This window comes from Symphalangus syndactylus, chromosome 21, assembly GCF_028878055.3.
Source record: "Symphalangus syndactylus isolate Jambi chromosome 21, NHGRI_mSymSyn1-v2.1_pri, whole genome shotgun sequence".
NCBI lineage: Eukaryota > Metazoa > Chordata > Mammalia > Primates > Hylobatidae > Symphalangus > Symphalangus syndactylus.
The window spans coordinates 4,847,289-4,919,377 of NC_072443.2; the positions used below are offsets into that span (position 1 = coordinate 4,847,289).

General features: G+C 35.1%; 1 pseudogene; it reads right to left on the reverse strand.

The window, feature by feature from the left end:
- Nucleotides 1–1,002: 1,002 nt before the first annotated feature.
- LOC129471129 (little elongation complex subunit 2-like) lies at nt 1,003–3,863 on the reverse strand (annotated as a pseudogene).
- Between the last annotated feature and the right edge of the window lie 68,226 nt (nt 3,864–72,089).

Sequence of the window (72,089 nt, forward strand, 5' to 3'; positions counted from 1 at the left end):
GAAGATCTTCCCTCAATGCTGACGGCTGCTTATAGATCAGGATGGTGTTGCTAAAAGTCGTGGTGGCTGTAGCGATTTCTTAAAAGAAAACAACTATAAAGTTTGCCTCATCAATTGACTTTTCCTTTCTTGAAAGGTTTCTCTGTAGCATGTTTGATAGCATTTCACCCACAGTAAAACATCTTTCAAAATTGGAGTCAATCTTCCACTGCTTTCTTAACTAAGTTATGTAATTTTAACTTGTAACATTCATCATTTTAAAGGAGTATATAAAAACTGTCAAAATGGGTCAGAAACAAGGTTTGCGATGCTCGTAATTATCTTCAACAGTGGCAATATTTAACCTTTTGAGTCAGTCTCAACAGACTGGCAATATCACTAACATAATACGTAATGGTAAGTGTTGTTCTTGACAAAAAAGCAAATTATTTTTATATTTACAATTTTTAGAAAAGGTTTAATGTAAAAATATTTTTCCTCTTTATATATTTCCCTGCCATGACGATGTTAAAACATATCAAGATCCTCCTCAAATTTTAAGGGTGAAAAGCATAACATTACGTTTTAGTGGAAGCATTCCTTCACGTAGCCGACATATTTTTTCAAGGCACGCTTAGAACTCTTGAGGATACTACAGGAAAAATATTCCTCTTGCCTACTGATCTTTTAGTCATATTTCCCCTCAAACTTTTCTTTTTTTATTATTTTTTATTCATTTATTTATTTATTTTTGAGGCGGAGTCACTCTGTCGCGCAGCCTGGAGTGCAGTGGTGCGATCTCGGCTCACTGCAACCTCCGCCTCCCGGGTTCAACCGAACTGCCTCAGCCTCCGGAGTAGCTGGGACTACAGACGTGCGTCACCACACCTGGCTAATTTCTGTATTTTTAGTAGAGATGGAGTTTCACCATGTTGGCCAGGCTGGTCTCAAACTCCTGACATCGGGTATCCACCCGCCTCGGCCTCCCAAAGTTCTGCGATTGCAGGCATGAACCACCAAACCTTTCTAAATTAAACATTGTTGTAACTGTTTTTTAAATTTAATTTTCCACGGTACAGTCCTCAAGTTATTTTTCTTTTATTTGGAACCACTCCTTCAGTTTCAACTTGCTGAGCAGGCAAGCAACTGCTTTTGGTTTCTATGGAAACTGGAATCCTGTGGCTGCCTATAGGCATTCTGGTTCCACCAACCTTTTGTTGTGTTGTGGTATCCAGTGATTTAGGTGGAAAAGTACAAGGCATTCTTCCATGATGGATATGATATGGTAATAACAGGCTGGGATCTAATGGGACCCAGGGAACTGAGAGACTGAAAGGTACGCCAGGAAGGCCGCAATGGGTTTTATACAAATGGTATGCTGTCCTAGTAACTTTTCCATCCGAGACCTTATAGATCAGGAGTGAAGAATCTTCTGCTACATGATATAACAGGTAGGAACCCTCATGCAAGCTACTTAATTTCTTTAGAATGTGTTGGAGGATGTTAAATAAATCGGAAATCTTGAGTGCTGAAAGCTTTTCTTTTAATTCTTCTGAGGTAATTTCTTCCAGTAGAAAAAGCTTTGAAGTAAATGCATCGATATGCCCAACATGAAATGAGCTGTTGGGATGCAATAAACTTTCAGTCCATAAGTGACAAAGTTCACTTTCGATCAGAGCTCCAACTCCATAACAAGCTTGATACTCTACTTTTGGTAGTACATCAACTGGAAATTGTCTTCTGATTTTCTTCTGTTCTTTTAGAATGTGGTCTTGTCTCTATTCTCTGGACACTGCAGCACATGAAAAACAATAGGTCTTGCAGGCTAAATAACTTATAAATAAAATTTCCTTCCTGAGGAGCTAGGTATTCTGATGTATCTTCAACATAGTCCTGAAGTTCATATGGCAGTCGTCCTTTGGGCTTCTGAAATGCAGAAGGCCATCCAGATTTCAGTCAACTAGAGCCATCTGAAGGAACAGACAATTGCTCAGAAACAGAAGACTGTTTAGAATTTTCTAAATTCATCAAGGACAATTTGGGTACTTTTCTGGAAATTGGCTTTAAGAGCTCATCCTGCATTTTTAAAATTTCTCCAACTGGATCATATTTTTTATATACTCATTTGATACATTTTTTTAAAAAACACATGACTCTGCAGGCCTACAAACAGTAGTAGTCTGGTTTCCTACAGAAGCCTGTCCTGAGGAAGAATTTGGACTAGCTGATCTAGAACTTAAGTTAGAACCCACAACATCTGTCTTTCCATCACTATTAATTTTACATTCTCTATCAATGATTAAACACTCATCTGTATCACTGCTGAAGAGAACTGTATCTTCAGTTTTAGCTGCTTCTGATCTAACAGTCTTTTCCTTTGAGTTGTCTAGGTTTTCCTAGACCCAGAACATTGGGTCTTTCACCATCATCATGTACCATAACTATAGTCATATCATTTTTATTAGAAGTTTCAATTTCCAAAGAATTTTCTAACTATAAGGCATCAGATGTTTTCAAGTCACTATCTCGTATCAAAGACTTGTCAGAACTTGATACCTTATCACCACATGATTCAAACTCTGATCATCTTTATTTTTGCACTCTTCAGGGCCACCATCCATACCAGTGACCAGTTGTTTCTCCTTTTGCAATTGTTCAATCAGAATCTGAGATAAACTTCTAGAATTAGCAGAAATGTCTGGTGCACTTGGTGCCACAGGTGTAGTTACTGCTTTGGGGGCTGTAGGAGCAACTGTTGCGTTAGGTACTGTGGAAGTACTTGCTGGAATTGATGACTTTGATGCTTTGGTGGTGGTTACTCCAAAAGTTTCAAGTTCTGTGACCTCATCATCAAAATCCAGATACAAGTTTTCAAGAGTCTCAATTTTTCGGCACTCACTGACTTCATGGGACATGTCCATTTCAGATATAAACTCTTCAGGTTTGTCCATAAAGACTGCAGATACTGGAACAGATGTGTTTTGGGGCATCATAAATTTTAATGTAATTCATGAAAGATTTGTTTTCTCCCTCTCATAGTTATTTTATTTCGGGGAAGTGGTGAATTAATATATATTACTTCAACTGGTTTTGAACCTGCAACAGGTATTACTTGAATCAATACTGGAAGTTCCCACGGTTCCTTGTACATTGGTCCATGATTATTTAATAAGGTAAATAATGATTGACTAGTTAGAGCTAGCTGAGGGTGATATCTTGAAACAAGCTTCTCTGCATTTGGATCTTCTCTAATATCATAATGCATAACTTCAGCTGTTTGTTCTGGCAATTCAATGGTAGATATATCATCTTTTGAGAGCTGCAACTTTATAAGCATGGAGGGAAACACTGTTTTCACATATTTTACCCTGCCCAATGCAAGAAGAGTTTTTTCTAACTTTAATTCCATCTCTACTCTGAATGGGAAGAGTACCATTAAGCTGGTGACCTCGTGGAGGGTATAGAATTCTAGGAACTTTTTCACTTGTTCAATGCAAGCTCTTAAAATTTTCTCTGTGAAGAGAGAAGCATCATCAGAAAGCATATTATAATCCTGTGCACATTTCTTTGCAGAATTCTGCAAAAACTTGAGGAACTCAGTAACTTCTTCATTCACATGTTTGTTCATATCCAAGTACTGCAAGAAGTCATTTTTTCTTTATTCCGATAGCTTTGGAATTTGCAGGAATCTTTGCATACTTAACCAACAAGTCCACATAACTCCTCTGCTCTCTCAAGTTCTTTTAAACTTGGAGCCATGGAATGATCTTTATAATTTTCTCAAGAGAAAAGTGTCTTAAGGCCATTTTTGGGGAAAATATCCCAATTCAGTCCTGGTTCACTTATGACCATCTTGGAGCTCATCTTCCTAGATTTCTGCTTCACTCTAGCTCATAGTTCACAACTGCCTCGCTGCAAAGGCTCCAAAGAGGCAGAATCCGTCCAGAATTTAGTCAACTCATGGTCCGCGGTGGCTCTTGCCCAGGTGGCAGCCACACACCACACACGCTCCACCCCACTCCTCACACTGTCGTGTGCACCTGGGAAAGCCATACTTAAAGGACATGGCCCAAGTTATGTAATTTTTGTTGTCATTTTGATAATGTTCATAGCATCTTCCCTAGGAATAAATTTCATCTCTGAAGAAATCACTTCCTTAGGTTATTCATAAGATGCAACTCATCTGTTCAAGTTTTACCACAAGGATGTAGTAGTTCAGTCACATCTTCAGATTCCACTTCTAATTCTAGTTCCCTTGACATTTTTACCAGATCTGTAGTTATTTTCTTGGTTCAAGTCTTGAACCTCTCAAAGTCAACCATGAAGTATGGAATCCTCTTATTCTAAGCTCCTGTTAATGTTGATATTTGTCCTTCTTACATGAATCACAAATGTTTTTAAGCATCTAGGAGAATGAATCCTTTCCAGAAGATTTCCAATTTACTTTGTAGATTTAAGTGATTTTTCAGATCCATCAGAGGAATCACTGTGATCACTATTTGTGGCGGCTGTAGCCTTACAAAATATATTTCTTAAATAATAAGACCTGAAAGTCAAATTATTTCTTGACTCATGGGCTGCAGAAATGATGCTGTGTTAGGAGTCATGAAAATATTAGTCTCCTTGTACATCTCCATCACAGCTCTTGGTGACCAGGTGCATTGTAAATGAAAAGTAATCATTTGAAAGGATTGTTTTCTAAGCACTAGGTCTCAACAATGGGCTTAAATATTCAGTAAACCTTGCTCTAAACAGATGTATTGTCATCCAGGCTTTGTTTCATTTACAGAGCACGTGCAGAGTAGATTTAGCATTGTTCTTAAGGGCCTAGGATTGTCAGAATAGTAAATGAACATTGACTTCACCTTAAAGTTATCAGCTGCGTTGGCCTCTGACAAGAGAGTCAGACTTCCCTTTGAGGCTTTGAAGCCAGGCAGTGATTTCTCCTCCCTAGTTATGAAGGCCCTAGATGACATTCTTCTAAAGGAAGGTGGTTTCTTCTACATCGAAAAATCTGTTGTTTAGTGTAGCCACTTTCATCAATTATGTTAGTTGTCTTCGGGATAAGTTGCTATAGTTTCTCCGTCAGCACTTTCTGCTTCTCTTGCAATTTTATGCTATGGAGAAAGCTTTTTCCCTTAAATCTAATGAACCAATCTCTGCTAGCTTCAATCTTTCCTCTTGCAGCTTCTTCGTCTCTCTCAGTCTTCATAGAATTGAAGAGATTTAAGGACTTGCTCTGGATTAGGCTTTGGCTTAAGGGAATGTTGTGGCTGGTTTGATCTTCTATCAGGTCCACTAAAACTTTACATCAACAGTAAGGCTGTTTTGCTTTCTTATCATTCATGTGTTTATTGGAATAGCACTTTTAATTTCCTTCAAGAAATTTTCCTTTGCATTCATAATTTGGCTCACTGGCATTGAAAGCCTAGCTTTCACCCTATCTTCACTTATGACATGACTTCCTCACTCAACTTCATCTTTTTTAGCTTTTGATTTAAAGTACAGGATGTGCACTTCTTCCTTTCACTTGAACTGTTAGACACCATTGTAATGTTATTAGTTGTCCTAATTTCAATATAGTTTTGTGTCAGGAAATAATAAGGGCCAAGGAGTAGGATAGTGTTGAGAGAACTGTTTGGCAGAGTAGTCAGAACACGCACAACATTTATTGATTGTGTTTGCCATCTTAATATGGATGTGGTTCATGGGGAACCCAAAACATTTACAATAGTAGAAAAAGATCACTGATCACAAATCAGTATAACACATATAATAATGAAAACATTTTAAAACTTTGTGAGAGGGCCAGGCGTGGTGGCTCACGCCTGTAATCCCAGCACTTTGGGAGGCCGAGGCGGGTGGATCACGAGGTCAGGAGATCGAGACCACGGTGAAACCCCGTCTCTACTAAAAATACAAAAAAAAAATTAGCTGGGCGCGGTGGCGGGCGCCTATTGTCCCAGCTACTGGGGGGCTGAAGCAGGAGAATGGCTTGAACCCGGGAGGCGGAGTTTGCAGTGAGCCGAGATCGCGCCACTGCACTCCAGCCTGGGCGACAGCGAGACTCCGTCTCAAAAAAAAAAAAAAAAAAAAAACCTCTGTGAGAATTACTAAAATGTGATACGGAGACAGGAAGTGAGTACACGCTGTTGAAAAGTGGTGCTCATAGACTTTCTCGACACGGGGATGCCACAGACCTCCAATTTGAAAAAAATGCAATACTTTCAAAGCATAATAAATTGAAATGTAATAAAATGAGGTATGCGTGTACTAGGAAGAACCATTCAAGAATAGAGAATGACCCTCTCTAAAAGTAGAGGTTGATTTAATGTAGCAAATACAGTATGCTTCATCATAACGGTTGTTGAACTGACTACTAAAAGATTTTATAGATATATAAAAATTGTAATATGATGTAAGAGGCTTTGAAACAGTCACATAATTTCAAATTGCTAATAAAAACATTACATTAATTCTATGAAAGTAATCATTAACATCTGAAATGTAAAGTAAAATATTTAATTTTAAGGTCCTAGAGCCAACAGATTTACAGAAGTTTTCACTTTTATAACGGAGACTAAGAATAGAATTTTAGTCCCTCTCTGAATTAGAGGATTTAATATTATCTGTTCTCAGAAGAATATGATATAATGAAACGGGCATATTGAAAATATTCAAATAAAAGGAAGCAATCCACAAGGTTAAACTCAAAAAGAATTCCCAGTTCTTTTTGAAAATCATAACAACATTTCTATAATTTGCTACCTGAGGAAGTGTTTGAAAATTTGAAAGGTCTTTTTATTTTTGGTGGTGGTGTTGCCAGTGGGGTACACTTTATGTAACATCTAAGAATGATATTAGCATTTTTTAATTATTCCAGTAATTTTTTATAATTTAGAAAGTCTAAATTTAGGCTTTCTTTGTGACTGATTTTGTAACATACTAATTCTATTTATGACGGCTATCAGGAAAACTCCTAAATGTCAGCATTGTTTAACGTTTTTCTTGATTTAGCCTCCCCTTTGGATACATACAATTCGTATTGATATTTAAGAGCTTCATATAAAAATGTATTGAGTGAGCTTCTTAGGCTATCTGTGGGAACCTGCTAAAAAAAACAAAAAAACATTGATCTTTCCTCTCAATGAACAGCCCCATTTGATTCACTGTTTTTTAATATCTGGGGAGCATTGTAGCACACAAAGTGCAGAAGTAGACATGAAAGGTTAGTGACTTGCTTTTATAAGACATGCCCTCCTTAATCTGTTCTACTAATGCCTTTCATAGCATCACCTGTAAGGTGAGAAACTTAAAGCCATGTTTTAATAATGCAGCCTCATTGAGAGCTCCAAGAAAAAGGTTCAGTTGGAGTCATAGAGTGAACAATGAGTAAAGGCTGGGGTCAATAAAATCTGAAGTAATTATTTCAAAATATAGTTTGGAACAACAAATTTTTGTAGCTCATGTGCCTTGCTTCCCACTATAGCTGAAGAATGCAGAAGGGGTTTTTGTATTCAAGTCAGGTCAATATCAACTTATATACATTCATAGATACAGAAGTAATTATCATGGATTGCATTGACAGTATCATTTGTCACCCGTGGCTGTTGTCATAGTCATTTACATTTGGCATCACAGTTAAATAGTTTTATGCCAGTCTTTTTTTGTGGTCTAAAAACATTGAACCAATGAGTCATTTAGGAAATAATAAGTATTCTATTTTGTTTATTATTTCCAATGGCACATGGCAAGCTATGATTTAGAATGGTGTAGGATTTTATTATTACAATTACCTTATAATATTACACCTTGGATAATAAGGGTGATTCAGACAATCAAATGCTTGACATTACTGTGTTTTAGAACTTTAAGAGAACTCATATATCTTGAGAGAGCCTTAGGATTAAAGCTAGGTTTCTTATGTGAGGAAAATGTTTGCTGTAGGCATAAAGGGTGTGTGTGTGTGTGTGTGTGTAAATGAGAAAGAAAAAAGAATTCAGAAACACACAAAAGAAGAATAACAAAAAGAGACAGATGACTGAGGAGAGACATATTTGAGGTTGAGTTATTGGAAATGCATTGCTCTCTGTAGAGCAGTTTAGTCCACCAAGCACAGTGCTTCTTTTAGGAAATGCCTCTGCTGCACTATCAGGAGCCCTATGTGTTGTAGCTGTTTTTTCAAGGAAATCAGATGGATGTGTTTTCATGTATTCATATGTACCCAGGCCTCTTTATGATCAAAGGCATTTACTGATTTCCAAAATAATTAGTTGGGGCCACGGGTGCACTAAACACACTTTACCAAGGTAATGGTTACAGAATGTTGAGGTAAGGCTTGGCACATAATAAGGGCTGGACAAATGTACGTAATTAGTATAATGCACCTTTGTGAGGGCCTATTACGTTTAAGAAAAAGCATCATTTTATAATAATAACAACAAAACCACCATAAATTCACAGCCAGTCAGCCAGTATTTATTTAGCTTGGTGTTAATTGAATATATGTGTGTGTGTGTGTATACATATATGTGATATAGATATATGATTAGCACAATGACCTATAAGGCAGGTACTGTTACAAATAATTTATAGGTACTAAATAGCTATATTACTGATGTGAACAGTGAGGCACAGAGAGACTAGATATCTTTGCCTATCGCCTAAACTATTATGAGCATGTTTACTTAAATCTAAAAAGTATAGTTATTTGACTCCTTCTATGTCCTCTAATCCATATTTAATTAGTTTTCATGTACTATAACTTTATTTGAGTTTTGTAGAGATGGTCATATCAATCTTTATGTGAAAGTTCTTTTATTTCTACTATAAATTCTGGTCATACTCTCCAAGCAAATTATTTCCATTCATTCATATTTCTGCAGTTGCTGACAGAGCAGAGAAAAACAAACTCAGTTTCTCCTACTACACTTTCACAACATGCTTCTGATACCAGGTGTGCAGAAGTTTACCCCCACACCTTAAGCTAACCATCAGTTCTGCAATAGATACCAACTGGGTTTCCTCCAGTTCAGGTCAATTCAAATCTGACACTATCTACCTGGGCATAGGTTCAGACCCTACAGGTTGAGGGCTCAGCCCCAAAGACTACCCCTCACTTCTGATGTCAATCACAAGCCCCAGGTTGCTTTACCTGTGCATCTGACAGACTGGCTGTAAAGCCAGGTTCCCACAGTTCCTTCCTTAGGTTGAATTAATTTGCAAGAGCGGCTCACAGAACTCAGGGAAATGCTTACTTATTTTTACAGGTTTATTATAAAGAATATTACAGAAGATGTAGATGAAGAGATGCATACAAAAAGGTACGGGGGAAGGATTTTGGAGATTCTATACTTCTCCTCCTGTGCCACCTTTTAGGAACGTCCACATGTTCAGCTATCTTGAAATTCCCCAAACCCAATCCTTTTGGGTTTTCAATGGAAGCTATATTGCATAGGCATAATTTATTAAATCACTGGCCATTGGTGATCAACATATCCTTCAGCACCCCCATGTCCCCTCCCTGATGGTTGGGGAGTGGGGCTGAAAGTTCCAACCCTCTAATCCCGCCTTGGTTTTTCTGGTGGCCAGCTCCCATCCCAAAGCTATCTAGGGATTGCCAGCCATTAATCATCTCATTGGCATACAAATGACACATCACTTTGAAGATTCTAGAGATTTCAGAAGTACACAAGAAGATGAGGACCAAATATATATTTCACAATATCACACTAACTAGTCTTCCTAATCTCTGTTGCTCTAAGCTATCTCTCTCACCATTAATAGATTTACCTTCATAAAATCTCACAAAAAAGTATTATGCATGAGCATGTTCTTTACATTATCAGTGTTACTCAAGTGACTCAAGTTACCGAAGTCCCTGAGACTTGAGTGGACTTTTATTATAATGGTTCCCACTCCATATACTTGGAGAAACTCACTTGCCCCCACCATACTGTTGATGATACTGAGGAGTTGTATATTTCTCTTGAGCACATATGTTGTTCCAAAGGCCTGTTTCCTTTGCATTCTCAGTTTCCACTGTGCATTTTGTCTCAAAAAGTTTATTTTTTCTTTGCCTTTTTCCTGAATTTTGTATTCTACTCCTATTTTCTCTTTATTTTAAAGTACCACTTCTCTAAAATATATTACTTAATCTTAAAGTACTATTGGAAAAACATTTTAATTCATATTTGGATGCAAAGAAGAGAAATACATATTATAGTTAGTACTGGCAATAACTTAAATTGTAAAAATAGACATCACCATGCAAAAAATTATCAGGCACCCCAGGGCCCTTAGCCTCTTGCTGTAATTTTGAAATTCTCCTTCTATTATTTCTTCTCCTCTTCAGATTATCTCCCTTTTATGAAAGAATACTGAAAATATCAAATTCTTTCTACTCTTTTAAACCAAGCATTTGTTTTTATTTATTTGATCTAGAATGGGAATGAGTAATCTGCATTTTTAGCTAAGGTGACAAAAAAGCATAATTGTCTTGAGCTTGTTCTCCTGGCTTAATTATCAAAGCCCCCTGTTTCTCTCTCAAAAGGGTATTGGATTGGAAGATGCATTATATGGTCATCCTAAACAAGTCTTCCTGGTGATTGGCATAGTTGACTCATGAACAGAAACTGCTCTAATGTTTGTCCTGAGTAAGGAGAACACCAAATCATCACTTTTCCTCCTTGAGTGAGGCCATGTGTGGCTATCTTATGAAATAGAAAAATGGTATAAAATAAAATATAAATATGGAACTAAATGTTTACAATATGTTCTCTCTCTCACTAATATTTTGCTTCTTTACTTGCATTTCACTCTTTCATTCCCCTGTAAGCCCTGATATCTGTAAAGGGTTTTACAAATTGGAAACCCATTACTAGCACCAAAGGCTATTCAATTGAGAGAGTATTGATAAGATCTAAACTCCAGCCAGGTGAAACTGCCATGTTCACTGTCTCTGAGTGTGTGGAACACAGATGTTCAGAGATAATTTTCGTGACCATAAACGGGCACTTAAATTTCAAATGATCTCTAAATACGTGTTAACAACATAACATATGTGTTAACACATATGTGTTAACAAGGAACTACTTTATGTTGCTGCTTACTTCTCCAATTTGTTAATTGTTTGAAAAAACTGAAAATTCAAAAACTAAAAGTAATTTGAAAGTTTCTAAGATTAATCTTCCTTCAAGGGATTCAAAGAAAGAAAATATACACATACGGGAAGTATAGGACACATTTTAATCAAATAGCTTGCTATGGATTTTCATATTAATTGAATTAAAAAGTTAATATATTTCCAGGAAGCCTAAATTGACCTACGAAAATGGTGATAAACCTTGAAGAATAATGTTGATATTCATAGGATTGCCTTAGTGATGTGTGCAACGAGGTAAAAAAGGAACCATCAGTTTTAAGTAGTATTATCATCAGCCTCTGCAGCATCTATACGTCTGTTTTTTTTAAAATAAAAGTGTTTTTGTGATTTGTCTCAGCAATAAATTTTAATGAAATTATCTTGTTTTATAAGCTTAGGTAAAATGTTCACTGTGAAGAATGTACACTGAAATGATAGTTAAGGAAGTGTTGATTGGAAAAATACTTCATACCACTCCTAAATACTAATTTGTCATACATGATTTCACAAGCATAGGGCTGTTCTTGATATAGATGTGATATAGTTCTGGAGCATGTAGTTGCATACATACTAAATACCCAGGGGATAATGTCACAATTTACTGCCTTGCTTTTCTTTTAGAGTTCATTTCAATGCTTAGGATGACACTGATTTGCTGCCTTGTGCCTGGCCTGTATCTATCTTCAGCTGCTGATCTATGGATTAATAACACCCAGGGGAAATCTGGCCCATCTTGAATTTGTTTAGTCTTTATATTCTCACATCTATTGAAAATCATTACTGGCATTTTCAATTTGGTTATTAGGCAAAACCATTCATGTCAACCAGCAAATTTAGGTAGAATAACTTATGTAAATCATCTCTACAGCCATACCTTTATAGCATGACCATGGCAAAACACATTTTTTTTGTAGACAACAAAGCACAGGCATTTGCCATATTAATAGTCTCTATAATGGTTGTAGCATAAATCCTATTGTTTGTATTTAAATAAGAAATAAATATATTTTCAGAAGTCATGGTAGGACTGATTTTGTAGGATTCATGAGACATAGAAATATTATGGAGAGAGAATAGATGTGTGAACCAAAACATGCAGTTCAAATTCTGAAGTCTTGAAGCTATGTTTTATTACTGTTATTATACTTTAAGTTCTGGGGTACATGTGCAGAATGTGTAGGTTTGTTACATAGTTACACACGTGCCATGGTGGTTTGCTGCACCCATCAACCCGTCATCTTCATTAGGTATTTCTCCTAATGTTATCCCTCCTCTAGTCCCCCACGCCCTGACAGGCTGCAGTGTGTGATGTTCTCCTCCCTGTGTCCATGTGTTCTCATTGTTCAACTCCCACTTATGAGTGAGGACATGCAGTGTTTGGTTTTCTGTTCCTGTGTTAGTTTTCTGAGAATGATGGTTTTCAGCTTCATCCATGTCCCTGCAAAGGACATGAACTCATCCTTTTTTATAGCTGCACAGCAGTCCATGGTGTATATGAGCCACATTTTCTTTATCCAGTCTATCATTGACGGGCATCTGGGTTGGTTCCAAGTCTTTGCTATTGTGAACAGGTTACAGGAGTTAAGAAGAAATCACTTAGGCAGATAGTAAGGGTATGGAAGTCCCCAGTATGGCTTTTCTGAAAAGCAGATGCAAATCATTACCTAACAAAGAGCAACCTGCAGAGTTGATCTGCAAATATAGACAAGCAAGCTAGGAGCTTGAACTGGTGAATGCTGGCAGGAACTAGGAATTAGACATGTTCAAGATGGCAACTCCGTCTTCCCCTCTCTTCCAGCAACGTCTACAGTAAGAAGCAGACAAGATGGCACCCGTCAACTGGAAAGTCCATTTGCATAATAAGATTGGGGGCGATGACCAGCCTTCCCTGTGCACTATGTAAAGGACATACCTGATCAAGCCAATCTATAAGCCCAGTGTAAATCAGACACTGCCTCCTCAAACTGGATTATAAAATCCAGCGCATTTGCCACCAGCCAGTCCTTTCTGCTTGGAGACTCCTTTCTCTACAGAGAAAGCTGTTTCTCTTTCTATTCTGCCTATTAAACCTCCACTCCTAGACTCCTTGTGTGTGTCCATGTCCTAAATTTTCTTTGCACGCAACAATGAACCCCAGAGTAGATACCGCAAACAGTGTGATATAGTTTGGTTGTGTCTTCACCCAAATCTCATTTTGAATTATAACCCCCATAATCACCACATGGCAAGGGCGGGACCAAGTGGAGGCAATTGGATCGTAGGAGTGGTTTCCACCATGCAGTTCTCATGACAGTGAGTGATTCTCACGAGATCTGATGGTTTCATAAGCATCTGGCATTTCCCCTGCTTGCACTCACTGCTGCCCTGTGAAGAAGGTGCTGACATTTCCCCTGCTTGCTTCATCCTCGTGCCCTGTAAAAAAGATGCCTGCTTCTTCTTTGTTTTCACCATGTGGAACTGTTATTCAATTAAACCTCTTTCCTTTATAAATTACCCAGTCTCAGGTATTTCTTCATAGCAGTGTGAGAATGGACTAGTACAGACTATTGCATTGTTTTTCTTCTTTTCTCAAGGTACAACACATAATTTTGCATTTTCACTCTCAAGTAATCATTGTTCCTGTTTCATCAAAGAAAGTGACATCATTGAAAGAGAACTTTCTCAAATTCACAGGAATCCACCTATCTGCCTACCACAATCAAAATATTCATGCCTCTGCCTTCTAATCCATTTCTAAAGATGAAACTTATCTGATTCTATCTAAGGAAGCACTCTTTTCTTGTGCACTTGATTCTCTTACCTATCTTTTTTCTACTATCTCAAATGTATTTCTCCCCTGTATTCTTTACATTAGTTTACAAAGTTATTATTATTGAATGTCCAATGTAACTACAAATCTTGTTTGCTTTACTTTTAAAATATATCTAGAATACAACTAATTCTTACCATCTCTACGGCTACCACTATATCCAAGTCACAATCAATTTTTGTCTTGAAATATTCTCTTGCCTCTGGATTTTTTGCATGTTTGCCTTGGTTTTTTGCTTATTTATGACAGATCCAATGCCATATTCCTTTTAGAATTTAAGTATATTTGGGTCACTCTTTGGCACAAAATCTTCCCTATCTGAAAACAATCCAAACTTCGCAAGATAGTCTTGAAGATTCTACTTTGTCTGGCCTGGGCCTGCTCTCTGGCTCACCTCTTCTCACTCTGCTTCATTGTCCCTGATTCTTGTCCACATTGGCCTTCAAGCTGCTATTTATTTCAACATGCCAGACACGTGCTATGCCTCAAAACATTTGCAAAGTTTCTTCCTTCTGTATGATATCCTTTAAAATATGCTTCTGACTTACTTTCTCATCTGTTTCATGTCTATTCTCAATTATCACCTCCTCAACAAGGCCTACCCTGACCACTCTATTAAAAATTTAACTCCCCAAATCAGTAGCAGTCTTCCTTTTCCTTCTCTATATTCTGTAATACTTTTATAACTTAATCATATAATTTACTTATTCATCTTGTTTGTGTTTAGTTTCCACTAAACTGGATAGAAGCTTCATACAGGCTAATTTTTGTTGTTGATTTTGTTCATATATGGTTAGAATCTATATTAGCTCTGTAATACTAGATTATTAGTAGTAACAATAAGTATTTATTGAATAGTCAAATCAATAAAATCTGCCACCCATGTCAGACTCTTCTATGACACTTTAAAGACAAGACATTGTCAACTCCTCTGGGTTCTCTTTTTTTAAAATACTTTATATTAAGTATCTTACGTTAACATCCATAATTCACCTCTTGGATTCTTGTGGTTGTCTCCTAATAAATTTCTAGTTCTCTAGTAATATCTCCTTTCAATCTGTTATTTTCTTGGCCACAGAGTGATATTTTTTTTAATTAGTTCATTTATTTTTTATTATTTTATTTTATTTTATTATTTTTATTTTTTTATTATATATTTTTTAATTATACTTTAGGTTTTAGGGTACATGTGCACAATGTGCAGGTTTGTTACATATGTATCCATGTGCCATGTTGATTTCCTGCACCCATTAACTCGTCATTTAGCATTAGGTATATCTCCTAATGCTATCCCTGCCCCCTCCCCCAACCCCACAACAGTCCCCGGAGTGTGGTGTTCCCCTTCCTGTGTCCATGAATTCTCATTGTTCAATTCCCACCTATGAGTGAGAACATGCAGTGTTTGGTTTTTTGTCCTTGGGATAGTTTACTGAGAATGATGTTTTCCAATTTCATCCATGTCCCTACAAAGGACATGTACTCATCATTTTTTATGGCTGCATAGTATTCCATGGTGTATATGTGCCACATTTTCTTAATCCAGTCTATCGTTGTTGGACATTTGGGTTGGTTCCAACTCTTTGCTATTGTGAATAGTGCCGCAATAAACATACGTGTGCATGTGTCTTTATAGCAGCATGATTTATAGTCCTTTGGGTATATACTCAGTAATGGGATGGCTGGGTCAAATGGTATTTCTAGTTCTAGATCCCTGAGGAATCGCCACACTGACTTCCACAATGGTTGAACTAGTTTACAGTCCCACCAACAGTGTAAAAGTGTTCCTATTTCTCCACATCCTCTCCAGCACCTGTTGTTTCCTGACTTTTTAATGATGGCCATTCTAACTGGTGTGAGATGGTATCTCACTGTGGTTTTGATTTGCATTTCCACAGAGTGATATTTTAAAAACATAATTTCATTACATTTTCACTTTGCTTATAATCAATTATTATTGCTTTGTAATTATTATTAGTACAGCAGATCAGGTTTTTGTACTTATGTCCCTCCACCGCCACAGCTTCATCTCTTTCCAGGCTCGAGTCTTCACACTGACAGCTGGCAGTAATTGCTGTAAGCTGCAATTGTCTTCTGAACACTGAGCTGTACCATCTGTGATGACACAGACTGTTTGCCTTATAAATTATTGCATAACTAGTATCTGGAGTATAAGTGATCGATAAATATTTGTTGGAAAGTTAAAAATGAATATACTACTTCTCTGCATGTATCATATTTTCTTGCCTCCATGGTTTCGTATAGTCTATTGCCTTTGCCTGAGATTCTGTCCCTGTACTTTCTTTATCTGGATAGTGTCTTTTAAATTTCAGATCACTTGCCAATCTCTCTCCAAGTATTTTCTTATCCCAAATATGTTCACTATTTTTTATTTGTCTTTCCATGGCATCTGCTATGTCTTTCTATGCACTGATACTAAAACCTCAATAATGCTCACCACAATATCTGTGCTACTAATAATTTACTTACTTGCCTGTCTTCTTCACTGGGCTCTGAGGAACTGAGTTTCTTGAGTGCAGCAATTATGTCTCCTTTATCACAACATGGAACATAATGCTTGGTACATTACCTATTTAATGAGTGTAGGATGAAGTAAATAGTATTAAATTATATCATGTGTAAACAATAGTCATGAATAGTGTCAGTTCTATAGTTGAATCCAACTCTCTCTGGACATAGAGGACCAGAGATAGTCTGCAACTTGCCCAAGTCATAAAGTAAGTCAGCAGCATAGGAGAAAATTGGTCCCAGATTTTCTGAACCCAACGCCACTAGTGTCAAGAAGGATGCTTTTCTCTACAACCTGCACAACAGGAAGGCAGCCACACAGCTCCTCCTTTAGGGAGCCCATGGGCATTTGGTCAAATGAGGTCAAATGAAGGTCAAATAAGGATTGTTCCCAATGGGAGCAAGGTAATGTTACATAGCCTCTTCTCATCTCAACATAGCCATCCAATTTTCCCCAACAGATGGAAGTAAGGATTTTGTGTGTTTCTGTTTTTAAAAGTGTTGGTCTATTTCTTTTCATGACAAGCAGCTGGGATCTAAGTTCAAGGAGCTGGATGGGATAATCTGTTTGACCTCACTAGCAAATGTGTCCAATCTACCTCATTTATCGGAATCTAGGAATATGCAGGAGACATAAAGATGATATTAAAAGTTAAGTTTTGGTGATTCAAGAGAACTCAGACTCTTAGAATGAAAGAATCAGGTCAGAATCTTACAGGGGAATGCTTAGTAATCCGACAGACATGGGCAACACTTATTTGAAATTGGGGACTTAGAAAACCCTAACTCAACCTAAAGATGATCCAAGGAATCAGCCTAAAGAGCAAGTATGAGAAGCACTCAGTCATATAGGAAAACTAGTGTAGTCGTGAATAAAAATCAAAGATAGGGAGAGCTTTGGATGGAGTCCAGAAATAAATGTGTAGCTTTAAGAAAAAATTGACACTTTCAACTCATCACTTCATTAAATATTTATGTAACAGTATGTAAAAGAATTACATTAGTACTGAAAAAAAGTGACTAGTAGAACTTATTCCCTTAATTTATAGTTTAGTTAGACTTGATTAAACAATTGGTTTTTTAACAAATCATACAGGGTAATACAATATGAACATTACATGATAGAAAGAAGGAGAACTGTGAGCTAAATGAACTGTTCTAAAAGAATTCTGGGTGCAGAAATTTAGGGCTTATAGAGTGAATACCAGGTGGTTCATTATAACGATCAAAGAGTATGAAAAAGATCATAAACAGGTGAGATAAGTTTTGAAGTCAACTGGGTAAATCCATGTTAATCGTTATGTTTATCTTCACACTAACTGAATTCTTCCCATAAATTCAATAAAGGAAGAGGTCCAAATATTCTGTCTCAACATGGCATTGGTACAGGGGAAAGCTTCCTTGGTGTTTTGTATCTATTAATATTAGCGAAGGTGTTGTGAATGAATAGTGGCACCCTCCAAAATATGTATCCACATCCTAATCCCCAGAACCTCGGAATACTAACTTATATGGTAAAAGAGTATTTATTATCTTGTATGGAAAAATATGTGAGTAAGTTAAGACTTTGAGAAGCATAGTTTAGCTTGGATTATCGATGGGGATATAAAAGTAGTTACTAGTGTCCTTTTAAGAAGTAGGCAGTAGAAGAAGAATACATAAAGGAGGACACACATATGCAATGGAAAAGGTGGTATAAAAGAGAGTAGAGGCCAGGCGGGGTGGCTCACGTCTGTCATCCCAGCACTCTGGGAGGCCGAGGCAGGTGGATCATGAGGTCAGGAGTTCAAGACTAGCCTGACCAACACAGTGAAACCCCTTCTCTAAGAAAAATACAAAAATTGGCTGGGCATGGTGGCGGTCGCCTGTAATCCCAGATACTGGGGAGGCTGAGGCAGGAGAATCGCTTGAACCTGGGAGGCAGGGTTACAGTGAGCCGAGATTGTGCCATTGCACTCCAGCCTGGGCAATAGAGCAAGAATCTGTTAAAAAAAAAAAAAAAAAAGAGAGAGAGAGAGAGAGCAGAAAGAGATAAAGCCAAAGCCAAGGGATGCTGATAACCACAAAAAACAAAGAGACAAGAGAAAAAACCAACTAACCAACTCCCTTGGAGCCTCCAGCGCAAATTTAGCTTCCATGCTTGTACTCTGATTTCAGACTACTGACTTCTAGAACTGTGAGAAAATAAATTTCTGTTGTTTTCAGCCACTGAATTTGTGCCAACTTCTTACAGCAGCCTTAAAAAACTAATATATAAGGAAAATGGTAATTTTTCTCTCTTAAATATGTCATTTTGCTAAATGTTGTATGAATATTTCTTGTCAAAGCATTAATATTCATCAGGATCTCCACTGGGCAAGAATATTACATGAAATTTGAAGGAGAAATGAAAAGAACTACTATGATTGCAAAAGATAATAGTTGATGATTTTATAATTTAGACATCATCAATCTTTTGAAATTATTGAAAATGTCTACCAACTTCTTGATCATTGATTTTTTCTTACAAATTTATGTTTCTGTGTAGCCACTTTATAGAATTAGGATGAGGTTTGACATCCAAAATGAGGTTTGGATGTCAAGAATGATGACACCACACACACACCAAAAGCGTATTAAAAGGGTTTATTCCTTACCTAATAGGGCTTTCCAGGGAGAACATGGCAGGCCTTCCAAGCAGGTCCAAAGGTGGCTTGAGAGAGCTAAACAAGGTTACTAGCTTCAGGGTTTTTATGATGGTTAAGGGGTGGGTCCATGGTGAGGATTCCCATGTGTGACAGGAGCTTGTGTTGTTTGAACTTCTTGCCGTCACCAAAACAGGAAGCATCAGGCATTCTTGTCAGATTTCCCACATGTTGGACAGGCAGAAGGGGAAGAAGGAAGGCCGAGGCTCAAAATTTGCCAGCAGCAAAGCATCAAAAATAGGTCAGACTATTACATAAAATAGTCTGTCTCCATAAAATTAATTATTAAATATAGTAAAGGTTGATCAATAAAATTTCTCTATTCCTTCATCTATTGTAGCTGCTTCCCCCCGTCCCACCCCAGTTCTTCCTCCTTCGTACATTTCTTCTATTTTCCTGTGGCTATGAACTAAGTCATCCGCAACAACCACCGGCATTCTAATTGAGTAATTGAGGCTGAAGGAGATCTTGACTTTGCTTATAAATGACTAGCACTGCCTCATCAGAAATCTGGGCATCTTTGGTTTTCTCATGTTTACGCATTAATGTTTACACATTAATGTTTACACTTATACTCATGCACTTAACAAAAACACAAGTAATCTGGTAATCTGTAATTATCTGGCAGACTAAAGCTTTCTGTTCTATCTTGAAGGTAAGTATTGCAAGGAGGCACAAATATGTACCTGATCAAGTGAGAGGTCTCTAGGGTGCAGGATTCCAATTTTATATAATGATGCTCAGTCACTATCTGATGCCACTCTATGTTTTATCAGCCTCAAAAGATACCCTAGCCACTTTGCTATCTTCCCTAATAGCCATCCTATCAGACAGATGATTGCATCACTAGCAAAGTAGGAATGAAGGAAATGACTCCAGTCGTTGAAGATTCTGAAATTGTCTGGCATAGAATAAACTAGGCCATAATGCTATATTGCTCACTATAATGATACTAAAAGTAAGAGCTTCTAGTACAACTTTGTCAGGAGAAACAAGTTAAATAGATTGTTTATGGAGTAGTTTCTGTGATTACATGAAGTGCATATCAAAATGGGTTTATGCATTGCATTTTATATCACCATTCTTGTTCCTGTAAAAACATTTTATTAACCTAAAAGCAAAAAAACTGACATTTTAATGTCCAACATCAGAGTTAAATGACATTTATAATAATACCCAGTAAATTTATACAACTCTTCAGTACACTAACATAATTAAATTAAAAGTAACGGCAACAATATAATACTGAAAGTCTGCATGTTTCATCCAATTAGAGGCAAAAATACTTTCTAATTTTAGGAATGGAACCAAAGATAGTAAATATATGCATTTAAGTGAATATAGGTTATTTTCTTTTAAAACATTTGCTTTTATATTTTAAAAAACTGTTTTTAAATATTACTATTTGGGGAAACAAAGGGACGGCCATCGATAACACAAGTTTTTAAGTTTTGCATTTTTTCTCTTAGTAATTGTTAACCTGCCCTTTTTGACATATGTATAACCTAAATATATTAAATAAAAAAACTTCCATTGTGTTTTCTTTTAATCTTATTTACCTATGCATATGTAAATACATACAGAGTTATTTCATTTTATAGAATTCATATTCTCATTTTCCTGATTCTTAAAGTTTATTTTATGGAAACATTTTCCTCCACAGAAGGAAAATTAGAAGAGATTAAAAACAAGAATCCACAGTGAATATTCAGAAAGCTACATGATTACATGTAACTGAGAGAAACATCACAGAAATCTGATAAATAAGATTGAAGATATCGGCCAATGAATGCATAGGTATTAAAAGTTATACATAAGCATTATCATTCAAAGCAGGTGCAGGCATTTAGAAGATCACATTTAGATATAATTCGGTATAATCTGTGGTATACACACAGTAGCCTCACTCTCTTACTTCTTACTGATAATATCTTAAGTGATAATGTAAATTAAGTACTGGACTGTTTGATTATATTTTGTGTCAGCACAGATATATTATGTAATATGGAAAAACATTTACATCAAACATTCTATGCTTGCACAGTTTTTGAGTTTTAGAGCTAGAAACAAATTAGCAATCCATGTTTATTAAGAGGCTAATGTACAAAAAGATATGGTCACTTGATCAATGTCACAAATTTATTAGGTGGCACAGCTAGGACTTGAAATCTTGTGTTTTGACTTCATTGTTCTTTCAGAGACTGAGCGCTATTTATTTAGACATGTTTAAATTCTGTGATGTTATATTGCATTCACCAAGAAAATTAATAAAGGTCAAAATATTGTTTACAAAGAAGCAAACATTTTCAGAAGATGACTGAAATATATTTGAAGATAGAATGCCTCATTGGTGGTTAATATGCAATATGGATGATTACATACAGAACTTGGTTCAATGTGCTCAATATTATTCAAATTATTTAATTTGATTTTTTCAACATATGTGCTACATGTCCACTTTCTTCCTGATCTTGTATAAATCAAGCAGAAATGTGGATTAGAAACTGGATAATAAATAAAGAAGGAAGGAAGTTTAAAAAGGGATGTAGGGAAGGAAGGCAGAATGGAAGGGAGGGAGGAAGGAAGGAAGGGAGGGAGGGAGGGAGGAAGGAAGGAAGGAAGGAAGGAAGGAAGGTAAGAAGGAAGGAGGGAAGGGAGGGAGGGAGGGAAAGAAGGAAAGAAGAAAGGGAAGAAGGGAAGGAAGGAGAAAGAGAGGAAGGAAGAGAGAAGTTGTATATCTGTAAATGTTCAACAATCATTTCTACAGGTGGGAAAACCTGATTTCTAGTGTTTTCCATTTTAATTGGTGTAAATGCCCCCATCCATAGCTGATTTTTAGTTACAAAAGTTACATTACTGAGCAGTTTGGAAAAGATGTTCACAACTGGTTGTTGTAAGAAGCTGTGTGAAGGCTTCAGTATGGGGCTAAAAAAGGCAAGAATAAAGGAAGTAAGGGAAAGAGGAAGGAAAGAAGAAAAGTGAGGGAAGAATAGAAGAAAAAAGTTTTACTGACATTAATTCATTTGTTAATGATTCTACTTTCTTAGCCAAAGTGTCAATTACTTCTTACCAGGACTACCATAGTTAGTCGTCTCTCAAGTGGCCTTTGGTAGTCTCCTCTTTCCCTATGGCTGCTAGATTAATTTTCTTAAGGGAAAACTCAATTCTAGCTTTTATTAACCTTGTGGTCACAGAATCCTTCAAAAATATGTGGAAATCCTGAGCCCCGTCTCCGGAAAAACATTCACATGCATGCAGGTGCACTTATAAACTTTTAAAGAAAAATCAGGACAGTTCACAAAAGCTCATAACCCACAGATTAAGAGACTTCTATTTTACTCCTTTGATAAAAATTTGTAATGGCTCAAACATCTACTAATGTTTATGGCAATTTCGTGTATAAGCCACGTTTTCAACTACTCAAGTCAAAATCGCTTATTTCAGCATTCAACATCCTCTACCCTTAAGCCGAACATTTTTCTGCCAGTCCTATCTGCAATTGCATAAGCTTCTATAATAATTAAAAAGTAAGATTCAAAAAGAATGTTCCTCTGTCTCATTGTAGACTTAATATCTTTAATCTGAAAGTTTCTCAGTGTTTAGAGTGCCTGACACATAGCAGTTGCCCAGTACATATTTGTTGTATAACAACATAAATAAATATATTGATAAATAATAAAGCTATATCAGGGACTTCTTTAAACTTTGTACTGAATTTTCGAATCTATTTCAAATTCATTTTGGGTTACAGCATGAGTGTAAACTCTGCAATCTTTCAGCTACATTACCGGAACAATTTACTTTACTTCTTTTGACTTCTGTTTTCTCATCTATAAATGGAAGATTATTTTCCAGTGGATTATTTTAATAATTAAACAAAACAAAAATGAAAAGACACCTTTCAAATTGTAAATGTATAACTTACAGTTGATCATGTCTGTGTTCTTTACTATAACTGGCCCACATCCGGAACATGTTTTTGCTGTGGCTTTGGTTTGGCTTTGGTGCCCATACTTAAAAAAATACATTGTGCCAACTTTTAAGAATTGATAGGAACACTTTTACACTGTTGGTGGGACTGTAAACTAGTTCAACCATTGTGGAAGTCAGTGTGGCGATTCCTCAGGGATCTAGAACTAGAAATACCATTTGACCCAGCCATCCCATTACTGGGTATATACCCAAAGGACTATAAATCATGCTGCTATAAAGACACATGCACACGTATGTTTATTGCGGCACTATTCACAATAGCAAAGAGTTGGAACCAACCCACATGTCCAACAATGATACACTGGATTAAGGAAATGTGGCACATATACACCATGGAATACTATGCAGCCATAAAAAATGTTGAGTTCGTGTTCTTTGTAGGGACATGGATGAAAGTGGAAACCATCATTCTCAGTAAACTATCACAAGGACAAAAAACCAAACACCGCATGTTCTCACTCACAGGTGGGAATTGAACAATGAGAACACATGGACACAGGAAGGGGAACATCACACTCCGGGGACTGTTGTGGGGTTGGGGGAGGGGGGAGGGACAGCATTAGGAGATATACCTAATGCTAAATGACGAGTTAATGGGTGCAGCACACCAACATGGCACATGGATACATATGTAACAAACCTGCACCTTGTGCACATATACCCTAAAACTTAAAGTATAACAATAATAATTTTTTAAAAAAGAATTGGAATATTTTCAATAAAAATTTCCATTTTAGTTTTTTTTTTTAAGCATAACGTTTGGAAACATTTTAGGCAGGAAGGTAAGAAGTATATTGTCTGCTTCACTGTAGTCCTCACCATTCATTATACACTTTAACTGGCAAAATTCAGTCGCATTTGCTTTCGGGAGTTTGAAAAGTCCCATGAAAACTCAGGGCTTCCCTTGGCTAGGGGAAGGAGTTCCCCTAGCCCCACCCTCCTTCGGCTTGCCCTCCGTGGGTTGCACCCACTGTCTGACCAGTCCCAATGAGATGAAGCGGGTAGGAGCTGCAGACCTGAGCTGTTCCTATTCGGCCATCTTGCCAGCCACCCAGGTTTGTCTCTCTTGATCTCTTAACTGAGCTTTCAAAACGTGGTTTAATTCACTCATCTGCACACCACTGGGCCCCTATAGATTCATGACTTTGCCATCTCTCTTTTCTGTAGTAATTTCCCCATAGTAGGTACCAAATACGTGTGTGCTCAATATGAACCTGGTGTGATTTGAAGGGCCTCAGGGAGACTTTGTCCCTGCCATAAAATCCTGCACAAACCGGGAATTCTGCTAACTCATAGTTTCATTTTTGTAATTAAATGTTTTGATTTTCATTAGATTTTGAATACCATTAGAAAAAATAGTGCTTAGTTTTCAATACTTTGTATAGTGACTCTAACGATAAGTATCAATGTCGAATTTTGCATTCATTGTGGCATTTGATACACAAAATTATTCTGTGTAATACCTAGAACATTGTTATCGCTTAATTTTACTTTTTGAATTGGCTGACTTCTGTCACATTTAGATCCAGGAGATCAAACAGTATCATTAAAACATGATCTCTTTTCAAGACTCAGTTCAGCTTTTCTCTGTGTGGGTACCATTCTCCGGCAGACACTCTTCCTGCAGGGCCCCAGGAAGAAAAGACTTACAATTTTTTTAGATTTCGACCTTAAATGGGAAGATCATATCATTTTCCTAATACCTCGTGGAATTATCATGAGGATTAAAAAATTGAATGCATGGAAAATAGGTCAGATCCTGGCATATAATAAGTATGTATTTGTTATTATTTTCACTCTTGCAAAAATTCTGGGCTTCACTTGTACTCGTATGTCTGGGACCCTATGTCTATATTCCTGTATCAATCCAGCATCCCAAGACCTTGTGGAAGAGGAGCAAGGTAGGATTGGAAGTCAGGTTACATTATTTAAAGGCAGGAAAAAAGAAAATTATTCAGGGGAAAATATGCATAGCCACCAATATGGAGAGGAAGATAATTCTATCATTTGTGTAATCCTAAATCAGGTCCCAAATATAAAATAAATTTATTCCTTATGTGAAATATTGACAAAAATAGTAATGTGTAGTGATGTCTATTTACAATACTAGTTTTTCCAGCAACATAGCACTTCCTTTTCTGCTATTTCACTTTAAGAAGACTATCATCACATTTGTAAGTTATGAGATTTTGGGAGATTCCATTATCTTTGGCAGCCAAAGTGTGATATGTATTTCTTTACCATCTTAAATATAGAGGAAATTAATGGCTGGATCCTGACCTTTTGTGTTTGTATAGAGATAAGCAACGTTCTTTACACACATGGATTAGTACTTTAGGGGTATACGTAGTGGTAACAAGAATCAGAACACATATTTTATAGGTCTGTCTAGGTGCACAGTTATGTTATGATTCAATAATGATTTCTGAAACAGAAGCAAAAAGTTCCCTAATAGTGGAACCATGTCCTTCATAAACATAAAATATGTCTTATTCTTCTCTAGATACTAGAAAAAGTTATATTATATCCATAAAAAAGTAATTGGTGGTAGTATGGACAGACTGATTCTGAATCCAACATTAGGATGGCCAGGAAAAAAAACATAAAAGAAACTTGGATGCATTTGGATCTTGGTTTAAATTTTTAAGTGGCTTTCTGTGTGTCATGATGAGAAATGATTGGCTTTTAACTGATATTCAATAATATCTACAGAATTGTACTTAAATATGTTTTAACCTTTTAACTCTTTCTTGATATGTCACTTTTTTGTTGTTTAAGGCTGCTACCAACTTTAAGCTTATATATTTCCCCTGTATTAAAATAAAAACATGTACTAAGTATACACAGTAAAAATGTGTTTGATGAACTGAGAACCTAGCCCATACAATTGGCTGGTTGATGTTAAGACATAAGTTGTAAAAACAAATATCCCTCTTAAAGATATCCGAACGATTTCTTATGACAGACACTAATTCCTATTTCAAGGCACCTTAGGAAAACAAATGGATTATTACTTTATCCTTTCTTGTAAGCATGAATTGTGCTGAGGCTTCACTTGCTTATTAGGGAGATGCATTCAGTCACAGATTTTCTTTGATTAAGAGTTATTTTAAATACCATTTCCTTTTTACTTTGCTCTGAAATATTTTTAAGTATGTAGCTTATGATTCTTAACATACTTTAATCTTCAAAGCAAGTCAAAACTATGTTTTAAATTGTTTAAATGAAATTTTCGTCATCAGCTTCCACCAAGTCCAACATATGGATGCTCAGTATAAACATTTTTAATAATAATTTGTAAAGTCCTTACATCTGTTGGTTTTAGGTTGAATAATAGATTTCATGCCTATAGTTCTCTATAGATTATAAGACACTTTTATATGTGTGTTTCCTCTAGCACTTCTGCCACTTCTGTGAAATTAGGTATGTATTTGAGGAGATACCTCCTGTTCCACATTAGATTGCTGCTGGCCAAGCCCTCATCCAGTAGATTCCTGTGTCTATCTACCCCACTGCAGAAGCACAGTCAATAAGGTGAGACTCAACTGCTGATTAATATACCTATAGGATACTCCATTATTTCAGTTATATAGCTTAATTTTTAGTGTTTAATAGTAAAAATATACAAATCTTCCCTATTTAGAACCGTGTAAAGGCAATAAAACTTAATATCTAATTTATTCATGAGAGAACATAGTTTTTCAAAACTCCTGCAAATGTCCGTTAAACATAAATTCATGTGACTATAATCTTCATATAATTCTATCAATGGCTTACTGCTGTTTATGAGTAAATTATCATCTTCACATACTTCTTGTAAATATTTTTAACAATTTTGATGATTTGGTTCCACTAGGATACTTAAACCTAAGGAAATATGTGCCCATATTTGTCTATGACACAAAGAAGAAAGAGCTTGCTCATATTTGGAAACATAAACATTACCAGATTTCTCTTTTTCCTTTCATTAATAAGATAAAACATATCGTTATAGATGAACAGCAATAATATATGAGTCATATCTGAGCTTCAATATTAAAATTATCAAATAGAAAAATAAAAAGAAACTTGCAAACTAAACTCATCTGCCATTAATAAACCCCATCTGCCATTTTATGGCACATACACAAACTGTTATAGGAAGATGCCAAGACAATTTAAAATTTCCTTCTACAAGGGGCTGAGCCAGAGCTAATTTCATTCAAAGGATAAATGAGCAAAGTATCCCTTTGCCAACTGACAAAATGTAATGATTCATGATTAATGGATCCTTGTTCTTTTCTTCTAAGACCTCTCCTTGAGGCATGGCAATACTGTAATCAGTGCAGGAGAACCTGAAACTCTAAATGTGAGGGCAGCAAATCTGATCTATATTTTATGGTTAAGATTGGCTCATTATTAGCCAAGAGAATGATTGATGATAGAAAATTTTGTCTTTGAACATTATAGGGCATATGCTAAAAATATTTTAAAACATTTGTCCTAGATGAGACAATATTAAGTTTTCCTAGGAAACGAGCTTCTGTTGTTAAAATGTTTTTGCTCTGATGATCAAATCTAATTACGTAAAATGCCATTAAATTTTGTTGACTCAATTACTTATGACTTGCTTTCTAATTATAAAATTGGAATAATTTTTTATTAGGGTTAGCAGTCTCTTTAGTCTTTTTAGCTGTAGAGTATCATAGTAGCTTTATATATTGTTAAATGACTATGTAAACAAACAAATGCTCATGCTGGAAAACAAGAAAGTGTTCTATTTTTATTCCTAATAATGAAGATAAGAAAAATATAATTGAGAAAAAAATTAATCAGCATCCATTTCTTCACCATCCTTGTCAATGATATTGGTGCCCACGGTGTGGAGCCTATTTTCTGGTACTGTATCAGAACAACTAGATAATTCTCATTATTAATATGTTTGGGTTTCTCTTTTGACTGGGCATCCATTTACTGAAATAAGAAACTACTGTCAGCTTTTAGCTAACATAATTTATAATTATGTTGCTGGTAAGTAGTGGGGAGATTTTGTAAACCTGAGATCAATAAAAATGTGAAAATACGTTGATCTCATTTGAAAGGATGATTAGTTGGTTGAAAAAGAGTCATTATTAAGCAGTGTATGCAAACTGACCAAAGGCCAATAAAATGGCTACATTTTAAAATATCTTATGAAACAAAATCATAATGCACAAACTTTATTGGTCAATAAAACTCTTGCCTTGATAAATTTTCATGTTTATAAAATTTTACATGGATGTATATTTGCCTGTTACACACTTATATGTTATCACCTTTAAAAGTCAAATAAAACCAATACATATTTTATATTAAGATGAAACATATGAAAATAATTCCAAATGTTTTCACTACAAATATGATAATTTTATTTATTTACATTTTAAAAGGACCAATAAGAGTTTTACTTGTCTCTTCAGTTTCTGTTAAAGTAGAAGATTTAGGTTATCTAATGTATGTAAAGTGCTTGTAATAGTAACTGGCCCAAGCTACACATTCCATATGTTAGTTCTTATATCATTATCATCACCATAAAAGGGTTAACAGGAACATGTGGCAGGATTTTCAATATAAACACCAATGGAATTGATGAAAAACCTCATAAGATATTCAGTGGCAATAAAGAAATGGCTATCCACACCTGATAGATTTGGATAGAAATGCTAGGATGAAGGTTCAATTCTCCTCAGTAATATAGGGTAGAAATATTTACTTTTGACATTATTGTTTGAGTAAATTTAGATCAAAACTATAATTTATCAATGACATTTATTATATGTTCCTTTTTCTCAGGACATAGATATTTCTCAGGACATAGATATTTCTCATGTTTTTATTTATGATAAGTGACATGCCAACTTAATTTGGAATATCTTGGAGGTTGAAGGCAATCTCACTAGAAAAATAATAGAAAATTGTTCACATTAAGATTCCTATTGGGTGACTCTTTTTAAAGATTTTGCATTGGGTTGCTAACATTAAGAATTATCACTACACCGATGTTATGACATATATCAGGAAAGCCTTCATTAAAATTTGTAAGGTAAGATAGACAGTACTGAAAAGTTAACCTTTAAGCCAATTCAGATACAGTTAATTCTCTTGTGACTGGGTAGTTAGTGTGTTCTAATTTGAGACAGGAAGTGGATAGACTCTCAATACTTTTTACAGCATGACAGCACAACTCAAAAAAACTAAGGGACAATAAATCATATTAAACTCTAATGTTTCCTGAAAGATTTTGTTTTTGCTTTTTGTTTATTCTTAAAATCTAAAACGGGAAGTTATTATTTTGCAATCAAGCAGTGTGTTTAGCGTGCTGCATGGAGCAATTTATATGAGTATAGAGAACTCTTTGTGCCTGTGTAGGTGTCTGAATAAAACAGTAAAAAGCATTTCCTTTCCCTTCTCCTTTCTATTCCTTCACTGACTGCCTCCACTCCCGATCCCTAACTCACATGGAAATGGTTAAATCTTGAATTAGTCATTTGACTTTCTTCTACTTTACCCAACACATTAAATATATAAAATGTTATAAAAGCTTTGATTATTGGATTAAACACATTTTAATTATTTTATTTTACATTCTTCACATTTTCAACTACTTACCTAAGTTTTAATGACCATGATGGAAGTGAATGTGTTTAGTGTAAATATAAGAGAAAAAGGAAAGAACAGCTAACTGTGTGAGCATTACATTTTAAATATCAAGGTTCTCAAGACCTATAATTCTATTTAGTTCATGATGCAAATGAGTTAAATCAGCCCTTCAGTACTGAGTGTATTTGTTGAATGAGGATCTATTAACATGCCTTGCATATCACAGTGATTCACAAAATTTCAGAGAGTTAATTGTGTTTTTTCCAACTACAAGTAGAATAAACGTTGACTGTGTTGTCTGGTAAACAAATTTTTTTCCTTTCTGGGTGGGCTGTGGTATTTTGTTTTTCCACATTTTTGTGTATTTTTTTCCCACAATAAATGTAAATTAAATATGTTGGTATAATGTTATTGATTCAATTGACTATCACCTCATCTTTTTCATTGTTTTGAATATTTTTACCTGTAAAAATATTTCCCTAATTTCTTCACGAGAGTAGCTAAAGGCAAACGACCAACCTGCTGCCATTCATATCCATGATATTTCTTTTGAAGATGCCATGTTCTTTGGCTGGAGAGAGAGTTGGATAGCTAATTTGTGTAGAGACACAGTAAACTGTGAGAGATGAGACAATCGTCTAATACATAGTTCTGTAATTTCATGCTAACAAACTAATGGCAAAGTAAGTCTTCCTCTTAAATGAAAACCATTTCCCCCCTCGAGAAAATGCTTCTAAAATATCTTCTTAAATACAGCCTCTGCAGGGGCACTTCTTTCCCACAGACATCAAAAATATACAAAACTTTCCTTTACAAGAGATTCTGGATTGGGTTTAATGCATTCTGAAAAAGAAAGTTGGAGATTAAGAAGAAAAGAATTGCTGCAAAGAGGTTGGGGGTGTCTACCCGTTTAGCAAAACCCATAAGGCCCTGACACCAAACTTCTTGCTTTTTTCAAACTATATTCTTTTTTCTCTGTGATTTCCATCAGAAATCCCTCCTGTCCTGTGAGAATGTCTTCTTTGTTCACATGCGTGGTTGATCACATAACTGAGATTTAGGCTGAAGCCAAGTGACAGTGCAACCAAATACGGATTTTCTGTCTTCCATTTTCCACCCCCTGTTGCCAGGTCTTTGATATTTGCAATCTTGGTCAGAGAAAGTACTTGTTTTGGAACCTTTAGTTTTAGTTATTCTTCACTCTATCAGACAAAAAGTAAAATATTAAGCTTGATGAGGAGATAAATAATTGTAGATATAAAATAAAACCGCAATATTTGAAGAAAAATTAAATTTGTGCTAAGCCTCATGGAGATTTTGTTACGTCTTAATTCTTCAGCAGCTGCTAAGTACTCATTTATTCTAAATATATCATATGGCAGGATACTTATGCTAACTCTGAAATATATAAGCTAAGCCTCTTTGAAGAACTAACAGTACTCAAAGAGCACGCTGATTATCATAATTTAATAACCAATATGTTAATCATTATTGACGCACACAGGGTTTTTGTTTGTTTATTTAAACAAGACATATCCACCAAAAACACTTAGGTGGATCTAGAATGTGTAAAAAATATACTCTGTGCAGTCCTGAAGTGAGGAATTGACATTTTTAGTTTTAAAACTAAGCTTGGACTGAAAGACCAGACATTCAACAGGCAGGTCAGCCAGGAATGCTGCAAATAGTGCTGAAAATTTGTTTTTCTTCCCTCGTTTATTCATTCACCCAAAGATATATGGAGAGTGCCCACTGAATGCAGGCATTGCCTTAAGATGCTTGGTAAGGTGCCTCGTTCTTCACCCATTGTAAGTACTGCCTTAGACATTCTGTCATATGATGCTAATAACACTTCCTAGTGTCAGGGCAGATGATTCTAACCACCATGTACTTTTTCAGTGCAGTTGAAGAAAGATGCATGACTATGTGGAGCTCAGAAAGATGACACAGATTGAGGCTAAAAACTAGATCTTGTTTTAGGTGTACCCAGTGTCGTTTTTATTTATTTGATAACCTTAATCATTGCAAATTTGGAAGCTCTGATTATTTGTGTCAATGCCCCCCAAAATTATTTTGTGTAAAAAAATAGAAAGCCCCGAAGATTTGTTAAACAGCAGACACAACAATAAATGATCAAAACATATTGAAGTAGCCTGCCTTTCCAAATCTTGGTTGATATTAATAGTGATTTCCATAAAATTGCAATTTGTGCTCCTTTCTACCCCCAAAATATAAGCTCCTGGACATCAGGGCTATCTGTGTGCTGTTCAGTGAGGTATCCCGATTTCCCAGAACGACATCTGTCACATAGAAAGCACTCAATAAATATTTGTTGAATAAAACTCATTTGTGAGCTTTGGGGTATGTGGCGGGTAACACGAGCTGTTAGCAGTTTTATTCTCTTAAGGGAGCACAAATTACATGGACCACTAATTCTTTTCTCTACACGAATTAAGGTTGGCAGTAAAAAATACCATCATAACAATAATACCTTATAATGCCAATTTAACAAAATCAAACTGGCTCACTATTGACTATCTCCTTTAATAACAGAACAGAGAGAAGAGGCACAATTCATACACTAAGACAATTCCAAAACATTATTTTACATTATGCTGTTAAAGTCCTCCTAGTCCATTTTTCACTATTTACACAAATAACTTGAAACTGGCTATAGTTCATGTCTTTATACAATCCATAACACATTCTTTAGGAAAACTGATTAAGATAGAAAAATAATTACAGGCCAAGTCAGAAGGAAAGAATCAAAGAAATTTATAAAAATCAACAGCGTTATTGGCTCTTAAATAAGTTTTACACTAAACCCTAGAAAAGGAGGTTGTGGAGATCAGTCAGTTTAATTTACCTTGGCATTATGTGTGTGAGTGTGTGTGTGTGTGTGTGTGTGTGTGCACACAAGCCTTTGTCTGTAGACATTCCTTATACATTTGACCTCTCTTTTTTGGAATATTCCCTATGCTTTAAGATGTCAGAGGGGGATATTTTTGCTTAATTTGCTTGCTACAGAAAGTACATTCTATTTGGTAAACAAAAAGTGAAAACTCAAAACAAATGTAAGTAGGAGACAGCTTAGCTTAAAAATCTAAAAATATACTACAAGTCTATCACTTACTTTAACTTCATTTCCCACTCCCTTTTTTTGTCGCTAGTATTTTCTTTCACATAATATTTATCATGACAACATAGGGTATGTTCTTCCTGACCACCTGGGCCCACCTCCCAGGCCCATGTAAAATACAGAGTCTTAGACATGCCAATGCATTGTGCTTAGAAACTTAGCTAACTCTTCAAACAAAAGGTATACCAAGCTGTAATCAGGTTTCAATATTGCTCGTTGTTGGAAATATAAATGAGAAACATATTTTATTCCTGTGTTGTATGTGTTTAAATGAGTCCATTTCATTTATATAGCTCTTGATAACATGTTTCATAAGAATTAATGATCTTCTAGTATCTTTTTCCATATGATATTGATGTAATATCTTTAGTAATCTGTTAATTAAATTTTAAAAGCAGACACAAAATATAAAAAGTGAAAATATTTTTTCCCTTGGAACTTAACTTTTCAAGTAATTCTTTGTGAATGTACAAATAAGTAATATATTTGATCAATTTCCACAGCATTAATATATATGATGTTCTGTTTTTCATGTTATGTTTTTCGTGTATTTGTGTTTGCTAATGTTTTTCTTTGCTTTTGGTACTGTACGGCTATAATAGTCCCTATTTCATGCAGGCATTCTTCATTCTTGTTATCCACATCTTTGAATGTGTTTATATGGGACAGTGATTTTAAGAATGTACACTGGCATTTTATTGTCATGACTTTATGGAAAATGGACATTTAATATATTTTTAAAGAATATTTGAAGTTCAAAACTCTAATAGAGAAACTGTGTCTGAAAAAAATTATTCAAGGAATATAGCAGTTATATAAACCCTCTGTTATAAATTCATACTTTTGGAATTAAATAATTGATCTATGCCTTTAAATATGAGGAGAAATTGGACAAAAATTTTCTAGGGGCTGAAAGGATGTGATATTTGTGAAAGAGATTTAAGTAGATACATTGTGCTTACCCTTTACACATTTGAAAAAGTACTTCAGAAAATTTTAGGGTTGATTTTTATTAAAGTGGAAAATATATACAGTACTTAGAAATGTATACTCACACTTTAAATCTTAAGTCCAATATTGGAATTTCGATTTCTTTTCTTCCTTCACTCTTTCTTTCCTTTTTTCTTCTCCCCCTCCATCTCTTTCTACCTCCATCCCTCCATCTATCCGCAGACATTTACTGAACTTGATAGTCTTCTAAAAGCTAACTAAAAGAGGAAGGTAAGCTTACTGCTGTAATAGGGCTTAACAACGTTTAGCCTCCTTCTGTTATTTATAGCCAATAATGGATATCTGATATGGTGCTTCTTATGATAAAATAAGTGTGATATTTGAAAAGATTTGGCTAAATACCTGTCATCTAGAATAAGACCTGAAGGAATAGTATTTTCTTTCTAGTAAACTCATTTTCGGTGTTCCAGATGGCCTATTATGGCAACCTCTAACAACCTCTATTCCTTCTTCACTTTCAAAATCAGGAAACTGGATAGATCCTTGACCACTCTCTGGTCCAGACCCTTGAGCCAGTTGAAACAAGGTTCTTTATAATTCTCAGTCCTTAGATCTACTGAGCATGGCTGACTTACTATATGAATGAAATATGGTTGGATCCCCCTGCCTGTTCAGTTCTCAGGCTCCACAATGCTCAGCAGGCAGTAGTCAATTTAGTAAGGTCTTATCTATCACAACTGAAAAGATACCAGGCATTGACTTGATGAATGGAAGATAAATCATGAGAGGGTTATCCATTCAGGCAAAGCTGAATGACACTGACAGAACCCTGCGTGAAAGCTCATTTTGTGTTTGCCTGTACAATATCTCATTTGTCGTGCGCTTCTCTTGCCAATGATATCGGTGGCCTCCCCTCTATGAAGCCTTCTCTCTTTATTCCCTTCAACAAGTCACCCAGTTGGTAAAATGAAAGAAACACCAAGGAGACAAGATGCTATTATGATCTGAAAATTCAAGTTCAGAAATGTATTTTGTCTTTGTTCTTTGATACAACAAAAACTAAATGCACAATTTTTGTTGTTATGTGGGAACAGAGGAGACAGACCCAGTAGGTGGGACTTAAAATGTTAATTGGGCCACAAGGCATTACTCCACAGTCTGCCTTCAAATTCTCACCAAAGTACATTTGATCACCATGCTATTCTATTTTAAATATAAGTAATAAGTTGTCTTAGTGTTCAGGGCTCTCAGAAATCTGAGACTAATTTTAGAAAGTTAAACATCCTAAGCATTTTTAAGTGGTATTATAATTTTCATGTAAAAATGTTAAAATGAAATGAGCAGTTATTTTGTGTTTTTCCCTTACATTTGTATAGCAAACTGTTAAATAAGGAAAATTAGTGGACTATTTCATAATGTGTGAAGGCCCATTAAAAATCATGTTAGCTTTATATAGACTCACATAACTTGATAATGAAATATTTTTACATCATGATATAGAAATTGGTAGAGACAAAAGATACCTCAGGTATTGAAGCTAAACACGCTGTAGGTCTGTTAGTTTGCACTTCTAGTAATATCCAAAAGTCTCGAAATGATTTAAAATATCCTATTATTAGTGACTCCTCCTATACTTGCTGATGCTGTATGTATAGATAGAAAAACTGAGTCATACTGTAAGGTTTTATCTATTTTTCTCTAAGATAATGGTAAACTGACACCAGTAATGTACTCTAAAATTTCAAAGAATAGGAGAAACTATATAATCCATTGTACCTTTGTATTTTAATCATTGTGTACAGTACACAAAACACTACAAAATACATAAGAAATATATCATTCTTGTAAATATAGATGGTACCAAGTTTTGAGATTATCTATAAAATTTGTGTTGTATTCATTAGAAATTATTTAAAAGAAAAAAGTAAAATAAACAAACTGACAAAACTGACACTCCATTCTTTAGACCTCACTTGTATCTTTAAAACAAGATACTCAGCTGCTGTAAAGTACATTTACTATCTTTATAATTATATTAAGGGAAATTTAATATATATTCCAGTTTGCAAAACATAACAAAAACAATAAGAGATATTTAATGATCACTCTTCTCTGAATTTGGGAAAGAAGAAAAAGAGTTTTAAAAAAATCCTACAGCCTCATTCTAAAATATATCAACAGTTACATAATCAATGCATAAAAGATTATTAAAAGCCATTTTAAAATATCAGCGTTATGAGAATTTCGAGGATCTTTATTCATATGATACATTCTGAATAAAGGAACTGAAAAATGGCAGCATTTCAGCAGAATTGAATAATAAGAAATCAATAATTATATAAAAGTTTTCACTTAAAAAATCTTTCTATTCCGAGATATCTACAGTACTTTTTCTATAAAACATTTGAGGTGAATATAAATCATAGCTTGCTACTTCCTATAGTGTTATAAATTTTAGATTTTATAAATTTCATTATATAATATGTTGATCTCATATATTATTGTAAGAAATATCGTACCCTATGATCTATCAAATAGAAGTATTACTTTTCATGAAAAAAAAGAAAACTCACTTTTAAAGGCATATCTCAAATGCTATCTTATAGTACAATCTTTATCTGCATTTTATTGCTAGTGCAGACATCGTTAAAATTGATGAATAGTTTCCATTTCTTGATTTTTATAATATTAACCTGGAAATAAATCCCTCAATGTGTCCATAGTTAAAAATGACCAGTATATGTAAAGATTTACTATTAATTTTTGTCACTAAAGGCACATAACTATATTTAGCTTTTTTTTAAAAAAGGAAAAATAATCTTGATAATCTAACTCTGTTGACATTATGAATATCTCTTGTTATCTTATTAATTTAAAATACCTAGTATCCTTCTGTTTCTGTATACTAAATTCATTCAATGTTAATGAACAGTATGTATGGGAAGAAAAGTTGTTACATACTTTAGAGGATTAAAAAACAGAACTTAAACATACAAGTATTACAATAAAGTACAGGCTTGTTAATGTAAGGGGCAATGAAGTTTCAGAGGTACTGCTTTCCAGTGAGATCCAAGAAGATGTCATAATAGAAGTCACATTTGAACATTGATAGGTAGTGGTGCAGAGAAGAAGTGGAAACTTCAAGAAGAACAAAATAATCAGATCTGGAATATATTCATGGTACTGATATAAACATGGAATAGGAGACTTCTTCTAAGGATGCTACGTGTAGAAGAATAGAGTGAGAATAAGTTTGGAAAAGAAATTTAGTTTAGATTTTGGAAAGCTTTCAATACTTGTTTTGAATAATTGCTCAAGGAGTGAAAGCAAGTGAATTGTCTTTTCAGAAAGCAATAGGGAGATTGGAAAGTTTTTGAGTATGAATATGACATGATTGGATTTGAATGTCAGGATACTTCATGTGATAAGTCTATACAGAGTGGAATGGAAAGTTGAAAAGTGGAAGAAGGGAAAGGAGAGTCAGAGGCTGCAGCAGTAGTCAGACCAAAGGTAATAAAATGCAACTAAAGTAGTGTATACAATATGAAGACATACAAGAAAGAGTAGCTACAGGGATTAATATCTGATAGTAGACAGAGAAAGGGAAAATGAAAGGGAGCATCACCTTCAAAACTGGACAAAGTAGTAACACAGTGTACAGAATTAGGCAATTAAGAATTTCACTGGAGCATCACAATGAATGAAGGTCTCAACACGCTCCCACTTTCAGTGACTGGTCTCACCTGGTGATCCTTTCTCAGCTTCAAATTGTATGTACAAAATGTTATATACAGTATAGATATAATCTTGAGCATATACTTTTGCAGAACAAAGTATTTGATATCCATTACCACATTCTCTTTCATAAACTGGTGCTTCCCTTTTCTCTGCTATATACTTAAAATAATAATAGATGGCTTACAGAATATGATGAGCCATCCAATTTGTTTGCATGTTTTTTTAAAACTCTTCACAGTCTATCATTAAGTTTGTATTTTTTCTCCAAAGAAATGTATTAACATTAATACATTATTAATAATTATTTTCCCATAACGTCTATTTTTAACTACGGGTTATCCTTGTGATGAGACAAAATAGCTTAAAACAGATTTTAGAAAAAGTCTGAGATGGATTAATGTTCTCACCACACACAAAGTAATAGGTAACTATGTGAGGTGATGGGTATGTTAATTAGATTGATTGTGGTAATCATTTTTCAATGTTGATGTATGCCAGAACATCACATTGTACACCTAAAATAGACACAATTTTTATTTGTCAATTATGCCTCAATAAAACAGAAATAGAACCGCTGGCAAAACAGGATTTTAAGAAAGTATACTAGTGAATATAGACTTATGACAGTGTCATGAATTAAAATGCTCATACTGGTGGGACACAGGTTTCTTTTCTCTCTCTCTTCCCTATATTCTGTCATCTCCCTTCTCCTACCACCCCCTTAGCCACATCTGCCTCTCTTGCCCCATCTCTCTACCTGCTTCTTTCATATCCTCTAAGCTTCTGACTTCTCTTCTCCTTCTCTTGTTTTTCTCTTTCCTTTCATTTACATTTATTTTTGTTTTCCCATAAAGAATCACTGAAAACATATACTTACTCTTATTACAGAATCAATACATTCTGTGGTTCACACTGGGATAGCAACTATATGAATTAATTATAGCATTCATTCTCACCAAAAAGTCTAAGTAACTTTTTATTTTAAGTGTAAATATTTTGTTCCAAAGTGAAGATAATATAATAAAACACACAATCACGTGCACACACACATACACATGCACACACACAACCTTCTATCTGAAAGAAAAATTACATTGCTCAAAGAAAACAGCTGAAGAATGGGTGTATTCTGTACTCATTCATTTAGCTTCTTTACTATTCCCATTGGTGGTTTTCTTTTCTCTGATTATGGGATCAGAAAGAAGAGAGCATTTCCTTACTAGAGCATATTATAAAATCATCTTCATCATTTTATAAAGTTTGAAAATTAAATTGAACATTTCTAAAACAGATTAACAAACTTTGCCAAATTTTATTCACTGATTATAAATAGCTTTTTCCTGAATGATTCTATTTTTCTCTGAAAGATTTTAAACCCACGGTGGGTTTAGCTCGAGGTGAGGGGGTAACAATTTTTCAGGTTGTAGTTTATCATGTGATTATTATGTTTAGGAAATAAACGAATTATTTGATTAAATTTATCTACTATCATGATGGAGATAAGCCAAATGCAGATATTTTAAAATAAATTTTGTAAAAACAATTATAGCTTAGCCAGCATCTTAATTAAAAAAAAAAGAGTCTTCAAGATTTTGCAACAGCACAGGAATAGAAAAATAGATCATTCTCCATGGGAATTAATTGAATATAAGCACAGCATAAATTTAGTTATAAAATATGTTGCAAAGTTCTTTTAAATTGTCTTCAGTTAATATTATCATTTTAAAGCACAAAATTTTAGATTCTAAGGAAAATTTTAAATGTACTCTCTTGATTTAATATAAAGTTTTAACTTTATTTTGACTCTCCTGAGTGCCAAGTGAATGGATCAACTGTGACACGTGCCACTAATCCTTCCAATACGAACAAACAATATTTTGCTGCATGAAGAGCATTGTAAGGTTTCCAGGCCTCATAACCATGAAACACCACAGAGTTCTAGAACCAAACACGTATTTTTCAAAATGAATAATTAGACAAATGTTTAACTCCTTGGCTTTATTGTATTGTTCAACATGTGTTTTAAGTTTTTTGAAAAAAACATAAAAATATCTATTAAGTGTCTATATGAAGTCTTAAAATAATAAAATTGTACAACATCTCATACTTGCTACATGCCCAAGGTAATTAGGCTGGAGAAAAACGAATTATTGGAAATATTCAAATAGTACATTCAAACAATGAACTAAGGAGGTATTAAGAAATTAAAGCTACATTGAAAAGTTTAAAGTCAAGTCACAATTCTCCCCATTTAGGTTCATAGTAGCACATGATTTTGTTTCACTGACTTAAATGAACTTAAAATTTCAGCAGTTTGCTAGATAATAGAAGTGTCATTTATATCATAGAGTCATAATATCAATATTAATAATATTGAAAAACTGTGAAAATATTAATGTTTAAAACATTATGGATATGCCAGATGATACTAGTGGAATTGAATTAAGCATTTATCTTTCACGTAATTATTGCTGCACACAAGTAATACTCATCTTTTAATAAATGCCTGTGTCCTATATAGGGAAGAATAAAATCTTTTCTTTTATGCAGTAAATACAGTAACAAATAAAATGCATCACTGAGACTTCTTTAATTTTCCTAATTATTTTTTACTCAGGAAACATGAGTTTACTCTCAAATAAAGCATAGTATTTTATTAATATGATAATTAATAGATGCTATAATTTTATGTGATTACTTTCCCATGGTAATTAAAGCAATTTTAAAGTTGATGAAGAGGTTAACATTACTATGTCAAACCACAGCAAATTTAATTTGAAATTAATATTAATGTCATGAAAGTGTTCTGGGGACATACTTCGCACAAGAGTCTATTGCCTTCTTTCAAACTATGTGTATTTGTTTACAGTTTTAAAAATCTTCTAGAGAAAAATGTTTTGCCAAGTTATCTGCTGGGCATCAAGTATGAAAGGTTTCCCCAGTGGTCCTTGGCATGAAGTAGGTTAAGTACCCAAAATATTTTGTTTGGAACCAAGAGTACATGTTTAGGAAACCAAGGGTGCTCATGATTACAATTGCTTGGGATTAGGGCACCAGGCTGAATTAAATCCAAGAAGGATTTTAAATATTGCAGCACCATTTTTCTGTTTTACTGAATAATTGGTAACACTAGATTACAAGATTTGCAAGCCCCTAAGTTGCTGTATTTTCATAGGGGAAAGAGTTCCTTTCATTCAAGCTTAATAAGCTTGGCCTATATCAGCTTTTCTCACATCGGCCCAAGTGTCACATTTGGGCTGGGAGAAGCTTGTTAGCAGTAATTATCAGCAGTAGGTTCTATTATTTGCCAAAGTAATTTTCACCACTAAGTACCACCAAAACTGCCTCTAGCCTTTAATTTTTTTCCCTTCCTCTTGCCGTCCTTTGCTTTCTTTTAGGTTAGTGCATTTTCCCATGATACTGCTCTCTGTGGTGTGGGACAAGGCAAAGGCAAGGCGCTGGGTATCAATGTGCTCCTGAGACATGGGGTCAGGCCTAGCGAAAGCCTTTCACAAACAGAGCCTGAACTCTATTAGAGATGCAAATCCACTCTCTGAGTAAGGATTGTTTCAGCCGCATAATGGGGCCAAGGAATTCCACGGCAGCTCTGCTTTCAGCATAGGCCCTTTGTCTGCCTCTTAGCAAATTTCAGCAGCCTGTTTAAACTCCAGCTATTGTCCCCTTGGCTTCATTGATTTCTCTGCCTGCCACAAACTCACAAAGGACTGATATGAACATCTTTGTTACTGCTTTTGTACTGTATATCAGAGTAATGTTTCATTAGCTTGAGGCCTAGGAGGAAGAATTAAACCTGTACTACACAGAGCATGATGAATTGCAGGATTTACATATCATTTTGAGACTTTGGGGATGGAGGTCTTTGCTGAATGCTGTTGTGTCTCAAAGGATGTTGTCCGAAGATAGAGTGACAGAAAAGGAAGTGATTTAGATAGTCCCTGACAGCTTAATACACAAAATACAGGCAGATTGTGAAAATTCACAGGCATCTTATCATTTTCCTATACATGATAGAGTTGACTGGGAATCTTAGTGTGGTTCACATGATGGAATTTGATGTGGTAATCTCATTTTATTGTTTCAGAATTTAGGAGGTAGAACGTAGAATATTACTAATTTAGATTCCATTATTTTTGATTTCCATAAAAACTTCTTATGTTGAAAACAAAATGTTCAAAGTTAATAATGGTAGTCACTTCCAAAATAAATAATCACTTTATTCATAATATCAAGGTTTCTTTACCTAGTATTAAGATTTTTCTGAGTATGTATTTTTTAAAAATCATGTTCATGTAATCTATAAACTATGAAATAATTTTTCTTCCAATATTAAAAGATTTTCATAAACAAATATTCAGTAGTATGCTAGAAAGTGTTTAATAACTGGTTGCCCCAGGGAAAAACAAAACTGATGTGTCGTATTTGCTGATTTCTGTTGTATACATACTGCTACCATGGCCAATTTCAATCTGCCAATACGAGGTCGCTGAATGTGGAATTGGGGAAAAAAAATGTACCCAACTGGCTTCTGCGCGTCTTACTAGCCAGCTTCAGCACACAACTGTGAATATCTAATTGCATTTTCTACTATTTTTTTATAAAACAGCAGCTTTTTCATTGATCTTGCAAACTTGGGTGAACAATGCTATAGAAATGCATAGAATAGTGGGTAATAGTGCTACTGGGTTATCATCTAAGGAATGTCACTTTTATGGTTGACATAATTTATGTGTAAACCATGCTTTTTTTTCCACTTAATTTTTTTCAACCACTGTCTCTGGACACTATATGGTATGTGATTGGCATCAAAATGAATGGGTAGAAATGAATCTGAATAGACTCATTCTATATGCTTCAAGTTTCCAAGAGGTAGACAGTTGGGACAGAAGAATTTTTTTCATTTCTTGGTTAAAAAAGAAGAATCATTTATCTGATGAATTCTAATAAATATACTTAAAATGATATAACTTCTGTTTATATGCATATTAAGATGGCAAGACCCCACATGGATATCTATTTGTGAAAAATATATTAAGAAAAATAATTCTTGAAAGTCTGTGTTTCTTTAATTTCAAAAATCACTGAATTATCTATAAATCTCTGAATACACAACGCAGTTTCCCACTTTCATACCATTGCATCTGCTGTTCCTTGTATTTTGAGTGCCCTTCTACCACACTTATAAATTCTTCAGTGAGCTGTCACCTTTCTTGTATAAAAGTCTATTTTGATATACATCTTACATTATTTGAACACATGTTTTCTGTTCTGTTAGGCAGTGGGCCCCCTTCTCTTAAAGAGAAGCCCGATGTGTTATTCAGCCTTCTATTAACGAAGCATAGTAAAGTGTCTTAACACATAGTGGCTGAACTAAAATTAATTGAATCGTAAAGTATTGGCCTATTTTTCCTATTTCTGTGCCATCATGCCTTTCTGTATTGATTTCTGTTTTTTTTTTTAAATTTTTGCCATTTCAGTATTTTAGATACTGCCACCAATTAGCTGTCAAAGTGATACTGTCTAAATAAATTACAGCAGAGTTAGCCAACCTATTTTTATCACCTGTGTTTTCAATATTCTTTGTTTGAATATTCTTATGACAGAGTATATTGACTGCATTCAGAGCCTATAAAAGTAGCTTTTCTAATTTCCTCATGTTATTATCTTTAACCACTTCATAGACTAGCATCAGGATATGGAGCCTTTTGGTATTTAGTGTTTTTGAATAATGCTTTTGAATAATTATCACAGTTTAAAAAATATGATAATATCCAATCATATATTCATTACCTTTTTGACTTGTTTCATAATTTCTTTTAATTGTACCAAGTCATATGCGAAATAAGATACGCAAGAGTTAGAGATTGTATTTTATATCATATCCTGTTCATGGCCAGCTATTGAAGAAAGAACACTACAAAATGTTGTTGCCAGAGTTAAGCAATGTCAGTGGTGAGTAATTTATTATTTTTCCATTACCTTTTAAAAATTTCATTGTGAATCAGTATTTGATCATTTTAGCATTATATCATATGCCATTTAAAGAAACCTAGGCAGAGGCCTTAACCATTACACAAAAATTAACTCAACAGGCTTAAATGAAAAATGCAAAGCCATAATAGATCTAGAAGAAAACACATGAGAAAATCTACATGACCCAGGGGCTGGGGATGAGCTCCTAGATGCAATACCAAATGAATGATCCAGGAAAGACAGAATAGTTGGTATACTTTATTAAAATTTGAAACTTCTGCTCAACAAAAATACTGTTAAAAGAATGAAAAAGCAAGCCGCAGACCAGAAGAATATATTTGAAAGAAAATCTGAAAAAGGACTTGTATCTAAAGCAGAAAGAGAACCCTAAAAGCTCAACAATAAGAAACCAAATAGATAAAAAATGTGCAAAAGTTCTGAAGGTACACTTCACTATTATGTTAAATAAGCATACAAAAATTATATACATCATATGTCATTAGGAAAAGGCAAGTTAAAAACACAATGACAAGATAATATTATAGACCTATTCGAATAATCAAAATCCAAAAGATATGACAACACTAATTTCTCATGAGAATGGAAAGCAACAGGAACTCTCATTCATTGCTAGTGGAAATGCAAAATAATACAGTCATTTTGGAGGATGGTGCGGTAGTTTCTTATAAGCCAACACATAGCCTTACCATGCAATCTAGCAATTGCTCTACCAGATATTTACCATCTGATTTAAAGACTTACATACACATACAAACACATAAATGGAACATGAAAGTTATAGAAGATTTATTCATAACCCCAAAATTAAAGCAACAAAGATGTCCTTTAATAAATACATAGATAAATAAACTATAGTACATAGATACAATCGAATACTATTCGATGACTAAAGGAAATAACTATCAAGTCATGGCAAAAAAAAATGGATGAATCTTAAATGTTTCTTGCTAAATGAAGGAAGCCATTCTGAAAAGTCTGCGTGCCATATGGTTCAAAATATATGACATTCTAGAAAATATAAAACTCTAGAAAAATTAAAAAGTTCGCTGGTAGCAAAAGAAATCTGTAAGTTGATGAAATTCTTCTTCCTGATACTATAAGGGTGCATATACAAAATAATGTATTTATCAAAAGCATAGAATATCACAGTACAAACATAGACTCTTAATGTATACGAATTTTAAAAAATCATATAGAAGTTTGAGGGATTCCAAGATGGGATTCAGACTGAGACAAAAAAATCTAAATATACTAAAAATATATTAAATTACCTTACTGATTGGATTAAGGTATAAAGGTGCTAATCTAAGTAATTTGCAAAATGACTAGAGACTGTAAGATGAAAGACAAAGGTAAATGTACACGAGTGCTGTACTCTAGTTGACGGAGTTGCTTCCCATGGAGCACATGCTAGCACCACTATACATGTATATTGAACAATTAAGTTAATGGATGACAAACGATGGCAGTCTGACTGTTGTAATCCAGGGATTACTGAATTAGAGTTGGAGACACCAGTGTTATAGGGGAGGAAAAATAACTTTTTCTTCAGCTCTAATAAGTTATTAGTTGGAACAGACCCCTGTAAGAAAAGATAGATTAATAAAAGAAAAACGAACAGAAGTTTACTAACATGTTTATTTCATATACACATGGGAGATACCCAGGGAATAACTTGTTCTCAAAGAGAAGGCTTTGGATTCAGCATATATATTATGCCATCTTCAACAAAGAACAATAAAATTTTAGAGAAGTGACAAGACAAACAAAAAGGATTTTAGTTTCGCAACAGCAACTTGTGGAAGAGGCAAATAAATGGCAGATAAAAGCTGGTTAGTAAAACTTGTTGGTCAGATTCCTCTTGGTAACATCTCTAGGACCAAAAGGATCTAAAGTCTTCAGCAGTTTTATATTATTTTTAATTAGATAATTATATATATATTTATGACTATAATGTGATGATTTGGTACATGCATATGTTGTGGAATGATCAAATCAAGCTATTACGCATATGATGTTATTAAAGTGGCACTTTGCCTCTGCGATCTTCCTTTTAAAAGCCTATAATTCAGTTTTACCATGAGAAAAATATCAGACAAACCCAATGGAGTTGCATTCTATAGAGTACCTAATCTGGACTTTTCAACTGCCAAGATCACCAAAAACAAGCAAAGTCTAAGAACTGTCACAGCAAAGCAGAGACTTAGAAGATATTATGATTAAATGCGATGTGGTATTGTGGATAGAATCCTGAAACAGAAAAAGAAAGCTAGCTAAGGAATATGGAAATCTGAATGAATTATAAATATATATTAACAGTAAAGAGTCAATGTTGTCTCATATTACAAATATGCCTTACTAAAGTAAAATCTTTATAATACAGAAACAGTGTGGGTGGGACATATGGGACCTCTCTAACTTTTTAACTTTTCTGTGAATCTGAAACTATTCTAAACTTAAAAGTTTACTTAAACATTAAAAACTATTTCTTAATATTTCTTCAGGACAGTATTCAAAATCTTGTGAAAGTTGACATAAAACTAAAATATACATGTTTTGATCTCACTTCCTGTGCCTGTCTCCCATCTTAAAAAGTAATCATTTTGTTCATTTTTGAACTGTGACATGATTGTAGTATTATTTCTTCCACACTTCCCACTACATTTTTACTTTTAGACACAGTTCTACAATGAACTTATTGATTTTATTATTTCCTTGCATTTTCTAAAAGAGTCTTTTTTTAAAACTTTTTATTACATGGTCCAATTTTTTAAAAGTCTCCAGAGAACTTCTTGTTAAAAATGCAGATTTTAGGGTCCTGCCCAAGCTATTTTTATGTTCTAGTCTAAGGTCAGATCCAAATTTTTACAGGTATTTCAGGTGATTATTATATATTCCAAAACTGGAGAAAAACCGATCTAAGATATCTAGAGGGGTAGTATCTATTTATTCTCAATTTTGTTTTCTCCTGCATCCTTCTAACAATTTTATTTCTTGCATTTGAAGTTGCTTTGTAGAGAAAAAGAAAAAAATATTGCGGTCCAATTAATTCCCTCTCAGTTATTCTTGTTGCTCCTATAGGAATTCATAAGCATGCTGAAACTTGCTAATGAGCAAATTTTGTGAGTATCTACTAATTAAAATAAAGAATTCCAAAATTTAACTATTTATCTTATATTTGCAATCTCTGTTCTAAAAATATTCTATTATCAGTATATTTTCTAAATTTTTAGTGTTTTGAATTCTTCAGTTCTGTCTACAATGAAAATAAAAACCAGCATTTTTCTTATTTTTTAAGTTTTCGAACTGTTGATCCATTCTTTTTCTAATTTTATAGAGGTATAATTGATATACAAAAATTGCACATATTTAATGTATACATTTTGATGAGATTTGACATTTGTATACACCTATAATACCATCCCCTAAAAGTACTAAAACATATTTATCACCGCCAAAATATTTCTAGTGTTCTTTTGGAGTGTTTTTTGTTTGTTTGACTTTGTTTTCTAGTAAGAACACTTAACATGAGATCTATTCTATTAAGTATAAAGTGCACACTGCCATATTGTTAACTATAGAATCTATGTTGTACAGCAGCTCTCTGGAATGTATTAACCTTGCATAACTGAGCAACATGTTGCCATTTTCTCCTTTTCACAGCCTCTAACAAACAGCATTTTATTGTCTGCTTTTATGAGTTTGGCTATTTTAAATACCTCGTATCTTTTATGCATCAATCCTACCAGTTCTACTTTGCTTTTTCTCTTTCTATAGTATATGTATCTAAGTAATTAGCCTATATCCCAGGTTCTTATAGTTTAATTATGAATTTTGGGTTAATTTGTATTACTTTGAGATATATCTTACTTTCTTAAAATAGAGTAATGAATAGTAGCAAACCACCAACTTTTGTTTGCCTCAAAGTTTCAAATTCTTAAACTAAGTTAACTTTCTTATTTTTTTATTTTCATATGTTTTTGGGGAACAGGTGGTATCTGGTTGCATGAGTAGGTTCTTTAGTGGCGATTTGTGAGATTTTGGTGCATCCGTCACTCGAGCAGTATACACTGAACCCAATTTCTAGTCTTTTATCTGTCACCTTGTTTCCATCTTTTCCCTCAAATCCCTAAAGTCCATTATATCATTCACATGCATTTGTGTCCTCATAGCTTATCTCCCATTTATGAGTGAGAACATACGATGTTTGGTTTTCCATTCCTGAGTTACTCCACTTAGAATAATAGTCTCCAGTTCCATCCAGGTTGCTGCGAAGCCATTAATTTTTTCCTTTTTATGGCCAAGTAGTATTTCATCTTGTGTGTGTGTGTGTGTCTTTGTGTGTACATATACACATAACACAATTTTTTTATTCACTTGTCAATTGATGGGTATTTGGTCTGGTTGCATATTTATGCAGTTGTGAATTGTGCTGCTATAAATATGCATGTACAAGTATCTTTTTCATATCATGACTTGTTTTCCTTTGGGTAGATTTCCAGTAGTGGGATTGCTGGATCCAAGAGTGACCAAGCTGAGAATCAAATCAAGAACTCAACCCCTTTACAATAGATGCAAAAAGAAAATAAAATACTTAGGAATATACCTAACAAAAGAGGTGAATGGCCTCTACAAGGAAAGCTCCAAAACACTGATGAAAGAAATCATAGATGACATGAACAAACGGAAACACATCCCATACTCATGGATGCGTAGAATCAATATTGTGAAAGTGACCATACTGCCAAAAGCAATCTACAAATTCCATGCAGTTCTCATCAAAACACCACCATCATTCTTCACAGAACTAGAAAGAAAATCCTAAAATTAATATGGAATTTATTCATGTGGAATTAGCCAAAGCAAGACTAAGCAAAAACAAAAACAAAAAAAATCTGGAGGCATCACATTACCTGACTTCAAATTATATTATTAGGCCATAGCCACAAAAACGACATGATATTCGTATAAAAATAGCCACATAGACCAATGGAACAGAATAGAAAAGCCAGAAATAAACCCAAATACTTACAGCCAACTGATCTTCGACAAAGCAAACAACAATAAAAAGTGGGAAAAGGGCACACAATTCAACAAATGGTACTGGGATAATTGGGAAGCCACATGTAGGAGAATTAAACTGGATCCTCATCTCTCACCTTATACAAAAATCAACTCAAGATGGTTCAGGGGCTTAAATATAAATCATATAATTATGAGATAGGTTCTGAAATTGAGGCAGTAATTAATAGCCTACCAACCTAAAAAAGCTCAGGACCAGGCTAGGCGCGGTGGCTCACGCTTGTAATCCCAGCACTTTGGGAGGCCGAGGTGGGTGGATCATGAGGTCAGGAGATCGAGACCACGGTGAAACCCCGTCTCTACTAAAAATACAAAAAAATTAGCCGGCCGTGGTGGCGGGTGCCTGTAGTCCCAGCTACTTGGAGAGGCTGAGGCAGGAGAATGACGTGAACCCGGGAGGCAGAGCTTGCAGTGAGCCGAGATTGCACCACTGCACTCCAGCCTGGGCAACAGAGCGAGACTCCGTCCCAAAAAAAAAAATAATAATAATAATAAGGCTCAGGACCAGACAGATTCACAGTCGAATTCTACAAGAGATACAAAGAGGTGCTGGTACCATTCCTTCTGAAACTATTCCAAACAACAGAAAAAGAGAAACTCCTCCCTAACTCACTGTATGAGGCCAGCATCATCCTGATACCAAAACCCGGCACAGACACTGCAAAAAAAAAAAAAAAAAAAAAAATTCAGGCCAGTATCCCTGATGAACACCGATACGAAAATCCTCAATAAAATACTGGCAAATCGAATCCAGCAGCACATCAAAACCTTATCCATCCCGATCAAGTTGGCTTCCTCCCCGGGATGCAAGGCTGGTTCAACATATGCAAATCAATAAACGTAATGCATCACATAAACAGAACCGATGACAAAAACCACATGATTATCTGAACAGATGCAGAAAAGGCCTTCAATAGAATTCAATACCACTTCATGCTAAAAACATTAAATAAATTAGGTATTGATGGAACGTATCTCAAAAAAATAAGAGCTATTCATGACAAACCCACAACCAATATCATACTGAATGGGCAAAAGCTGGAAGCATTCCCTTTGAAAACCAGCACAAGACAAGGATTCCCTCTCTCACCACTTCTACTCAACATAGTATTGGAAGTTCTGGAAATCAGGCAAGAGAAAGAAATAAAAGATATTCAATTAGGAAAAGAGGAAGTCAGATTGCCTCTGTTTGCAGATGGCATGATTGTATATTTAGAAAACCCCTTCATCTCAGCCCAAAAACTCCTTAAGCTAATAAGCAACTTCAGCTAATTCTCAGGATACAAAATCAATATGCAAAAATCACAAGCATTCCTATATACCAATAATAGATAACAGCCAAATCATGAGTGACCTCCCATTCACAATTGCTACTAAGAGAATAAAATACCTAGGGATATAATTTACAAGGGATGTGAAGGATCGCTTCAAGGAGAGCTATAAACCATTGCTCAAGGAAATAAGAGAGGATACAAACAAATGGAAAAACGTTCCATGCTTATGGTTAGGAAGAATCAATATCGTGAATATGATCATACTGCTCAAAGTAATTTATAGATTCAGTGCTATTCCCATCAAGACTTTCTTCACAGAATTAGAGAACTCTACTTTAAATTTTGTATGGAACCAAAAAAGAGCCCGTATAGCCAAGAGAACCCTAAGCAAATGGAACAAAGCTGGAGACATCATGCCACCTTACTTCAAACTATACTGCAAGTCTACAGTAACCAAAACATCATGGTACTGGTACTAAAACACAGATATAGACCAATGGAACAGAAAAGAGCCTTCAGAAATAACACCACATATCTAAAACCATCTGATCTTTGACAAACCTGACAAAAACAAGAAATGGGGAAAGGATTCCCTATTTAATAAATGGTGCTGGGAAAACAGGCTAACCATATGCAGAAAACAGAAACTGGACCCCTTCCTTACACTGTACCCAAAAATTAACTCAAGAGGGATTAAAGACTTAAACGTAAGACCTAAAACCTAGAAAACCTAGGCAATACCATTCAATACATAGGCATGGGAAAAGACTTCATGACTAAAACACCAAAAACAATTGCAACAAAAGCCAAAATTGACAAATGGGATCTAATTAAACTAAAGAGCTTCCGCACAGTAATAGAAACTATCATCAGAGTGACCAGGCAGCCTACAGAATTAGCGGAAAATTTTTGCAATCTACCAATTTGACAAAGGGCTAATATCCAGAATCCACAAGGAACTTAAACAAATTTACAAGAAAAAAACAACCCCATCAGAATGTGGGTGAATGATATGAACAGACCCTTCTCAAAAGAAGACATTTATGCGGCCAACAAACATACAAAAAAAAAAAGCTCATCATCACTGGTCATTAGAGAAATGCAAATCAAAACCACAGTGAGATACCATCTCATGCCAGTTAGAATGGCAATCATTAAAATGTTCAGGAAACAACAGATGCTGGAGAGGATGTGGAGAAATAGGAACACTTTTACACTGTTGGTGGGGGTGTAAATTAGTTCAAACATTGTGGAAGACTGTGGAATTCCTCAAGGATCTAGAATGGGAGATACCATTTGACCCAGTAATCCCATTACTGAGTATATACCCAAAGGATTATAATCATTCTACTATAAAGACACATGCACACGTATGTTTCTTGCAGCACTATCTACAATAGCAAAGACTTGGAAGCAACCCAAATGCCCATCAATGATAGACTGGATAAAGAAAATGTGACACATATACACCATGGAATACAATGCAGCCATAAAAAAGAATGAGTTCATGTTTTTTGCAGGGACATGGATGAAGTTGGAAACCATTATTTTCAGCAAAATAACACAGGAACAGAACACCAAACACCACATGTTCTCACTCATAAGTGAGAGTTGAACAATGAGAACACATGGACAGCGGGAAGGGAACATAACACACTAGGGCCTGTCGGGGGGTTGAGGATATGGCGGGGGCAAGGAGAGGGATAGCATTAGGACAAATAACTAATGCACACGGCCCTTAAAACATAGATAATGTGTTGATGGGTACAGCAAACCACCATGGCATGTGTATACTTATGTAACAAATCTGCATGTTCTGAACATGTATTCCAGAACTTAAAATATAATAAAAAGGAGCATTTTGATTACATTAAACAAGACTGATGATTTTGCTACTTTTCTAAAAAAGCATGTTTCTTTATAAATTTGGTTTCTTCCAGTTGTAACCCATAACACGTATCTCTTAAGCTAGTGTTTGTTACTAAACATCATGAATTTTAAGATAAAAACCTGAAAATCCTTCTTTCTGATCCCAAATTGTCGACTCTGTTGATTTTGTTTGTCTCCAACATTAGCCTCTCTGAATCTCACTAACAACCCTCTGATCATCTTCATTCATTAAACCACGAATACATCTCTACTTAATAATACACGAACACTTCAAATTTAGAATATCTAAAATTGACTTAACCTTTTTCTCTCTCAACTCTGCTCTTTTTATTGTGAGAAGGTGTTTTACAATTTAGTTGATGGCAACTATCCTCTAAACCTGAAATCTGAATGCCATCTTTATTTTATTCTTTTCTCTTGTCCTACATATCACGGTTAATATCAAAATAGAACTAAATTGTCTCTTACTTCACCCTTCCTTTTCTTTTCAGTGAGTGATATCTTAACTCAAATTCTTATTTCTCAGTTAAAATGATCTTGAGATCACTTTCCATTCCCAAAGCATAATCCTGATCAGTAACAATCCATATCAAACACTATAAATTGTGATTAATAAGTTGAAATGACACGGTTTCTTGAAAATATCCATAGCCTTCTTGTTAAGAAAGTAACAACACATGTCTTTCTGCACGAATTTTTCAGACTTGGTGAACTGTATCATTGTCACATTTCCCAATTCAAAAAGTCAACCATCTATTGGCCAAAATTAACAGTTTAATGCTAGTTAAGCCATCCAAAAAGATGATCTATTTTGGGATATATACACACACACACACACACATGCACACACACATGCACACACACACGGTGGTTTAAACAATAAGATATGTGTATTTATTTTCTCCTGAGGTATCACTCTTTGGCTTATAGATTGCCATCTTATCCCGAGTCTTCATGTGATCTTGCCTTGATGTCTATCTCCTAAACTACTCTTTCTATAAGGCACCAGTGATGTTGGATTAAAACCAATTCTAATGACCTCATTCTAATTTTATCACTGATTTTAAGACCCTATCGTCAAAAACAGTCACATTCTGAGGTATTGGGGGTAAGGACTTTAACATATGAATTTTGAAGGGACAGAATTGAGCCTATCTATCTATCTATCTATCTATCTATCTATCTATCTATCTATCATCTATCATCTATCTATCTATCATCTATCATCCACATGTTTCATAAACAGGGAGGAATGAGTAGCTGTGCTGCCTTAGGTGAGGGCAAAATTATTTATTGAGTTTTAATTTTGTTAAGCACCTGAGAATAGCTAGTTGAAAAAGAAAATAATGTATGGATCTAAGGTGAAAAGACATGTGTCTTATGAAATACAAGTTACTGCTATGGGCACTACCATTGAGGTCAGTGTAGATATCATGGAGACACATACAAGTGAGGCAACTACCTGTAGACTTCAAGCAAGACTATTCTCCCTCTGATATGTTTGTCTCTGTCTTTCTGCAGAACTGCTCTTGCACAGACTGTCAGCAGTGAAACGTTTTGTTTTTCTAATTACATTTTTGCTATCTCCTATTCTTAGCTTGAACGTCCCCATTTCTGGTAATGTAACTTCCTGTGCTCTCATAGTACCTACTTTTTACTTTATCACAACCCTCACCAAATTTTATTGTATTTTTAAAAAGAATCGCCATTCTTGCTGGAATGTAAGATTCATTTTTAATAATATTTTCATTAATATATTTTATAAATTATTTCTGTGTCCCCAGTAGCTGACACTGAATATGGCACAAGTGGTACTCAGTGCCACTTCTCATATTTGTGAAACAAATATGAACAGATGTGAGGGAATTAATGCATACTTCTGCTGGATAGCAATTAGCCCTTTCATATTAATCAGAATTTTATGTCATTGTCTTAAAGTTCAAACTTCAAATAACAAAAAGTGTTCACAATGTTTTTCTCCCTTGAACAAACTTCATGATGCTTCCTTCAATAATATAACCCTCTTTGTTGTTCGAAGGAAATACTGTGACTCTTTTTCTTTTCAAATATATGTATATATATAAGTATTATTCACAAATATATCATACTTTATTTTCAAAATTTTCATTAGAATGGGAATTTGCACTACTTCAATTGCAACTCAAAAATTTTATATTTTATCATAAATATAGAAATTACATTATAGATATCAGATAAAAATAGAAATATATGGCTTATTAATTATATTAGCTTTTACATAATTATTTTTTAATTATTAATATCCAACAGTTATTAGCTTTTGAATAGTTCTGTAAAGTTCTTTATGATAGGAACTTCTTAATATTTGTATGTTCCTCCATCTTGTACCTCACCTCACAGCCACTAACCACAGCAAATATTATTGTATGAGGTATATACTGATTATATTTTTTTAAATTCTGAATGTAAAAATGATTATCTTTGCTAAATAGAGATAATACTGTGAGCATTTGGAATAGTCCTTATATAGAGAATAAAGTGAATGATTACCATGTGCTTTGGATACTTTTAAGGGATTCGAACAATATGTAAAACTTAATTCTATAGACATTGCTAATATTCGCATTACTTGACGTTTTAATGGAAATCTCCTTACTCTTTGTCTTTTAAGCTCATTCTTTTCATTGTAGCATTTCCTAATGCTGCCTATTTAGCAGTGTTTTATGTGGCTGTCTTGGCACCTAATCAGAAGAGGAAGGCATAAAATTCATACAATTCTCTAACCTTGTTCTCATTCTAGAGACAGCTCTCCCCTTAAGGATCAATTTCTGAGAATCCAGGCACCTGGTTTCTTTGAGAGAACCCTAGAGGAGAGCTCCTAATCATCTTTTAGTATTCACATAAAAATGGAATATGATTTTAAATTTTAAAAAATGACATTAGTATTCCTCATACTCACAGTTGAATACATATATATATATATATATATAAAATTCTGAAGAAATCTAGGCTCTTTTTGAGACAGAATATGCAGTAGAATCTTGGAACTGGATAAAAAAGCAAATATTGCCTTTCTGGTAAAAGTGAGGACTTTAATATCATTCCTGCTTCAGGACCAAATAGGCCATGAATTGCATAGGTTTATATCAAATACCTCTGTAATATTAAATATGACAATGCCACATAATTTTAATTCCACAAACATTTGTTATGTGGCTCATATAAGTGAGATACTACGGATGACACAATGAATGCCATAATTTATGCAATTATTAAATATAATTTATCTAGGAAATTATTTCATTTTTATTAATGAACATATCTATTAAAATGGCATTGGAATCTTTTTCTGGTTGAAAATAAATTGTACTTCGAGATGGGTAAAAATGTGTTGGATTTTTGCTTTTAAATGTGAAAGAAATGAAGAATGACCAATAGCTTTCACACGTAGCAAATCAATGTCACATACTTTATATTCTCTATTTCTCTTCGGATCAACTATATTCAGACTGAAATTACATAGCATTCTTAACAGACTCCTAAATTCTGATATTGTTTACCCTAAATAGTTTCCTTGTTTATAATCTCCTCAAACTTTCTTAGTGATTCTCACAGGTAGTGGCTTTGTATGAATATGGAGTGCAGTGGCACGATCTCTGCTCACTGCAAGCTCTGCCTCCTGGGTTCAAGAGATTCTCTGCCTCAGCCTCCCGAGTAGCCAGGACTACAGGCACCCACCACCAGGCCTGGCTAATTTTTTTAAAAAAAATTTTTAGTAGAGATGGGGTTTCACCATGTTGGCCAGGCTGGTCTCAAACTTCTGACCTCAGATTATCAGCCTGCCTCGGCCTCCCGAAGTGCTGGGATTACAGGCGTGAGCCACTGTGCCTGGCCTAACATGTCGTATTTTTAGATGAGGTTCTAAAAAGAGGAAAGAGTCTGAGAGCATTTAATACTTAGCCTTTGAGCCCCACAGTTAAATGCATTATTGATCTAATCAGACTTGTTAGGCACCTCTCAGCTCCGTGGAAGAAAACTTAAAACAAATTTTTTTTTTTTTTTTTTTTTTGAGACGGAGTCTCGCTCTGTCGCCCAGGCTGGAGTACAGTGGCGCAATCTCGGCTCACTGCAAGCTCTGCCTCCCGGGTTCACGCCATTCTCCTGCCTCAGCCTCTCCAAGTAGCTGGGACTACAGGCGCCCGCCACTACGCCCGGCTAATTTTTTTTTTGTATTCTTAGTAGAGACAAGGTTTCACTGTAGTCTCGATCTCCTGACCTCGTGATCCGCCCGCCTCGGCCTCCCAAAGTGCTGGGATTACAAGCGTGAGCCACCGCGCCCGGCCAACTTAAAACAAATTTTAAGCCAAATAAACTTGCTTTGCTTTTCACATGAGCACATTTTACTTTGCTTTGCTATTCCTTAGACAAACGTATTTCCTGTGATGCTTACCACAATGGATTATTTAGCCGAGATTTCTAAATGTCTTTGATCTCTTCAGATAAATGGCATTGAATGAGGACACTATTATAATAATTAGCACCATCTTCATCATATTGTAATTATACAAAAGATCATATAAGAAGGAACCAATCCTTTTAAATGCAACACATTTAAATCCACTCCAATTCTTTGTGAATCTATTCATGCACCATTCCAGCTTTCCTCCATAAGGGTCACTTTCAATTACAGGCATGAATATATTTATTCATCAGTTCACAAAAAGCTACCAGATAGGTTAACCAGTAAAAGACACTTTCTTTCTTGGAATCTATAAATAAGCCTCTCACAAAAAGACCTGTTCAACCCTTAATGATGAATTTCCTTGTCATTTTGTAGCTATACCATTGTCTTGTTGTGAATTTGATGAATGTACATTATGCGTCCATTGAAGACTCATTTTTTGCCAAGATGGCTGTCTCATAGTTGGCCTCATCAGTTTATGTGGACATAATTGTAACTTTAAAATTCCCCTATCAAAATAAGTTTATATCCTGCTAAACATTATATATGTATAGAAAAATTATTGATAAACATTTATCAATTATGATAAGCATTTATCCTGAGATACAGATAAGAATTAATTACCAGGATCTCCCTTAAAATGATATCAGGAAAAACCCAGCCTTTAGTATCATGCATTTACAACTGATGTTTTTGAGTAAAACCCTCTTCTTTACCAAGTACAACCCTCTCCTTTAATGTGTTACTTCAGGTAACTAATGTGAAAAATTAAACTGTTATATATTTATAATGAATAATATTTACATGAATTACCCTCTTTACCGCATTTATATGATTTTAGTTTATCTACACTCAGCTAAAGTAATATGTGTGTACACTAATAAATATGTACATTACTCCATGTGTAAATATGTCTGTACACTACTAAAGTAACTAAGAGGTAATTGATAAACTGCTTCTCGTACTATACTTAGGCAAAGGTCCAAATTCTTAAGCCCTAATATATAAAGTGCATTGGTCTTTCTGAAAACTCGCTCTCTAATTTTCTATTGAATCCCCTGCCATATAATGAGATGTTTTTCTATCTTTTCAACTTCTTGTCCCAGGATACTGATGTTTTCTCATTTTATTTCAGATTGTTTTCCATACATTTTTGTGATATTTGCTATTAGATTTAGATGAGAAGTTTCTCATTTTGGAGGGGATGGAAGAGTGAAAAGGAAGCATGAGGAAAATCATTTTTCTTCTCTTTAAGCACATATTAGTCTATCTTAAAGGTTACTTATAATTTTAAATTTAATCTTGCAAAAAAGTGAAATAATCTATTGCATACTTTATAAAGTCTGACATGGTATTTTTAAAAGCAGGCCTAAAAATTATTTAGTTTTAGATTGATTTTCATGCACAGTATAATGTGTGTATGCTATATTTTTTAGGCAAAGTCTAAAGTATAATAGCAAAGATTTTAATCACCAGATTTAAAAATAAAATGTAGGCACAACTATCTTGTAATGAGATAAGAATATTTTAAAATACTGACATACATATATTAATATTTTATTAATAATTAAAACATCAAAGTCCTTAGAAACAAATGCAACAGGTTAGAGATCCTTTTAACAGATACTTCTCTTTACAAGGTACAGTGAAGTTGACTGAATAATTCATAGAAGCTATTCTCTGAGCTGACAGGTGCTCCTGAATCATGCTATGACACATGATTGTGATGTGTTGGTATCAGCCCCCCTTTACATTGCTGAGAAAAAGCACATGACAGACCTCAGACAGTGTCTCTGCAAACCTACTTATTTTATAGGTGAAGAAGCCAATGATATCCTGTAGTTTAAGTGTCTTAGTGAACATGTTCTTAGTTAAGGGTGAACAGTAGAAGAAGGGGTGAGGGGGAGAAACTTTTATTGAACACCTACATTTGTGAGGCATTCTGCAGAGTACTGTATGGGTTTTATTTTTACGTAATCTTTAAACTATAAGTTCCATCCTGATCTTACAGATGAAGAAAATCTATAAACAAGGTAAGATACGAAATTTTCTGGACCCCTTGCAAAAGGAACATGCTAAGCCCTTTGTTCACACAGGAAAAAAAAAGTTTTTCTTTCTTCTGCAGTTTCTTTCTTGACTTGTCATGGTATTCTTTATTTGCTGTTTAATGTCACCTTAACTTTATGACAGGAACTGATGTCTCTTTTGTTTAATAATTTAATATCTGACTTGCTTATCTAGAATATAAGCTCCAGGAAATCATGGAGCAAGTTAATTTAAATGGAAAATTCTGATTTGTATAAATGCTCCTGGGACAGAGTCAGAGTGAACAAATTTATCTGACTTTTAAGGTTAAGATATATTTGCACCTACTAAGGCACCACTTTTCTGGTGGCTAATGTTAGCACTCTTCATTTAAGACAAAAATTTTCAAAGTGTCTGATCACAAGACTGACTTGAGTCAATCATAAAAAGCATTCTGATTTCCCATCCCCCACCTCGAGGACATTTTAATATAACTGATCAACCAAAGGACTAGTTTTCTTTTTTTTTTCAACTGTGCAATAGATAAACTTTATTTAAATCCCAAGATTTAGCATAATTGTGAAGGGCATTAAGATTTTCAGAATAGTAAATGAGCATTGGTTTCAACTTAATGTCACCAGCTGTGTTAGCCCCTAACAACAGAATCAGCCTGTGCTTTGAAGTTCTGAAGTCAGATATTGATTTATCTCTCTAGCTATAAAAGCCCTAGATGGAATCTTCTTCCAATATAAGACCATATCACCCACATTAAAAATCTGTTTTTTGGTGTAGTCACTTTCATGAAATATGTTAGCTAGATCTTCTGGAAAACTTGCTGCAGCTTCCACATCAGCACTTGGTACATCACCTTGCACTTTTAATGTTACAGAGACGGCTTCTTTCCTTAAACCTCTGTTAGCTTCAAACATATTTTTCTGCAGCTTCCTCACCACTCTCAGTCTTCATAGAGTTGCAGAGAGCTAGAAATTTGTTCTGGATTAGGCTTTGGCTTAAGAGTATATTGTGGCTGGTTTGACCGTCTATTGAGAATGTTAAAACTTTCTTAATATCATCAATAAGGCTGTTCACTTACCATTTGCTTGTTTTTCCTTCCAGAACTTAATGAATTTTGTGCAAATTTAATTTCCTTCTAGAAATTAACAACTTGGCTAACTGGTACAAGAGTTCTTCCTTTCATCCTATCTCAACTTTTGACATGCCTTCTTCACTAAGCTGAATCGTGTCTAGCTTTTGATTTAAAATGAGAGATGTGTGACTTTTCATTTGATTTGAACACTTTAGAGGTAATCATAGAGTTATTAATTGTCCTAATTTCAACATTGCGTCTCAGCAAATATGGAGGCTCAAATATGGAGAAATGGAACATGGTGAAGCATTGAGAGTACACACATTTATTGATTAAATTTGTCATCTTATATGGACATGATTCATGACACCTTCAAATAATTACAATAGTAACATCAAGATCACTACAACAGATAAGATAATAAATAGTTTGAAATATTCCTAGAATTACCAAAATGTATCACAGAGACCACATGCTGTTGGACAGACTTGTTGTACCCAGGGTTACCACATAACTTCAATTAAAAAAAAATGCAATATCTGCAAAATGCAATTAAGTGATGCTGAATAAAAGAAGGTATGCCTGTAGCAAAATTCAGGCTTAGGACTTTACCATGAATTTTGTGGGGAGACAATTTAGGTTATAACATTTTCATACTACACAAAGATAAACTGATGCATCTCAGTACTGTTTTTAAAATCTCAAGAGTTGAGATTCATCTTATTTTCTAATAGTTTAACAAACACATAAAAGTAGGTTAATAAGAATTGTCTAATAAAAAACAAGCAATATTTATAGAAGGCTTCAGAGCGAAAACAGAGGCGCATAGAGCCACAGAAGCTTGCCCAAAGTCCACACAATTAGTGGACAAACAAGTACACTCAGGTATTCTAAATTCAAAGTCCACTGTGTTACAACACTTTTCTGCACAAAATAATCAACAACAAATGCATAAAATGAAATCAAATAGGACAACCCCCTTTGGGTCCCCTCCCTTGGTGTGGGAGCTCTGTTTTCACTCTGTTTCACTCTATTAAATCTTGCAACCGCACTCTTCTGGTCCATGTTTGTTATGGCTCAAGCTGAGCTTTCGCTCGCAGCCCACCACTACTGTTTGCCGCTGTGGCAGACCCACCGCGGCAGACCCACGGCTGACTTCCACCCCTCTGGATCTGGCAGGGTGTCTGCTGTGCTCCTGATCCAGCGAGGCGCCCACTGCTGCTCCCGACTGAGCTAAAGGCTTGCCATTGTTCCTGCACGGCTAAGTGCCCGGGTTCGTCCTAATCAAGCTGAACACTAGTCACTGGGTTCCACGGTTCTCTTCCGTGACCCGCAGATTCTAATAGAGGTATAACACTCACTGCATGGCCCAAGATTCCATTCCTTGGAATCGTGAGGCCAAGCAGCCCAGGTCAGAGAACACGAGGCTTGCCACCATCTTGGAAGCTCTGTGAACAAGGACCCCCGGTAACATTTTGGCGACCACGACGGCACCTCCAAAGCATTTGTCTCTTCCAGAATCAAAGCTGCAAAACTACAAATCATTCTTCAAATGGAGCCCCAGATGCAGTCTATGACTAAGGTCTACTGTGGACCCCTAGACTGGCCTGCTAGCCCGTGCTCTGATGTTAATGACATCCAAGGTGCCCCTCCTGAGGCAATCTCAACTGCACAACCCCTACTACGCCCCAGTTCAGCAAGAAGCAGTTAGAGCGGTTGTCGGCGAACCTCCCCAACAGCACTTGGGTTTTCCTGTTGAGAGGGGGTACTGAGAGACAGGACTAGCTGGATTTCCTAGGCACACTAAGAATCCCTAAGCCTAGCTGGGAAGGTGACCACATTCACCTTTAAACATGGGGCTTGCAACTTAGCTCACACCCAACCAATCAGAGAGCTCACTAACATGCTAATTAGGCAAAAACAGGAGGTAAAGAAATAGCCAATCTATTGCCTGAGAGCACAGTGGGAGGGACAAGGATATGGATATAAACCCAGGCATTCGAACCGGCAACGGTAACCTCTTTTGGGTCCTCTCCCTTTGTATGGGAGCTCTGTTTTCACGCTATTAAATCTTGCAACCGCAAAAAAAAAAAAAAAAGAAAAAACATGTTTTCTCCAAAATATTAATTTATCCTGGAGGTTATTATTCAAATGTTCAAAGGTCTTTTTTGGTTAGTTTGATATATTCTATTGATTTGATTACAATATTCAACTTCGCTTGGCAAAAAATATTCTTTGGATATGAATGTACTGTACTTGGTTTAAATTGATAAAGATAATTACTCTCTAAAACCATGTGGAATTCTCTGCTGGCTCCATGAAATCAACTGCAAACTCTGTCCTATATCCTCTTACATTTATGTCTCCTTGGGCCAGATTTCAGTAAGGAATGTCGTCTAAATAACTCTCCCCATTATTCTTGACCAACATTGGGTTACTGAGAGTAAAAAGTTTCCTGACACATCATCAGAATCCCAAATGCAAGTATTAAAGTTTTACATCAAAGGAGTGTAATACAACTTGGCCTATGTACTTCACAGTTTGAAAAAAAAAAAGAAATGGAAAGTTTTCTCTATTAGTCTGCAATGATATTCTTGATGCTATCATTCCCAAATGACATAAAATGGAATATGTGATTTCCTCACAGAAAGTAAATCTTCAAAAACATTAAATGGACCTCCTTAATAGGGTCTAAATTTAGTAAGCTCAAATGCCATGGTAGTTGATTCTTGGTTCTGCCCTGAGGAAGATGAGCTTACTTTGAGGGAAAACATAATCCCCTTAATGTGTTTGCTACGTGAAATTCTAAGTATATTTAAATGAAATGATTTTAAACTCGATAGCAACTGAGTTTAAGTGGATTTTGTTCTAGCATCTTTCCTCTAAAGAATAAGACTGAGTTGAAATTTTAAAAATGCCTTCTTGGCATGAGGAGTAAAACAAATAGAAACAGGCACAATTAGACAGCTGTTTGAGGATCATATCCCTTGTAATTGTTTCTTTTTTATGAAAATATTACTACGATTTCATTTATTTTTCTTAGAGAGCCTAATTATACCGATGAGCATTCATAACAAACAGTATTGAGCTTATGTAGCTGCACTTACAAAGATCCTTAAAATGATTAAAGGATGAACACTTCTATCGTCAATTTATCTTGCCTATAATAAAAGTGTTTGGTGTGTAATTTTTCTATACAAGTAACTGAGTGTACAATACAAAAGGAGAGCGCCAGCAAAACAGATACAGATTCCCTATTTGTGAATATTCTAGGATAGTTGGAGGCCTACTGCATTCACAAATAACTGTAGGAAATGGAAAATATGACTGTCATAAGAAGTTAAAAATCAAGAGAGGCGGGATGCTGAGGGGGGAGAGAGTGAGTTAGATAGTTTGTGGAGTAAGTGACATTGTCATTTGGTCTTGAAAAGTAGAGAAAATGTTAGCATTTAGAGGTTGTGTAGAATATGGGACATGAGTGTGAGGAACGAAAGTGGGGAAAATGAAGGTAGTTATTTCTCTTAGAGGAAACAAAAGTACAAATTCAATTGTCCCATGTTGCTTAAATTTAGGATGAATATGGAGTTAAAACATGTTGCTTAAATTTAAGGTCAATATAGAGTTAATCCATGTTGTTAAAATTTACGATGAATATAGAGTTAGAGAAATGATGTAAACTGTGGGGATAGAAAAGGTAATTTGAGGCCTGGGCTGAGGAGGAACTTGAATGCAAATATTGGCTGGTTTTGGTCTTGTGAGCAGAGAAATGGCATGATTACAGTTGTGTATTAAGAAAATTAATTAGTAAGCATAGCGCTTATGTTATTTGAGGAAAAAAAGAGCAGACTAGGTGGAAAACTATGCAGTCATCCAGGGGAAAATTAATGATAGTCTAATCTCTTGTGCAACAATAAAATTAAAGGAAAAAGAACAGCTGTGACAGCACAATGGCAGAAATGTGGGTGCTTAACCACCCACTGGATATGAGGCTAACAAAGAAAAATTAAAGATAATTGCAAGGATTTACATCTTATAATGAGGAGGATATTAAGTTATTTAATAGTGAATAAAGAAAGAAGAGCAAGTTTGGGGGCAAAAAATGATGGATTCGCTTTGGAGAACATCGTCTCCAGGCATTTTCTCTGCCAAACAGCAACCACCATATAGAAATAGAAAACTGAACAATATGATATTTATTAATGTCATATTCTTTTTTATTAAATCATATTTATTGAAGATAAACAATTACGTAATAGAAACCAGCTACAGAATATAATAATATGACTAATGAAAAAGGCATTTAATTACAAATGACATAATTACTGAAGGTTAAGCACTATGCAATTGATATTACTTGTTATTTCCTTTTTTAAATTGTTTCAATTTTTACTTTAAGTTCCGGGATACAGGTGCAGAATGTGCAGGTTTGTTACATAGGTATACATGTGCCATGGTGGTTTGCTGTACCTATCAACTTGTCATCTAGGTTTTAACCCTACATGCATTAGGTATTTGTCCTAATGCTTTCCTTCACCTTGCCCTCCACACCCTGACAGTCCCCATTGTGTGATGTTCCCCTCCCTGTGTCCATGTGTTCTCATTGTTCAACTCCCACTTATGAGTGAGAACATACAGTGTTTGGTTTTCTGTTGCTGTGTTACTTTGCTGAGAATGATGGCTTCCAGCTTCACCTATGTCCCTTATAAAGGATGTGAACTCATTCTTTTTTGTGGCTGCATAATACGACATGAGCTCATTCTTTTTTATGGCTGCATAAAACTCTTTTTCTTAATTAAAAAAATTGGGTCCCTTTTTCTCTCTCTCCTCTTCTTCTAAGACTCCAGTTACTGGTATATTCCATGAGTTTTGAAGTATTTTTTTATTTTGATTTTTGTAGGTACATAGTACATGTATATATTTATGGAGTACATGACATGTTTTGATATAGACATGAAATGTGTAATAATCACATCATTGAAAATGGGGTATCCCCTCAAGCATCCTTTATGTTACAGACAGCCCAATTATACTCTTTTAGTTACTTTAAATTGTACAATTAAATCATTGTTGACTATAGTACATTATTGTGCTAACAAATACTAGGTTTTATTCATTTTTTCTAGCTGATTTTTTTTGGCAAACACCAACTATTTGCCATTATTTTATTTCAGACCTTACTCATATGTATGACCATTTTATTATTATTATACTTCAAGTTCTGGAATACATGTGGAGAATGTGCAGGTTTGTTACATAGGTATACACGTGCCATGGTGGTTTCCTGCACCCCTCAACTCTCCGTTAACATTAGATATTTCTCCTAATGATATCCCTCCCCTAGTTCCCATCCTCCAACAGGCCCCGGTGTGTGATGTCCCTCTCCCTGTGTCCATGTGTTCACATTGTTTTCACCTCCTACTTATGAGTGAGAACATGCAGTGTTTGGTTTTCTGTTCTTAAAATATATGAAAGAGCAAAAGAGTAATTATGGTCACGGCTGTTAATGATTCATGGGCTGCTATGTTGTAGGCAGTCCTCATGATCACTTAACCATGGTAACTGAAACTTCTACGTAGAGTAGCAATGACTTTGCTTTGCATGGCTCTGATGTGCAGGAATCTCACTTAACACAGCACCGTGGAAAGTGAGGTGTGCCTCTATAAGCGTGCATTACAGCAATTACAGACATTTTTTGGTATATATGTATATATATGTATATATGTATATATATATGTATATATATGTATATATGTATATATGTGTATATATGTGTATATGTGTATATATATGTGTATATATATGTGTATATATGTATATATATGTGTACATATATGTGTATATATGTATATATATGTATATATATATGTGTGTATATATATATATATAGCCTTTTAATTAGTTAATTAATAACATAACTTGCCAAAGGGAAGTTAACTAGTGGACAGGAAGTATGTATTTCCCTACCAAAATCAAGTGGGAAATAAGGAAGAGTACATTTTTGTACTTTTTTTTCCATTCCAGGATTTCTATACATTCATAACGCCCTAATACTCTTTGTGGTGCATTTACTATCTGCTAATGCACTTCACATTACATTAGGTCATATGTTTTTCATAGCAGTCTGGTATAGTAAGTATTGTTACCTCCATCTTAACAACACGAACATTTGGAGACAGAGACATAAGGCGAGTTGCCTGATGTCACATACCTATAAAATGGATGGTCCATGATTGAATTCATGTTCATATTCATTTCATAGCCCACAATTAAACAACAATTGCCTTGCACTCCTTTTTGTTCCTAAAGGGACAAAATTATTTCACTTCTTAGGGTAAAAACTAGTCTGTTTGGAGACCAAGTTTCTGCTATCTAATCTGGCATCATATTTGAAGATTTCTTCCCCCAAAGGCACCAACAATGTCCAGATTTTGTCGCCATATGGCTAGTAGGCTGATTCCAAAGAACGCTCAGGGTGGCATTTTGGTACCTTGATAAATTTGTCTAGTCCTGGATCTGCCCTTGAGCCTTGGATGCTCAGGAACTGGGCTTTGTTAATGTAATGTGAACTGGGTTAATACCTCTATCCAGAATGGGTGGGCAAGAGGCATACACTGAGTCCAAGAGACTTTTATGTGAAACCACAATCCCAGATTATTGACTTATAATGAGATATTGCTATTAAATGACTTTATTTTTCTGATGGGCAGACCAATGTGAAAAATGTCAGAAGACAACTTAATCATCATGAAATCAGAATTAAGGGAGTTTGATGAATCCAATATTTAATATTATTTGTTGGCATAAATTTACTTAACTATTTCATAGAAGGAAGAGCCTACCAAGGAAACACGATGTTAAAGACCCAGTGCCTTCCCTGTGTGTTCAAATGGATATTGGGGCCTTTTACTTTTATACTTCCATATTTTCTCTGTTTTCATGACTGACCTATTTCTCTTCAAATATTATCTTTCTGATACGTCAATCTCTTCAATCACCTCTTAACAGAGTCTTGATGAATATATGTTGATTTTGAAGTACAATCCTCAGAATTCAACTCTTTAGTCTATTATAGAATGGTCTTCACAACCAGATCTAACCTGTACTTACACTTGCACTCTTACATTACCCACAAAAAACTTTGTATTATAACATTTTGTTTATTAGGGAATTTACAGGATCCATTTGGATGTCTTAGAGGAATTCCATACTCAACAAGTACAAATAAAAACTTGTTGTTTTCTGGCCCACCTGCCCAAGATTTCCAGTGTGCGTTTCAACAGTAACTAACCACCATCCATTAAGCTTCACATGCCTTAAACCTGGAAGTCTTCTTTGACAATATAGTCTCTCATCCTTAACACCTTCCCCACCACCATTCATTTATCCAACATATTTATCTTAAATGGCAACACTGTTTGAGTTGCTGGAAAAGCAGCAGTTCAATGCAAGGAAGTTCCTTGCAATCATTAGGTTTATATCGTAGTAGGTGAGTATAGACAGACAGACTTAAAGAATTAAAACAAAAATATAATGTGATCAGTTGGTAAATGCCAGCTCCTTAAAACTCAATAAGAGAATAGGAATATATGTGAGAAAAGGGTGCTTTATAGTTAGGGTGCCCAGGGAAGACTGCTCTGATAAATTATCAACCTTTCTTAAGAAATTATATATTGACGCTGACTTTTATTCTTAAATCTTGATCATTTTGGTCTACTTTCTATCTTCAGAGTCCACACAGTACATAGTCTCCATGAAATTGAATCTTTCAGCACTCTTATTACTAAGTCCAAAGAACACAACCTACCACAGTCCCAGTTGCTGCACCCCAAAATCTATTACCCCATCCATACTTAGGCTAAACATCCCAGGGACTGCTGCCAGGCAGTGACTAAGTACTACAGGGACTGCATGTGTAGGCCTGTTCCTGAAAGACAACGGATTCACCTGAAAGAAAACTCCAGAGCTTCCCATTAGTCATGTTGAATTGCCACCTAAGACTTTTCCACTCAGATTTTTTCCTTCCCTCTCTCCCTCACAAAGGTCAGACCTGTGTGGTGATCCAATGACTCCCAGGCCTGTCCCAGTTTTCTCCACATTTTCCCACATATCTAATCTCTGCTTCTCTGAGGGCCTGGACTAAGACATCGTATTTGAGTTTCCCCTTACCTTCTCTCGGGTCCTTCTTTTCATCCTTTATTTCCCACAATGAAAATCTTAGAATTTTCATTCTAAGATTGAAACCACTGCTACATAGAATCCTGTAGATTCATTCTGTTGCTCTTCAGATATAAATTCAAGTCCATAAAAGGGCATCCAATGCTCAGTATGGTGGTGCTTGCTGTCCATGCCTAAACTCCATCTCATGTTCCTCTCCTTCTTAATTACCCTGTTTCAACTAACCTGCCCTTCTTTTGTTCTGTGAAGATATTGTGCTTTTACTTAGCTGACAAAGTCCTCCACATTTTCTATTCCCTTTGCCAGACCACTAATTTCTCCCACTGATTTGGGGCAGTTCACTCATTTTTCATACAGTTCTCCTATTCAGACCTGCTCTGATCACCATTTTCCCTCATCTAAGTCAGTCTTCTTTATTTTGTTCTTCCAACTTTCCTAATAAGCATTTACACATTCATTAGCATGATTGCTTTCAGATAATTTGCCTCAGTTTGAAATTATGCATTTATTAGTATGATTATTTGATTAATGCCTACCTTCCCTACTGGGCTATAAGTTCATCTCTTTATCCTCATTGTATTCACAGCATTTAGCTCAGTATCTGTCCTAAAGGAGGCATATAATAAATAAGTATTAAATAAAAGGATAAATTAAATAAAAGGATAAATGAACAATGTTTCTTCCTAAGAAGTATGAGTAAACAGTGTAGCATCTTAAAACTCAATTTTTCTCAATTCTAAGTAATTGAAATGGGAATTAAAAGTGCATGGGAATATAATAGTAGAAATGGATATAAATGTTAAGACTGTATACCAAACTGCAAAGACATATAACAGGTTTCACACGTATTAAGCACGTACTATATGATAGGCACTAAGGACCCTGCAAGCATTAACTCTTTTAATTCCTACTATCTCAAAGAATGCTTGTATAATCTCCTTGTTTCTGATGACGATCCTGAGGTGAGAAAGGACAAGTTATTTACCAGTGGTTACTACATGGCAGAGACAGGCTTGGGTATAGGTGTGTTTGAAACCAGACACACTCTCCTTATTACTGCACTATATAGACTCTTTTAAAGAAATTTTGTGTTTTCTAGTTATGCTTGAAGACTTTGAGGGAATATAAAAACACTTCTACTTTGGGAAAACCTTTTAGAAGCACAATATGCTTTAACTTGCTTGTGAATTGTGGCACACACCACAAGGTGTTTCACACTGCTATTCTATAAAAATCAGCTTGGTTGTTTGTGCTAGCCAACTCTCTGCACAGCTGAGCCCCCTGGGCTACTTTGCACAGCATCCTGGGCATAAGCCTAATTTAGCTTTGAACAGATTTTTATTAGTGTTTTCTATTCATTTGTCTGTCCTTTGGACTACGAATTCTTTGAGGGGGAGTCATGATGTCTTCATGAGAGCAAACGTTTATTAAGGCTTTTGGCCAGGCGCGGTGGCTCACGCTTGTGATCCCAGCACTTTGGGAGGCCGAGGCGGGTGGATCACGAGGTCAGGAGATCGAGCCCACGGTGAAACCCCGTCTCTACTAAAAATACAAAAAATTAGCCGGGCGTGGTGGCGGGCGCCTGTAGTCCCAGCTACTCGGAGAGGCTGAGGCAGGAGAATGGCGGGAACCCGGGAGGCGGAGCTTGCAGTGAGCCGAGATCGCGCCACTGCACTCCAGCCTGGGCGACAGAGTGAGACTCCGTCTCAAAAAAAGAAGGCTTTTATTGGGCCACATGTTATGTTAAACACTTTAATAAACTCAAATAATTCTACCAATGACACTACCTATGAGGTAAGTACTATCTAAAATTAATAAGTCTAAAATAAGGAAGCCAGTAAGTAGCTGGGGCAAAGTTTCATTTGAAGTTTTTTCATTTTAGAATTCATTCTCTCACCCACTTACTAGAGTAGAGCAGGCCTTCAGGTTTTCAAAAATAACCACATACATCTGTCACTTAGTAAGCACATAGTAGTTTCTTATTTTCTTTCTCTCTCTCTCTTTCTCTTTATGTATTTTACTTCTCTCTCCTCCCCTCCCTTCCCTCTTGTGTGTGTGCGTGTGTGTGTGTGTGTGTGTGAGAGAGAGAGAGAGAGAGAGACAGATTTTTAATTCAACTTTTTTTTTCCTCAGGAAGACTTGTAATTTCCTACCAAGGGGATGAATCTGGAAAACTTAAAGTAGAACCAACAAAGAATACTCAAATATTAAAAAATCAGGAGAAAACAAACTTTAAAGATGAAATATATTATTAGTATTAAAAATACAGGTCGATTGACTAGAAAAATATATAGGTACTTAAAATTATTAAGCCAATTATCTGAGAAAAAAAGCCATTTTTTTCTGGCAAGCTTTCCACTTCATGAAAGAAAAACATAGGCAATCACTGACATGCATTGGTTTTTACTTTTCAGATCAATTTAGATTGGAAATTGATTTTAAATTCAATATTTGTTGAAGTTTAAGGCTTCTGATAGTGTGTTGCTGTTTGCAACACTCTTAGTATGTTTCTGATTTTTATTTCACTTATCCTATATTTTAGCAAGTTGAACATTATGTGGATATAAAGACTATTGGAAAAGACTTAGGATGATGTCCTTTCCCTCTCCTAGAAACAAGCATAATTGATGTGACTGTATTAGCAGAAAAAAACAGACACTTAGATGCAGACACTTAGATGTTCTTGTTCTAACATATCATGTTCTTTATATCATTATGACCAGTGAGATCAATAGTTTATTGCAGGAAGAATTTCTCATCAGTGTCACTTACAAATGACAATTCTTGGGATGTAAAGTGTTGAGATATTTCCTGTCTCCTTCATTTATTAGTGAGCTGATTCTAGAATGAATGATTTCAATAAGTGATAGATTTTCCTTCATAAATTTTTATTACTTTTTTCCTTCTGGTGAAGAATTTCCAGTATTTGTCAAGTAAATGAAAACTTTGAAAAAGAAGCTTGTCTTACAGTTTAAATAAATCAGTCTTATGATGTATCTAATTATGAGGTCTATTTGTGTACATCTCTTCGAAAACTAGCATCCATTGATCAGTGGTAGACTAAAGGCGGAGAAATGCTCCAGGTTGCTGAAATATCTGAGAGCAATAAAAAATTTCCTCTGAGGGAACTTATATGAAAAAGGATTATAATACAGTATAGTCAGAGTTAGTGGGAACAAATGACATGGTGTTCTGGCATGTCATGTCATGTAGTAATGGCATACACAGAACTACTCCTACGTGAAGGACTGCGTACCAAGCCCTGACAGAGATACTTAAAGGAATCATGTCACTAGGCAGAACAATGCTGAAATGGGCTAGTCTACATGTTTTTAGTGTATTTCCAGTATGATGCATTTCCAGGAAAATTAATAGCTATAAAGAAATCGTAAGTGGTGAGTTTATTTGGTTATTTGAAAGGCGAAGCTGACAAGGTAGAAATGCTAGAGCAGGATCCTCATGTCTGTAATCATTTTTTTCTTGACAGGGTATGGGTGCTTTAAATGCCAGTAAGATAAGAATCTCCTGATCCTTTGAGAATTATCTATATATACTTGGAATCAGCAAGGATGGACAATTCCACCGAGTATTTATAGTGGTTACCGGAAATTGTGCTGCTTTAAAACTTAGGAGGTAGGCATCATTTCTATCTAATTTCAAAAACTGGCCAGAGGATTAGCAACGAGGCAACTTCTTATATTTTGTGGAGGTCAGATGTTCCCAGCTACTAAAAGTTAAGGGGACATAATATGAAAAATAAGAGTTGATATGTCAAGTAAAAACACTGCAATGTAATAAAGATATTTGTGTGTATGTGTGCGTGTGTGTATTCAGTGTATCAAGTATATATTCAAATGCCAAGAAACTATATACTTCCTGTTGAACTGTCAAATCATTCTGGAAAGAAATCTTCCAAAGTCAAAATGTCAAAAGATGATGGTATAATACTAGTGATGGTATTCATCTAGAAAGGACCAAATATGTTGTTAGTACCCTTTAGATGCTTCTATAAGCAAGTAAAAAAAAATCACTTCAAATATTGTCATGAAAATTGGACAGCATAACCTCTGCTTTCATTCTCCATGACTGGAAAATAAATATTTATAGCTCTATAGTGATGTATCATAGATAACAGAACTTTTTCACTATAAATGACCTTAGGAATGACCAGATCTTCATTTGTGAGCTAGGGGAAAAAATGAAAGTTAAAGAGATCAAATGACTTGCTCAAGGTCATCACATAGATCTTTACAGATGGGAGTAGAGAACAGTTGTGTTTTATTTTTTGTTTGTGTATTTGTTTTTAGTTTGGTGTTTCCTTTTATACTACAATATGCCAAACAATTTTCAAGGTGGTAAAATGCTTTTGTTCATTTAAGAATGTAGGAAATGCTGTGATTAACACAAAAATACTCATTTAAATTGTTTATAATTCTAAAAATAAATAATATATACATTTTAGAACAGATTCAATGAAAATATGTAGCTAAGTACTTGATGCAGAGGTCCTACCCTGCTCCGGT